The 72,089-nt window shown below is 39.0% G+C and overlaps 1 non-coding gene and 1 pseudogene across 1 annotated transcript; one reads left to right on the top strand and one right to left on the bottom strand.

Annotated features, from left to right (window-relative positions):
• Nucleotides 1-22,773: 22,773 nt before the first annotated feature.
• On the top strand, nt 22,774-69,002 carry LOC149492605 (uncharacterized; annotated as a pseudogene).
• LOC149492606 (small nucleolar RNA R71) lies at nt 52,787-52,893 on the bottom strand. Its single transcript, XR_016319039.1, has one exon. It is a non-coding gene; the product is annotated as a small nucleolar RNA R71 (small nucleolar RNA).
• Nucleotides 69,003-72,089: the final 3,087 nt, after the last annotated feature.

Genomic DNA, 72,089 nt, shown 5'->3' with positions numbered 1-72,089 from the left:
CTATTTAATAAAATGAAATTAAGACAATATAATAAGAGTAATCCGGGACTAGAGGCTACCCGCGTCACGCAACTGTTCTATGGAAGAACAGTCGCGTGGCGCAACTCTATTTTTATTCTGGGATTTGTATTAGTTGCGTCACGCAGCTGTTCTATGAAGAATAGTCGCGTGACGGAACTCTAATTATGGTCCTGTAGACTAGAATAGTTGCATCACGCAGCTGTTCTATGAAGAACAGTCGCGTGACGGAGCAGTTTGTGACTTATTTATAACACTCAGGCTTATTGATTATTCTTTTTCAACGAAACATTAAATACAAATATAAAACAAAATATAACTGAGTGCACGAACAGCTGCGTCACGCAGGTGGTCCAATCCAGGCTAAGAGCTTTTGGACAGGAGCAGTCGCATCACGCGGGTAGTAGCTGCGTGACGCGGCTGCTCTGGTCCGTAACTACCTTTCAAACTACTCTTTTCTACATGTTCTTTTTATTATAAATGATTAAAATCAACCCAGAAGATTTCAACAATGGACAAACTTACGTTTAATCAATAATAGGTCAACTAAACACTATGAAAATGAGATTTTTAGGAGATAAAATGCTAGAAATGAAAAAGAGAAAGTTAGGATCGTTACCTAGCCCTCAGATTTGAGGATTGCATGCACTGAGATTAACTCAGAGGCGTTGTTCCACGATTCCAGAAGTGTGTTCACCAAGTCCTTTCACAGAATAGATAGTTTTCTTTCTCTTTCTTTGCTCTCCTTTCCTCCTCTTATCTTTTTGTATTTTTTTTTTGATTTTGATTTTAAATCTAAAATATCTATGACTCGATCTTCCCCAAGTTTACTCAGTTGAATTCTTAAGGACGAACCCTAGTCGTTAACCTAGAAACTTAAAACTCAGAATGCGATTTTTCTTAGAAGAAATGAGAGCAAAGTGTCAAAAAGTCCCGTTTCTGCTGTAAAATGCTGTATTTATATGGCTAGGGCAACAGAGTAGTCGCATTACGCGGGTAGAAGCTGCGTGACGCACCCGTAAGCTCGCGTGAAGCGACTTACTTTTCGTACAGTTGCCGCGTATCCATATAAACAGTGCAGGCCATTGCACGGGCGCGCGCCAGAGGTGTCAGCCTTGTTAAAGCTACTTGACGCAGCTAAGAGTGCCGTCACGCAAGTACTAGCTGCGTGACGCAACCCTAACGCGGGTCAGGCTCCTTTGGGCGGTTTGATTCAATTTTTGGTTCAAATACTTCTGGTTTATCGTGATACCTTATCCCTTGTCCTCATATCATCATCGGGTCAGGTGGAGGCATAAAATCACGCGTCAATAGTTTGCCCCCCACTTTATCATTAATTGTATAAACGATTAATGTTAAAGTGGTCTATTGACGCGCCTTTTATCAGGTAATCATCTCCGAAGCTTGGTTTGATCGGCTTGGAAAGATGCTGAATCAATCATCTAGTCACCTCCTAAGCTCGGTTTGATCGGCTTCGTCGGTTTCCATCCAACATGTAAATGACTTCAAAGCTCGATTTGATCGGCTTGGAAGACACCTTCGGGGCTCGATTTGATCGGCCTGAAGGACTTTGAATGTTTGGTCACCTTCTCAGCTCGGTTTGATCTGCTTCGTCGGTTTCCATGGAATCTGAAGAGGCATCCTCGAAGCTCGGTTTGATCGGCTCGAAAGATGTTGATTTGATAACAAAGTCTTCGAAGCTCGGTTTGATCGGCTTGAAGAGCTTTGATCTGGCCACCTTCTCAGCTCGGTTTGGTCGGCTTTGTCAGCTCCAGTCGGTTTAGAAAAAAGGCATCCTCGAGGCTCGGTTTGATCGGCTCGAAAGATGTTGATTTTACCCTGGTCAACTTCGCAATTCATCATCATCGACCCGGGGGAAAATTTCAAATAGCTTCGCAATGCACCATCACTATTTTGAAATTGTTCTGATTAACTTCGCAATGCACCATCACTAATCAGAAGGACCTATCGGCTTCGAAAAACCATCACCAGTTGGCCTGAAAAATTGTTCATAAAAAGAAAAGCAATATCGGTATGCAAACGAACCTTGCCTTTTGTTAGAAAAATATTGGAACGTCATACGTTCCCCTGCAAAGATTCACATTAAGGCAAAAGGTTATATTTTTGCCCCCAGTCCAGAATTTCGGTCTAGGATAAAAAATGTCCACTTTTATAGGCATATGTTAATCATTTTGCAAAAAAACTTTTAGCAAAAATTTCGGTATAAAAGATTTAACAAAAATTTATTATCTGCATTCCCAAGTATAATTTTTATGATATAGTGGTTGAAAGAAAACTTACCTGAGGGTAATATGGCAATTTGATGCTCCTGCCCTCTGTGCGGTGAGTAGACAAAAATTGCTGAAGTGCATGAGCCGCACATCGACGTCAAATTGCCGAAGTGGACCATTATGGGCTTTAAAATAAACCGCACGGGCCTGTTGGTCTCGGAAAGAGGTAACGGGCCCAATGCTCATCTTGGGCTTGGAAGAATGGGCCTGGGCCCAACTTGCTCACTATAAGTAACGTCTATTCTTAATCGATTCAGTTTCACTTATCACAAATCCTAAGCAATTGAGAATTCTCTGAACTTTCAACCGAAAAGATGTCTCAGATTTCAGAAATCCCCGCTTCTGCTTACACTCCTGAGATGGGCCCTACCCGATATTTCGACATTCGATGGCGAACCGGTGCCGGTGAGCCGGAATCCGTTGACCCCCGAGACACGACCGCTGCAGCTTCTGCCGTTGCCGGGTACGGAGTTCCCGGTCAGATATGAGACGAGCCGGATGCGCGGCTTTCAATCCGAGGTAAGTAAAAAAATTTTCTTTCAATCTTTGTTTTTTACTGCTTTTGATTCGTAGCTGTAGCCTTAGGACTATATTTTTATGTTTAGGCCTGCGTCGATAGTCGCGTCACGTAGGTAGGAGTTGCGTGGCGCGACTGTTCTTCCATGAACAATTGCGTGACGTAGCTATTCTTGAATGAACAGTTGCGTGACGCAACTGTTCGAGGCGCCAGAAACCCTAGCTTGCCTTGAACCTTAGAATCAACCCTCTTTTATTGCATTAAAACTTGATTTGTTGACACTTGATTGTTGGTAGCTCTAGGCGACTTGATTTTGCTCTGAAAATTGTATGAAAGCAACACAAACATAGTGAAATTAGGTTGAAATTGAATCACTGCGTACCTTCGACAATTGCGTCAGGCAGCTGTTCTTTGGAAGAACAGTTGCGTGACGCGACTGTTCGTCAACGAGTATGAGTCTTGAACAGTTGCGTGACGCAGCTAGCGAGATGCGTGGCGCGACTTCGTGGTTGCGTGGCGCATCTGTTCTTAGAGCAACGTATTTCAAACAGTTGCGTGATGCAGCTGTGGAGTGGCATGGCGCGAGTGCTGAGATGCGCTACGCAGCCGTGCTTCTGGGTGTGCAATTTGGACGAAGCTGCGTGACGCGGCCGTTTGGTCACGTGACGTGGCTTTGTAGTTGCGTGACGCAGCTACGGTTCAAACCGTTTTTGGTCTTTTTTCTTTTTTCCTACCATATAAGAAGATAAACAATTGTTAGTATGTATTTATTGAAATTGAAAATTTTTCTTACAGGTTAATCTGGGCAAGGCCCGCTCGGGTGGATCGGCCACTGATGCTTCCGCTTACTGGGATTTACTGGACCCTCCTATGCGAGCCCGGGTCGTTGCTGCTGGGTTCGGGGGGATTACGCCGCAGGATTGCATCGCACCCAGCCTCGTTTCCCGCCCGCTATGCGATATGCATTGATGGAGCGGTGGAACGACTGCACACACACTTTCGTGTTCGGGTTCGGTGAGATGACCCTCACACCCGTGGACTATGCTGCGATCACTGGTCTACGCTTTACTGGCCCGGATCCCCCACTGGATGCTCGGTATCAGACGGCCACTCTCGGGGCCCAGCTGGTCCGTTCCTTCCTCGGTGTCAGCACACAGACCCGGTACACCGTGCAGGGATGTATGTCCTACGAGATGGTCTTCCGGTTCTGGGCCGAGAGGATCAGGACCCGCTTGGAGGCTTGGAGGGAGTTACCGGAGGAGGCCCGACCTACGGCTCCTGCGTATACTCGGGAGGAGAGGGACCAGGCTGCTCGGTCCTTCTTGTTCTACATTATTTCGTCCCAGCTGCTGTGCACTTCCCAGAATAAGGGAGATCCGGCGGTGCTGGCATGTCTGCGGGACCTGAGCCAGGTCGGGTCCTTTGACTGGGCCACACTCGATTTGGCTCTTCTCTATCACGGTCTGGATGTCTGGACCTGTGGTAGCGGTGAGTCGAACTGGCTGTTCATCCGGCCTCTGGAGGTAACATTCTTTCACTCTTCACCTTTTTATTCGTCATTCTCAACTGTTCAACTAACTGATGTCATTTCTTTCTCTGTTGCAGGTATGGTCCTATGAGTACTGTATCTACCCGGGCGGTCCGAGCGGTGACTCTCCAGTCGAGTCCAGGAGGATTCCTCGCTATCTGGCCCACTGCCATCATACTTATGCTAGTGGCGAGGATCCAGAATACTGGCGGAACTTCCTTAACGATCGGGAGCTGTCTAATGTGAGTACAGAAAGAATCTCTGAATCTTGAGCTTATCTTCTTTTCTCCTTTTATTTTAATACACAACAAATACTGATTTCTCCTTCTTTTGTAGCTGTCCCTGACTCCATGGGACTACGAGGCCTGGCGGACCTACCCGGGCCGGGAGGTGGCTGAGTTGCACACCCGGTCGAGGCTGCTGATGCACGGGTATTGGGCCGACCGGTACTTCCTAGGAGAGAGAGTCTTTGACACTCCGGTAGCTCCAGCACGGCGGAGGGTGCCTCATGCCCCTCCTCAGCATATGTGTATGCTAGAGGGTTTGACCCGGGAGGACTTGGAGGTAGAGTACAGAGGCTTCTCGGGGAACGATTTCCTATCCGCCGGTGACTTTCCCTCTTACTTCGCCTCTCGGATGCAGGTGCGGCTTCCCGAGGTCCTCGAGTACACCCAAGTAACTCATCTGATCTTCTGCCTTATTTACTGTTATCACTATTTTCACTGTTTCAAATCACTGATGCCATTATCTTCTCTGTAACTTAATGCAGGAGTGGAAGACGCACAAGACTGCGGCTCACTACCGAGTTGAGGCAGCGGCTGAGGCAGGTGGCGCGGCGGCTCCGGTTGGACCGGCCGGTGTAGTGCTGGGTGACGTGCCGTTCCCACCTGGTATGGAGGTAGTGCTGGATCCTGGTCTAGGCCTTGGATCTGGTATCATCATCCCTGCTGATCTTTGGCAGGCTCCTCCTCCGGTGCAGCTGGACCCTGAGCACACTACACATGTAAGTTATAAACCGAATTTACAAAGTTAGAAGCATTTTACCTGAGTAATCTTTTAATAGATGTTCATTGTTTGCAGGTGCCGGCCCAGAGATATCAGGAGATCTGCCAGCGGTTTGGGTTTGCCCGGTCCTACATTGGTCGGCTGTACTCCGAGCGGCATGAGTTGGTATGAATTTTACACACATTTGCCTTTTTGCTTCTTATTATTTGGTAAACTTTCTTACACATGTCTGCTTTTACAGGAGCTGGAGAATGGGAGATTGTTGAGGCATCAGTCCCGTCAGTCCAGCTCCGTGAGTTGACTCCAGGCAGAGGTAGAGCGGCTTCGGACGAAGCTGGAGGTTGAGGGCATCCCGCTTGATTCTTCTGAGGAGGATGAGGACGCTCTTCTTCAGATGAGGCGCCACCGTCTCCATCTCCTTCGGCTGCTGCTGGTCCTAGCCGTAGGCGGCAGTAATCCTGCTGCACATCTCAACCATTTTTGAACATTCAGTAGTGTTAAATTATTTTTTGGATGGTTGTACAGTTATTTAATTTTTATTTTCTTTTCATGGTATTATTTACACACATTTTTTATTGTTGTGTGTGTTTATATTTTATAACTGCGAAGTCTTGTTCCTGCAAAAATAAAACACAAATACAAAAATGCGAAAAAGAGGACGGTGTCCCGTTTGTTTCTAAAAATGGTGCACCTTGTTAGTGGTCCATGGACTGATTTATTATAAATAAAATGAATGAAATAAATTGAAATAAAGAATAAAATAATGGACTTAAAACGAAATACTACAAAAATTAATCACCAAACAACAGTGGATCGTATCACTTACCTGACAGGGCGATTAACGCGGTCATAAAGATTCAACCTCCTCATTGTACAAATCGTCTTTCTTATTGATTAGTGCGGCTTTAAATGCTCACCAACCCAAGTAGTCCATACATGAATGTTTTTTCAACTACTCTTGACAGTGGGCATTAAGTCGAGTGATGACAATGCTTCACTCACCGGTCCCTTTACCCTTCTATAAATGGGCGTTTCATTTCACTTTTCCTTAGCATCCAATCATTCAAAGCAGATCAATTTCTTAGATAATCCCTTTTCATGGCTTTCAGAAACCAAGTCTCAACCTTCGTCCAATCCATTTCTGATGACTTATGGCAGATTCCCCCTATGGATCAACTTGCCTGGTTAAGGTATTTCAAAGATCTAAAACCTAATCATGGCTTCTTGTCTTGGCTCGTTACTCATTTTAATCCGAATACCATGGTTTTCCGGTTTGAAGACTCTGAAGTGACTCCGACCTACGAGGAAATTTGTGCCGTGATGGATCATCATCCTGAACAAAATGAAACTCTGGCCTTGCCCCCAGGTCCTAGGTATAATCTAGCTGAGATTGCGGCCTTGTGTCCGGTTTATCTTCCTAATGGCATAAACACGGATCAGGGTCTTCCTTTGGAGCCCTTTCTCAACAAGGTTCTGTCCATGAATGTGGATCCTTCTTAGATTCGAGCTTGTTGCTTCTTGTTGCTGAATGTATATGCCCTGAAGAACCGTCAACCCGGAATTGGAGATTTCCGACTTCTGACAGTTGTTCGTGACATGCAACTGTACCGTCGTACTGTCTTCATGATGATCATGGGAGAAACAATGTGCTAGGTGAGGGATATTGCTCTTCATATCACTAATTTCAATATTCATCATCGCGGTTGTCCAATATTACTGCAGGCCTGGGCTTTAGACAAGTTAAGTCTGCTTCTTCCGGTGCCTGCTCGTTTGATTCCAACCTATGGTTCTGCCAACTTTCGGTCTCGGACTCGAGGACATTTCGACTTTGGGGATAACCCGACAATTCGGTGGATTTGTCCCTGGTGGAGGATCAGGCTGGTTACTACTGGAAGCGTGAGCCTTAATTATGTGCTGTATGCTAGTCTAGATCGTTCCATGGCCTATTTCCCAGACAAGACCAGCCGTCAATATGGTATGATACAGCGCGTTCCCAGAGTCTATAACTTCGAGAGCAGTCTGATAACATCACATCTGTTGACCAATTTGGCTGACCGTTGGCGGAATCGAAACACTGTGTATTTAGATGAAGGAACGATGCAGGATAACGTGACACCCGCATATGTCAACTGGTTCTTTACTCCATAATGATGTCGTGCCCTGTGAAGGTTGGCCTCTACTGATAGGCCCTACTAGAATAAGTCCTTATCTTTTCTTTTCCTTTTGTACCCGGGCCATGAGCTTTTATTTAAATGTATCTGCTCTCCTCTTAATTAATGATCTCGATGATCCTGTCTTTATTAATTTCTGCTTCCTGCACACATGAATCAACAACATACAACAAACTTTTTCCTTTGGAATTATTTGCTGTGTTAGTTATTTGGGCCTCCTGCCCTTGGATTAATAAATGAAAACTCATAAAGTAAAAGCTATTCTGCAAGAACAAAAGCTTACGCTCGGAAACAACAAAGAATGGAGTGATTATTTTACTACCTGCACAAATCAAACAAAAAATAACAAATGTAACTCCTTTATGTATGCATGAACCTATGCAAGTGCTAAGGTTTATTCATGGTTTTATATTGATCTTTCCAGGGAAATCACTGAGAAAGTGGTGCTCATCCCTTTGATCAATGTCTTAAAAGAGTTCATGGTTTAGGCAGGGCCAACAGTCGGAACATCTTAGCTCAAATGAGTCAATCTTGGATCAATTAAGCAGAGAGGAAGGTTTTGCATCCTTCGACCATAACCCCGGAATAGGAAGAAAAGTTTTGAACTTCAAATCTTTTATTAATCTTTCTTCTTTTCAACATTATACAGAAGTAAAGAAAGTTTATTCTAATATAATGGTCATTTGCTCCAACTACTCGATTTCCTATTCTCCTTCAAGTCGGGTTGATGGCGTTGAGTAACCAATCACACATTTATCACGAACGCATGGCATGAATTCTGCATTTAAACTAAGCACCACGCGTTGATCCTGAAAATTTTATTTTATATATTATTTTTTTTATGCTCTAACTTTTGCCTAGGCCGCCCTTTCGAGTTTTCAACCTAGCGAGCTTAATTTTTGCCTAAGCCGCCCTATCGGGTTTTCAACTTAGCTCTTTTTTTTTTTTTCGAAATCATCATTTCAGACGTAGAATCTTTTCATTTGGTCTTGATTGAAAATTCGATTGACAGGTTCTCCTTCCATAGTGACCAATTCAACGGCGCCTTTTGCTAATAGTTTGTGAACTCTAAACGGTCCATGCCAGTTGGGTTTAAATTTCCCACTAGGATGATTCTAGGCTTTGTGATCCAATAATCTGATCAAAACCAGATCTCCGTTCCTTACTGCCCTTGGATGTACTCGTTTATTGTAGAAACTAGCAATTCTTCTTTTTCTCATTTGATCCTGGAATCGAGCATTCAGTCTTTTCCCGTCTAAGAGCGCCAGATCTTCATATCTCTTCTTGACCCACTCCTCTTCGGTCAGACCAGCTTCTACCAAAACCCTGAGAGACTTCTTTTCGAGCTCTATCGGTGACACTGCCTCCATTCCGTATACAGGTTCGAAAGGAGAGGCTCCGTTTACTGATTTGAATGTAGTGCGATGCCCCCAGAGTGAGAAAGGAAGTTTCTCAGCCCAGCTTCTGTACCTTTCACACATCTTTAACATGATTCTTTTGATCTCCTTATTCGCAGCTTCTACTGCACCATTAGCCTGAGGGCGATAAGGAGAAGAATGGTGATGCTCAACCTTGTATCTATAAAGCAATTGGCCAACATCTGCCTAAAAATGAGAGCCATTATCTGTAACTATGTAATGGGGAACACCATAGCGACAGAAAATGTTCTATTCAATGAATCTAGCCACATGTTTGGCGGTTAAGGTTTTGCAAGATTGAGCCTCAATCCATCTAGAGAAGTAGTCAACTGCAACCAATATATACTGATGGCCGTTGGATGCTGCTGGTGAAATTTTGCCGATGATGTCTATACCCCATGCAAAAAAAGGCCAGGAAGGAGTTGTCGGATGGAGTTCAACAGCAGGTAAGTGGCTTTTATTGTCATGGTATTGACAAGCTTTGCAATGACGCATATACTGAACACAGTCACCTTCCATCTGCACCCAGAAATAACCCTGCCTCATGATTTTTCTTGCTAGGCTTATGCCGCTTAGGTGAGTACCGCAAACTCCTTCATGCACCTTCCTCATTATGTCTTCTCCTTCTCTCTTGCTCACACATCTCAGCAACATTCCATCCCAAGCTCTTCTGTAGAGTTCACCATCGGCTAGAACATAATTCAGAGCCATTTTTCTGAGAACTGCACGGTCTTCTTTCGTAGCATCATCAGAAAAAGTACCGTCTTTCATGTACCTCAGGATATCTGTGAACCATGGTTCTTCCTCCGACTCTATCTGGTTCACAAAATGTTCTTTATAGCATGGGATATTGGCTGTGGTAATGATAAATGGCTTTTTCGGAACTTTACTCAAATCCTGCCAAGCCGATGCTAAGTTTTCCAAGGCGTCTGGAATCCTGTTATAGGTTCTTCCTATGTGAGTGAAAGTGATCTTGTCGAATAGTGATGCCTTTTTCAACAAGTACTCAACATAGGGCTTCAATCTTTCTTCTTCTACCTTCCATCTCTCGTTAGCATGTTCAATAACCAATAACGAATCTCCTATTACTTCGACTTCCTTAGCACCGGATGCAAGGAGAGCTTCCATCCCCATGATGCATGCTTCATATTTCGCCATGTTATTAGTAACCGGGAACAACAGCCTCTTGCACATCGTGGTAACCTCGCCATTAGGTGCTTCAATTACGATACCATCTTCGGCTCCATTTCTGTTGGCTGATCCATCAAAATACAATCTCCAAGCTCCTGTTTCGATGCATAGTAGGTACTCATCCGGAAACTCCAATTCCCAAGGTTCATCACTTGCAATTGGATTTTCTGCCAGGAATTCTGCCACAGCCCGACCTTTAATCGTTTTCTTCATTAGAAATTCTGCATCCACACTAGACATCTGAATTAACCACTTAGACAACCGTCCCTCTAGAGTAGGCGTTTTCTACAAATACTTCAGAGGATCGATCTTGGAGACAAAAGTGACCTTGAAGGAATCAAAGTAAGGCCGCAACTTCTTTATCGACCATACTACTGCCATGCATGTTTTCTCAACCATATTGTACTTCTCCTCTGTAGGCAGTAGTTTCTTGCTAATGTAATAGATAGCCTTTTCTACTCCAGCAATGTCCGGTTGTACCAATATTGCTCCAACTCCTGCATCTTCTACAGATAGATACAAGATTAGAGGTTCTCCTGGTCTTGGTGAGCTGAGCACCGGTGGATTCATCAAGTATTTCTTTATGTGGTCAAAAGCCTTCTGGCAGTCCTTATTCCACTTGACTGGCTGATTCTTCTTCAGTAGCTTGAAAATTGAAGCACAGGTGATGGATAACCTCGAAATGAACCTGCTGATGTACTGAATTTTACCCAGGAAGCTTCTCACCTGACGTTCTGTTCTTGGCGGTTCCATGTCCTGAATGGCTTTTATTTTGTCGGGGTCAACCTCAATCCCATTAGGTCCTACAACGAAACCTAACAACTTCCCCTTCGTTACTCCGAATACGCACTTCTTGGGATTGAGTCTCAAGTTGTACTGCTTGACCCGTGCGAAGAACTTTTCCAACATCTCTGCATGTTCTTCCTGTGTTTTTGTCATGATCACCATGTCGTCCACATATACTTCTAACCATTTATGGATCATATAATGAAACAGTGTGGTAGCCATTCTCTGGTATGTTGCCCCGGCATTCTTCAATCCAAATGGCATTACTTTGTAGCAAAATGTTCCGAAGTCCGTGGTGAAGGCCGTCTTGTGCTTGTCCACTAAAGCCATCAGTATTTGATTGTATCCGGAAAATCCGTCCATTATAGAATAACATCCCATTCCAGTAGCGCTGTCGATTAAAACATCTATGTGCGGAAGTGGAAAGTCATCTTTAGGTGAGGCTTTATTCAAGTCCCTATAATCAACACAGACCCTTATCCTCCCGTCTTTCTTCAATACCGGGACTATATTCGCCAACCATTCCGGATAATGAACTACTTCTAAGAATCTTGCATCCAACTGCTTCTGGGCTTCCGCTTTGATCTTGTCTTGCCATTCTGGTCTAACCCTTCTCCTTTTCTGCTTTACTGGCTTAATACTCGGATCAGTAGGAATGAAGTGCTCTGCTATTGATCTGTCGATCCCTGGCATGTCCGCATAGCTCCAAGCAAATACCTCTGAATTTTTCTTGATACATTCTTGAAGATCCTGTCTGAGTTTAGGTTTAAAGTCGGATCCGATTTCGATTATTTTAGGATCTTCAGTGGTGCTTAAGTTAAATGCAAAATGATACAATGCATTTATGTCAAATATGCGCGTGGTATAATCAATGCCATGAACGTGACAATTAGGAAAACAAGAAAACAAATAGTCAAAGTTCACTTCCATTGATTGAAATAAAAGAGGAAAACCATCCATAGTGTTCTCAAAACAAGCATCAGAAAAACAAAATACAGGATTAATTGCCTGTTCAATACATTCATTACAAGTGTCTTTTATTGCCTAGACCACTTCATCGGCATCTGCTCCTTCTTCTTCCGCCGGGGTAGCTTCTATCTTCTCCTCTACCGGCTTCACCTTCAATGCCTTCCTCTCCACCTCTTCGATGTCTTCGGCAGCTATAACCGACTGTAGGATGCGCGCCTTGGCCTTTTGCTCTTGCGCCAGCTTGGAAGTTTCATCCCCAATCCCAAGAAAGTCTTCAAACTTGGATATCTTCTTCAACCACTCATATTCGGTGATCGCTTCTGTCATACATACCATGAATTCAGTCCCATCCACCAGCTGTTCCAAGGAAGGTTCGGGCGACTTGACCAGCTTCTCCTCATAATCGGTCATGAATATCTCCAAGCCGGGGTAGGTTTTCCCCCTACTCTGAAATTCCCCCTTGGCTTGTGGAACAAAGAAGATCTGATTCAAGTTTGGCCCTCTGACCGGAGATCGAATCTCATATTTTTCTTTCTTTCTATTTTCAGAATAGCCCAATCCGCGCTTGTCTTGTTGCCCTAATGCCGATGAGAGAGGCTCAAACCTTCCTTGTAGCTCCCGACCTAAACCCTTGCCGTATTGCCAATTCATCTTCTTCATCATCTTCCTAAAGAAAGGACTCATTCTATTCACTGCACTTTTGCTCTTGGTGGAGGACGCATCAATTACTGCCACCTGAAAACCCGATAATGGTACTGCCAGCTCTAAACCTTCCATTGTTGCCACACTCAGATCCTCTTGCGCGTTGACTATCACCACATCTGTACCCCACGGAATTTTTACTTTTCTGTGCAAGGTGGATGGAACTGCACCCAAAGGATGAAGCCAGGGTCTTCCCAACAAAAGAGCATAGTTGGCTAAAATGTCAAGCACAACCACGTCTACCCAGCTTTCCACTGCCCCTGTGGATATTTTTGCTTTGAAGGTCCCTTTTGCATTCCGCATAGTGTTATCATAAGCCTTGACCACCATGTTCGATGGCTCAAGCTCTGATTCCTCGATTTTAAACTTGGACAGCATCTTCAGTGGACATACACACAATGCTGATCCATTATCCACCATCACATTCCGGGTATCTCGTCCATTGACGGTGATTTTAATGTACAATGGCTTACAGTGGTTTCTTCCTTCTGGTGGAAGGTCTGAGTCAAAGAAAGTGACTTCGCCTATTCTTCGCTGTAGCACATTGATCATATCAACACTTTGAATTCGAGCTGGCACTCTGACAAAAGTCATGGCTTCAAGTAAAGCTTCTCTATGCTCCTTAGATGCGATCAGCAAATCCCATATAGAAATATCAGCTCTTGTTCTTTGCAACTGACTCAGCACTGAGCTGGCGGTCACCCCACTAGGCGCCTTACTCTGACTGCTTTCTCCAACCTCAACAGCCTTCTTCTGTCCTTTTACTACCTCTTCCTCTTTCTTCTTTTCTTTTGGCTCCTCTTCGCCTTTCTCTGTCATTCTCTTCTTCATTCCGCCAACAGCAACCTCTTTCCGCTTAGCCTGCATGCTGCTCTCGGGATTGTATACTCGCCCACTCCGGGTCAAACTCTGAACACCTACCTCGATCACTTCCTCCTCACTGCTATAGTACCACTGTTCTTCTTAATCAGCTAAACTCTTTTGAATGGCAAGCTGTAGTTGCTCATCTTCATCTTCAGGTACATCACCCACTTTCACCGTGATGCTTTTCTCGATCTCGATCTTTACTGGTACCTTCTCTTCCTCATCACTACTGCAGTCATCCCATATGTTCAACATTGCACACATCCGCTCTTCCCATTCTGCTTCAGCCAATACTACCTCTTCTAGCAATCCACTCCCGATCGCGTTGACCGATCCACCCGACTGAGACTTACGGGATGGATAATTATACTGATATTATGGAAGCGGGTTGTTCTTGGTACTTGGCTTGCTCTTGTCTGAAGGTTTCGTAATCTTCCCACTGTCAATCAAATCTTGAATATCGTGCCTCAATTTGAAACGTTCATCAGTTGAATGCCCTTTGCACTGATGATAATCACAATTTCTATCCATGTACCTCCCTCGCACGGGCTTAGAATGATCGACTGGCAGCTTCGACAGCACTCCATTCTTGATGCATGATCTTAACACTGTGCTCAAAGGTCTCCCTAAATCAGTGAATTCTCTTCTAGTTCTGTCATTAACTGCCCCCACTATGGCATTACTGTTCCCCGACTGGTTCTGATTGCTGCTTCCGGCATTTTTGTCACCATAGGAAGTCCGATAGTTGCCAAACCCTCTGTTCTTTTTCTTTTCTTCCTTATATAGCTCTTCTATGTTCAGGCCAGCGCTTTGAACTAGAGCAAAATCGGTGAGAGGTTGGGTCAACATCCTTTCCTTGAAGAAGGGCAACAGGCTCCTACTGAAGATACGGATCAATTCTTTATCCTTAGGTCTTGTCTGAACTCTATACAGCTTCGTTCTCCACCTCCTATAGTAATCGGAAAAGCTTTCATCCTTCCCCTGTCTTAAGCTTTCCAAGTCGCGCAAGCCAAACTCGTCACTCTCGTCGGTCTTGAAGTGTTTAAGGAAAGCGGTCTGCAACTTGATCCAATTCTTCTGCACCCCTTCATCTAGGCCATCATACCATCTCCGGTAGTCTTTGTGCAATGTTTGCGGAAATGCTCGCAAAACATCTTCCTCGTTGTATCGGTTCATCTGTGACACTCGATGAAATTCAGACAGGTGAGAACGGGGATCATTATCTCCTTCAAATATGGTATGCTTGAAAGTCTTGAATGAGGCAGAACTGCTCGGGTGTAAAACATATTCAATTATGTGAAAGTTGGTGGCTGGGTCTTTTTCCTTCATTGCAGCCATTTTATCAAATCTTTCCTTCAGCTCAGCTAGTTGCTTGAGCACATCATTCTCAACAGGTGTGGCGTTTCCCACAGAAGTCTGATTATCTGACATGGGGTCTGGCATTTGCCTCTCTTTAACCACAGGCTGGCTGCTAGAAGGGGGAGTATTTTGGTTTTGGGCCCTGTCTTGAGCGAGAGCAGCGGCCACAATCTGAGCTATGGTCCTTATCTGAGCTTGTGAAAACCCGGGTTCACCCCCTATATCATCTGCCATTTCTACTGAATCTGAGTCGGGCTCTGAATCTGATGAACTTGAGTAGCTTACTGAACTGGCCGGGATGAACTCGGGGATTGGGGATGTTCTGAGTAGACGCTGACCAGGATGTCGGTGCCAAACTCTCGAAGCGGTTTCCCGGGAAGGATCAATTCTGGCAAAAAATTTCTGAATTAAAGAGGGTCCTGCATGTATGCATGCGAAAATGAAAGCACATAGGATGAGAAATGCGTTTCTAATGTGCTAAAGTCAGCATGGAAATAAGATCTCGATTTCGACGACTGGACCAAAAATTCGGTATGAATAATATAACAATAACTTATTTTGTATTTAAACATTTCGGGCATTATCTGTCGTCGACCGTTCCTTTTGGATTTACGACCGACTATTTTCTCTCAAATCCCTAACTTTTGCCTCGGAATGAAAGAATTTCCGAGCGGAATTTTATCTTATTATTATTATTTTTTTTATTTTATTTTATTATTATTATTTTTTTTTGCATCCTTACTTTTTGCCTTGGAACATATGGCCCCAAGCAGGACTTTCATTTTATTCTGTTACAAATTTTCTAATCTCTCATCTATTTTTCAGATAATGCGAGAAATGTAAAAATACAAAGGAATCACAACCCCCTTATACCTCCCTTTTCTTCCAGGTATTGATTCACAATAAGTGATTGCATAGTATTATTCAAAACGAATTTGAAATCCAGTCTCAAAACCAAGGTCAAACATCCATGCTGAACATTAGCTCTTATTAATGTATGGCTGAAAAGAAAAATGTTACATGGTGCATGAATGCCACAACATATGTACAGTTTATATCAAACAGGGGAACAAGAGTTGGGAAATGCATGCCTTCCAACCTTATTTCTCCCACACACGGATTCCGTTGGTATAAAATTCCGACATCTGTTTCCTAGGAATTGGTCTAATCTCGACAACCAATAGGGGGTTTTGAGATTGACGACATTAACTCTCGGAAATGAATGCGGCATATCAACAGCAAACAAAATCGGGTGCACCTTAGAGGAAGTAACTAAGGCTTATATGCATTGGCTTTGGTCTTATTGGGTTTAACAAAGTCTGGGTTTCGCAAACAGGATTCGGGCTTTGTTGTTGACGCACCTTTAAGGTACTAGGCTTGCGGTTGGTAGTAATGTTAATTCTCGGATGGATGCACCTAAAACGCGAGGTTTAGGCTAAATCCACCGTCAAACTTAACACCAGTACCGAAGGATGATACAGGTAGAATGAGGTGAGAAGAGAGAAATGCAAATGAATGCAAAAAACCTAGAAAGAAAAGGAAAGCAATTAAACATATACGGACGATTAATAATTTTCCATCGGCTTTTCTAACCAATTTTTATTTAAAAAAGGTAGGCTTTTTTTTAGAGTCAACTCCTAATTGCAACCATTAATTATTAAAAACAACCAGGGATTAATGGGTGCAAAATCCCCAGTGAAGTCGCCAAACTGTTTTCCCCCGAAAAAAACACGAAAATTTTTGGTTTGGTTTTATTTGGTTGTTATTTCGTTTTGGAAAAAGAGGTGATAAAACCTTTTTTGGATGTGCGATGCCGATAAATCGGTCTTATAAATCGTTTTAGTTGCCACCCATTATTTCGGCAATGAGACTGTTTCCAATTTTATTTTATAAAAGTGACTTCATTTAACCCAATTTTATTTAAGGCCGAATCATTTGAAAGAAAATTGGTCAGGCGTACCAAGTACGATTCTAGGTAAGGGAGTTAGGTACGTCTGCCCGTTGGAAGCCAACGCCCGGAAAACCGGCCTTTTTTAACCTACGATTTCTAATTGATTTTATTTTTAGAAAAGCCAATTATTTAAACCCAACCCGAACAAATCGAACCGAGCTCCTATGTGGAAAATTATTTGATCGTCCCAAGTAAACTCATCCATTGCATTCATTCAAAAATTAAGCATCACATCCATCATTCATCCACCATACGTGTCAAATAAAATTAAAAGACCGGCTCTTGCCTTATGGTTAAAGGTGGGCCACAAACCGGATTTAGTAATATAATTAAAAGGAATAACAAATATTAAATCTAAAAAATACCACAATCACAATAGATTAATTGACTTGATTTGATTAAAATTCGATTTACCCATTGTTGATCATTTTTCTGGGTTAAGATTAAGAATCTATTTAATAAAATGAAATTAAGACAATATAATAAGAGTAATCCGGGACTAGAGGCTAGCCGCGTCACGCAACTGTTCTATGGAAGAACAGTCGTGTGGCGCAGCTCTATTTTTATTCTGGGATTTGTATTAGTTGCGTCACACAGCTGTTCTATGAAGAACAGTCGCGTGACGGAACTCTAATTATGGTCCTGTAGACTAGAACAGTTGCGTCACGCAGCTGTTCTATGAAGAACAGTCGCGTGACGGAACTCCTAGCTACGTGACGGAGCCGTTTGTGACTTATTTATAACACTCAGGCTTATTGATTATTCTTTTTCAGCGAAACATTAAATACAAATATAAAACAAAATATAACTGAGTGCACGAACAGCTGCATCACGCAGGTGGTCCAATCCAGGCTAAGAGCTTTTGGACAGGAGCAGTCGCGTCACGCGGGTAGTAGCTGCGTGACGCGGCTGCTCTGGTCCGCAACTACCTTTCAAACTACTCTTTTCTACGTGTTCTTTTTATTATAAATGATTAAAATCAACCCAGAAGATTTCAACAATGGACAAACTTACGTTTAATCAATAATAGGTCAACTAAACACTATGAAAATGAGATTTTTAGGAGATAAAATGCTAGAAATGAAAAAGAGAAAGTTAGGATCGTTACCTAGCCCTCAGATTTGAGGATTGCATGCACTGAGATTAACTCAGAGGCGTTGTTCCACGATTCCAGAAGTGTGTTCACCAAGTCCTTTCACAGAATAGATAGTTTTCTTTCTCTTTCTTTGCTCTCCTTTCCTCCTCTTATATTTTTGTATTTTTTTTTATTTTGATTTTAAATCTAAAATATCTATGACTCGATCTTCCCCAAGTTTACTCAGTTGAATTCTTAAGGAAGAACCCTAGTCGTTAACCTAGAAACTTAAAACTCAGAATGCGATTTTTCTTAGAAGAAATGAGAGCAAAGTGTCAAAAAGTCCCGTTTCTGCTGTAAAATGCTTTATTTATATGGCTAGGGCAACAGAGCAGTCGCATCACGCGGGTAGAAGCTGCGTGACGCACCCATAAGCTCGCGTGGCGCGACTTACTTTTCGTACAGTTGCCGCGTATCCATATAAACAGTGCAGGCCGTTGCACGAGCGCGCGCCAAAGGTGTCAGCCCTGTTAGAGCTACGTGACGCAGCTAAGAGTGCCGTCATGCAGGTACTAGCTGCGTGACGCAACCCTAACGCGGGTCAGGCTCCTTTGGGCGGTTTGATTCAATTTTTGGTTCAAACACTTCTGGTTTATCGTGATACCTTATCCCTTGTCCTCGGGTCAGGTGGAGGCATAAAATCACGTGTCAACAGTCTTATTTTTGTCAAATAAATCCTAAAAAACTACAAATAATTAAGAGAAACTTCCTCACACCTGATTCTTACATACCCTTATCCAAATAAACCTATGATTCAAGATATAGGAAATTTCCAGCATTAAAATAACCTTGACCTTTGATGGGTTTTGAAGACATAACTTGAGTTATATGTATCCAAATTGAATGAAATTAGATTCATTAGAAAGATAAGACAAAAGCCTAAAAATTTTATGAAGGTACCACAGCCCAGATCAATCTGTAAGGTAGCAAAAAAAAGCTAGGAACACAAATCAACAGTCCAGACCTGATTCAGCAGAACCAAGTCCAATGTTTATTGAATTCCTCCTTAACCAAACACTAAAATTAAATCAATCCAAAACCAGAGAAGTCTCAAGACACAATGAAACAACTCTTATGAAGAACTCAGAACATAATCTTTCCATTATAGTGGTCAAAATGGGCACTCAATTCAGTGATGCATGCGACCCATCATAAAAGAGTCAGTTTGGGTTGTTTAGCCATAAGTTGAGATATATATATCTAAATTGGACACAAGAGGATGAGTTGGAAAGCTAAGACATAGACCTACAACTTTTATGAAGGACTCAAACACAAATGGGAAGTAGAAAGGTTCGGAAAATAGTCCTTAATCTCACCCAATAATACCTTTTCCCAAATTCAGCTTACTTTAACCATGAAAAGAACATGAAAGACATAGATACAAGGTAGAGGTTCTACCCCATACTAAATACTCATCAAACATCACCCAAGAGCATGTTATTGAAATCAAAGTTCAACAAATCAATCATTTCATACAAAATCCCAAAATATACACATGATAGCATAAATGCACAAAATCAAAAATTAGAGTAAGGTAAGTGTGTTTATGAACACTAACCTTAAAAACAAGCTTGGATTAAAGTTTCCCAAGCCTTAGCTTTGCCTTACACCTTGGTAGAAGGTTTTCTCAACCTTTGGCTCAAGTAGATAATCTCCAAATTTCTTGAAATTAGTCACCAAAAACCACTTCTCAACCTTAATTCTCTAGGATTTATAACTTAAATCAAGTTGGGTGGAAAAGATTTGGTGGATTTAGTGAGTAGGGAGTGAAGGAAAACAAAGAGAAGGAGAAGAGGGAGTTGGCGTTAACATGGAGAAGAAGAAAAGAAAAAGTGTTGCTCAATAATTGAGGAGTTGACATATAAAGCAACTAAAGGGTAGTTTAGTCTTTTCCCACAATTGGATGGCTCATATTAAGTCAAAAATAATCTCATCTAATGGCTACAAATAATCTCCAATTAAATTCCTTCAAAATATTATTTATCTCCATAAAATTCTCAAATTTAATCCTTAAAAATAATTCCTCAAATTTCCTTACTTAATATAACACCATAATTCACTATTCACTAATTATCTAAATTCTCCAAAAATATTCATTACTTATTTTCTACCCATAAAAATCATGTATACATACTCCAAAAATATTAAATAAAATATGAAACGTAGATAGTAATTTTTTCGGACCAAAATAATACTTATTCCCGGACCGATGGTACTATTCACAGACGGGTGGTACTATTCACAGACCGGTAAAGCTATTATTTTAGACACAGAAAAATGGGACGTTACAACCAAAGTATTTCTGGGCAGAAGCAGTTAACATTGCCTGCTATATTCTAAACAGGGCTTTGGTAAGATCTAAACTTAAAAAGACTCCATATGAGCTATACAAAGGTAGAAAATCTAATATTGGTTATTTTCACATCTTTGGGTGCAAATGCTTTATTCTAGATAACAAGAAAAATCATCTTGCTAAATTTGATGCTAAATCTTATGAAGGTATTTTTCTGGGATATTCTAGTAATAGTAAAGCATATAGAGTATTTAATAAAAAGACTCTAGTTGTAGAAGAATCTATTCGTGTTGTGTTTGATGAATCTGACTCTACATCTAGAACATTAGAAAGTGATGATGTTGTAGATTCTAATCATGAAAAGCAGAATGAACAATCAGAACAACTAGAACAGCCAAAAAGTGAGCAGAACACTGATAATCAGGCTGAACCAGAAGTAGAACATGAAGATCAGAATATAGTCGAAAGTCAAATGCCAGAAAGAGAAAATGAAGATTCTTAATTACCAAAAGAATGGCGATTTCATAAGTATCATCCCTAAGAAGACATTATGGATAATCCCTCAGAAAGGATGATGACTAGAGCTCAACTTAAAAGATATTTTGGTAATGTTGCTTTTGTTTCTCAACTAGAACCTAAGAATTTAGAAGATGCTCAAAATGATGAAAGTTGGATTCTTATTATGCAAGAAGAGCTAAATCAATTTGAGATAAACCAACTTGTTTCTAGACCTAAAAACCATTCTGTTATTGGAACAAAATGGGTGTTTAGAAATAAGCTTGATGAACAAGGTAACGTTGTGAGAAATAAAGCAAGATTAGTGGCTCAAGGGTACAACCAAGAAGAAGGCATCAATTTTGATGAGACCTTTGCCCCGGTCGATAGACTTGAGGCCATTAGAATGCTTTGTGCATTTGCATGTTTTAAAAACTTCATATTGTATAAAATGGATGTGAAAAGTGCTTTTCTAAATGGTCTTCTAATTGAAGAAGTGTATGTAGAACAACCTCCTGGTTTTGAAATTTTTGATAAACCTAATCATGTTTACAAACTTACTAAAGCTCTTTATGGTTTGAAGCAAGCTCCTAGAGCTTGGTATGAAAGATTGAGTAAGTTTCTATTGGAAAATGGTTTTTCAAGAGGAAAGGTTGATACAACACTATTTATCAAAAATAAAGCACATGACATTCTAGTTGTACAAATTTATGTTGATGACATAATCTTTGGATCTAGTAATGATCTTCTTTGTAAGGAATTTTCTAAGATTATGCAGGGTGAGTTGGAAATGAGTATGATGGGAGAATTAAACTTCTTCCTTGGACTTCAAATCAAACAATGTGAGAATGGAATTTTCATTAATCAAGAAAAATATACTAGAGAATTGTTGAAACAATTCAAAATGGAAAATGCCAAGGTATGTAGTACACCAATGAGTCCATCCTCAAAATTAGAAAAAGATGAAAAAGGTAAGGATGTGGATATCAAGTTGTTTAGAAGTGCGATTGGTTCTTTACTATATCTAACGGCAAGCAAACCAGACATACACTTTAGTGTTTGTCTATGTGCTAGATTTCAATCGTGTCCCAAAGAATCTCGTTTAATTGCTGTAAAAAGAATATTAAGATATCTTTGTGGAACTTCTAATCTGGGTCTGTGGTATTCTAAAGGTGATACATTTGATCTTGTTGGGTATAGTGATTCTGATTTTGCAGGAAGGAGAATAGATAGAAAAAGCACATCTAGGGTTTGTCAATTTTTAGGCAGCGCCCTTGTATCATGGTTTAGCAAGAAACAGACATCTGTTGCTCTTTCTACTGCAGAAGCAGAATATATTGCTGCTGGAAGTTGTGTTGCACAAGATCTATGGATCAAACAACAATTGGCAGACTATGGACTAAAATTAGAAACAGTGCCAGTCAAGTGTGACAACATAAGCGCCATCAATTTATCTAAGAATCCAGTTCAGCATTCTAGAACCAAGCATATAGAACTCAGACATCACTTCATATGTGATCATGTACAAAAAGGTGACATAGTAATTGAGTTCATCCCTACAGAAAAGCAATTGGCAGATATCTTTACTAAACCCTTGAATGAAAGTCAATTTTGCTCAATTAGAAGAGAACTTGGTATGTTAGTTATAAACTCATAACTTTAGAACTCTGTAAGTATGTTCTAAACTGCTTTCTATATTCGAAAATGAAAGACCTGCTATGTTCTATTTTTTTTTTTGTGTGTGAAAAACGTTTTTGTCTAAAGAGAATCTCATATTGCTCTGATATGACTTTCTAATGTCACTATCAGAATCTTGCTTTAAACCAAATCCGAAAACAGTTAATTTATTATGTATGTTTGTTTTATTATATTTCATGCTTTGGCGATTTCATTATTTTATTATTTTTATTATTTTATTTCTTTTATTCTATTTGTCGTTTTGAATTTCTTTAAAAACTGTTCTTTTCGATTTCTTCCGCCACTTAAGTGTTCTTGTCTCTCTATTAACTGCTTCATATTCCTTCTATCGCTCTCTTGCTAACAAAACCCTAAGCTGTTCTATGTTTCGAAAATCTCAACAATGGCCGAATCAAGTTCCACCTCCTCATCCGATTCCTTAACTGAGGAAGAACTTCAACTCCTGAAAAGGCTTTCAAAGAAATATGAGCAAAAGGAGTCGAAACAGAAAAAGCCAGAAGAGGAACCAAAGGAAGGAAAAACCGAAACTGCTACTTCAAAGAAACATGTAGCTAGGGCACACGACAAAGGTAAATCTGTCATCTCACCATATCCTCTCATGTATTCGTGTTTTCCCCCCGGAGAAAATCATGGATCGGATTTTATTCGTGTACCTAAATATTCATTTGGAAAAAGCGGTGATAAAAACCTTTTTTGGATATACGATGCCGATAAATTAGTCTTATAAATTATTTTTAGTCGCCACCCATTATTTCGGCAATGGGACTGTTTCCATTTTTTATTTTGTAAAAGTGACTCCATTTTAACCGATTTTTTTTAGGCCTCTTATTTTGAAAAACTGGTCAAGCGAACCAAAGAGGTTCTAGGTAAGGGAATTGGGTACGTCGGCTCGTTGGAAGCCGACGCCCAGAAAAAATCGGCCTCTTTTAACCTACAATTTCTAATTTGATTTTATTTTAGAAAAAGCCAATTATTTAAGCCCAAACCCGATTAAATCAAACCGAGTTCCTATGTGGAAAATTAATTAACCGTCCCAATCAAGTCCGTTCATTGCATTCATCACAAATAAATCATATCATCCACCATCCATCCATAATACATATCAAGTATAATAAAAGACCCGCTCTTGCCTTATGGTTAAAGGCAGGCCACAAACCGAGTTTAATAATATAATTAATGATAAACGAAAGGAAATAAATCCTAAAAATCTCATAATCATTAATAATTAATTGATCTGGTTTGATTAAAACTTAGTTTGCCCATAATTGACCGTTTCCTGAGTTAGGATTAAAATCTACTTAGTAATATGAAATTAAAACGAAATAAGGAAACTATTCTGGAATTTCAAGACTGTCGCGTCACGCAGCTGTTCCATGAAGAACAGTCACGTGGCGCAACTCTCCTTATTCATTCTGGAACTTTTAGAACAGTCGCGTCACGCGGGTGTTCTATGAAGAACAGTCACGTGGCGAAACTCCTAGCTGCGCGACGGAACTATTTGTGACTTATTAAAATTCTCAGTTTTATTGATTATTTATCCAAAATATCACATTAAATATGAATATGAGAACAAAAGTATACTGGGTACACGAATAGCTGCGTCACGCAGGTGGTCCAGTCCGAATCAAAGACTTTTGGACATGAACAGTCGCGTCACGCAGGTAGTAGCTGCGTGACGCGGCTGCTCTGGTCCGCAACTACCTTTCAAACTACCTTGTTTACGTGTTCTTTTCGTTAAAAATAATTAAACTCAACCCAGAAAAGGTCAACAGTGGGCAAAATTACGTTTTACCAATAACAGATCAACTAAACACTGTGAAAATGAGATTTAAGGAATAAAATGCTAGAAATAAAAGATAATGTTTAGAATGGTTACCTTGCCCTCAGATTCGAGGATTGCATGCGCTAAGATTAGCTTAGAGACGTTGTTTCACGATTCCAAGAATGTGATTACTAGATTTTCACATAGCAAAACGTTTTGATCTTTCTTTCTTTTCTCTCTTTTTCTCTTATTAAATTTTTCTTATGCTTTTTGATTTCAAAACTAAACTGTTAAGGGCTTGATCTTCCTCAAGTTTACTCACTTGAGCTCTTGGGGAAGAAACCCTAGCCGTTTTTTATCAAAAACTTAGTTTAGATCTTTAGGGTTTTCAGAGAAAAATGAGAGAAAAATGTTAAAAAGTCCCCCATTTTTTTGCTGTAAAATGTTGTATTTATATGGTTAGGGCAACAGAGCAGTCACGTCACACGGGTATAAGCTGCGTGACGCACCCGTAAGCCCGCGTGACGCGACTTACTTTTCGTACAGTTGCCGCGTATCCATACAAACAGTGCAGGTCGTTGCACGGGCGCGCGCCAGAGGTGTCAGCCCTGTTAGAGCTGCATGACGCAGCTAATAGTGCCGTCACGCAGGTACTAGCTGCGTGACGCAGCCCTAACACGGGTCAGACCCCTTTGGGCGGTTTGATTCAATTTCTGGTTCAAACACTTCTGGTTTATCGTGATACCTTGTCCCTTGTCCTCATGTCATCACGCGTCAACAGTTTGTCCCCCCACTTTATCATTAATTGTATAAACGATTGATGTTAAAGTGGTCTATTGACGCGCCTTCTATCAGGCAATCCTCTCGAAGCTCGGTTTGATCGGCTTGAAAAGACGCTGAATCAATCATCTGGTCACCTCCTAAGCTCGGTTTGATCGGCTAGGAAGACACCTTCGGGGCTCGGTTTGATCGGCCTGAAGTGTTTTGAATGTTTGGTCACCTTCTCAGCTCGGTTTGATCGGCTTTGTCGGTTTCCCGGAATCTGAAGAGACATCTTCGAAGCTCGGTTTGATCGGCTCGAAAAATGTTGATTTGGTGACAAAGTCTTCGAAGCTCGGTTTGTTCGGCTTGAAGAGCTTTGATCTGGCCACCTTCTCAGCTCGGTTTGGTCAGCTTTGTCGGCTCCAGTCGGTTTTGAAAAGGCATCCTCGAGGCTCGGTTTGATCGGCCCGAAAGATGTGAATTTTACCCTGGTCAACTTCGCAACTCAACATCATTGACTGGGGAAGAAATTTCAAACAGCTTCGCAATACATCATCACTGTTTTGAAGTTGTTCTGACTAGCTTCGCAATACACCATTACTAATTAGTTGGACCTAGCGGCTTCGAAAAACCATCACCGGTTGGTCTAAAAAATTGTTCAAAAGAAGAAGAGCAATATCCGTGTGCAAACGAACCTTGTCTTCTGTTAGAAACATATTGGAACATCACATGTTTCCATGCAGAAATTTTGGCATAAATGATTTAACAGAGTATTTGTTATCTGCATTTTCAAATACACCTTTTATGATATAGTGGTCGAAAGAAAACTTACCTGAGGGTAATTTAGCAATTTGGTGTGCGGTGAGTAGATAAAAATCGCTGAAGTGTACGTGCCGCGCATCGACGTTAAATTGCCGAAGCGAACCATTGTAGGCCGTTGAAATGGGCCGTGTGGACCTGCTGCTCTCGGAAAGAGGTGACGGGCCGCACGGGCTTATTGGGCGTTGAAAGAAGGTGATGGGCCCATCGGTCCTTTTAGGTTTGGAAGAATGGGCTTGGGCCCTTTGCTTGAAGAAATGGGCTTGGGCCCAGATATTTACTATAAGTAATTTTCTTCACAACCGATTCAATTTCACTTATTCACAAACCCTAAGCAATTGAAAATTCTCTGAACTTTCAACTGAAAAAGATGTCTCAGCTTCCTGAAATCCCTGCTTCCGCCTACACTCGAGAGATGGAGACTTTCGGGGCCCTACCCGATATCTCGACATTCGATGGCGAGCCGGTGTCGGTGAGCCGGAATCCACTGACCCCTGGGACGCGGCCATTGCAGCTTCTTCTGTTGCTGGGTACGGAGTTTCCAGTCCGGTACGAGATGAGTCGGATGTGCGGCTTTCGATCCGAGGTAAGTAAAAATTTCCTTAATTTTTTGTTTTTTACTATTTTTGATCTATAACTGTAGCAATAGGACTGCTCTTTATTGTTTATGCTTGCGTCAACAGTCGCATCACGCAGGTAGGAGTTGCGTGGCGCGGCTGTTCTTCATGAACAGTTGCGTGACGCAGCTGTTCTTGTATGAACAGTTGCGTGACGCAACTGTTCGAGGCGCCAGAAACCCTAGCTTGCCTTGAACTTTAGGATTTATTCCCTTTTTCATCTTGTTAGAACTTGGTTTGTTGAGATAGGATTGTCTAGCAGCTCTAGGCGATTGATTTTGCCCTACATTCGCACAAAAACAACACAAACGTAGTGAAATTAAATTGGAATTGAACCACTGCGTACCTTCGACAGTTGCGTCACGCAGCTGTGTGACGCGGCTAGAGAGATGCGTGACGCGACTAGAGAGATGCGTGGCGCGGCTTTGTGGTTGCGTGACGCATCCGTTCTTGGGGCCACATATCTTGAACAGTTGCGTGGCGCAGCTGTGGAGTGGCATGGCGCGGGTGCTGAGATGCGCTACGTAGCTGTGCTTCTGATTGCGCAACTTGGGTAAAGCTGCGTGTCACGACTATGTAGACGCGTGACGCGACTAGGAGTTGCGTGACTCAACTACGGTTCAAACCGAAACTCGAATTGTTTTTTGTTTCTCCTGCCATAGAAGAAAATGAACAATTATTAGTCTTATATTTATTGGAGTTGAAATTTTCTTACAGGTTAATCTGGGCAAGGCCCGCTTGGGTGGCTCGGCCACTGACGCTTCTGCTTTCTGGGACTTATTGGACCCTCCTATGCGAGCCCGGGTAGTCGCTGCAGGATTCGGAGATTACGCCGCCGGATTGCACCGCACGCAGCCTCGTTTCCCGCCTGCTATGCGCTATGCATTGATGGAGCGGTGGAACGACTGCACGCACACTTTCGTGTTCGGGTTTGGAGAGATGACCCTCACACCCGTGGATTATGCTGCTATCACCGGCCTGCGCTTCACTGGTCCGATTCCTCCACTAGACGCTCGGTACCAGACGGCTGCCATCGGAGCTCAGCTAGTCCGTTCCCTCCTCGGTGTCACGACGCAGACCTGATACACCGTACAGGGGTGTATGTCTTACGAGACGGTCTTTCGGTTCTGGGCCGAGAGGATCAGGACCCGGTTGGAGGCTTGGAGAGAGTTGCCGGAGGATGTACGACCTGCTGCTCCTGCGTACACTCGAGAGGAGAGGGACCAGGCTGCTCGGTCCTTCTTGTTCTATATCATTTCCTCCCAGCTATTATGCACCTCCCAGAATAAGGGAGATCCTGCGGTGCTGGCATGTCTTCGGGATCTGAGCCAGGTCGGGTCCTTCGACTGGGCCACACTTGGTTTGGCTCATCTCTATCACGGTCTGGATGTCTGGACCCGTGGTGGCGGTGAGTCGAACTGGCTGTTCATCCGGCCTTTGGAGGTAACACACTTTCACTCTTGACTTTTTGTATCCGCCATTCTCAACTGTTCAACTAACTGACGTTATTTTCTGTCTCTGTTACAGGTGTGGTCTTACGAGTACTGCATCTACCCGGGCGGTCCGAGCGGCGACTCTCCCGTCGAGTCCAGGAGGATTCCTCGCTATTTGGCCCACTGCCACCACACTTATGCCAGTGGCGAGGATCCCGAGTACTGGCGGAGTTTCCTTAATGACTGGGAGCTGTCTGATGTGAGTACAGAAAGAACCTCTGAATCTTTAGCTTGTCTTCTCTTTATTTTGACACACAACTAATGCTGGTTTCTTATCATTTTTTTTTTGCAGCTATCCTTGGAGCCATGGGATTGCAAGGCCTGGAGGACCTATCCGGGCCGGGAGGTGGCTGAGTTACACAGCCGGTCGAGGCTGTTGATGCGAGGATACTGGGCTGACCGGTACTTCCTAGGAGAGAGAGTCTTCGACACTCCGATCGCTCCAGTACAGCGGAGAGTGCCTCATGCCCCTCCTCGGCATATGTGTCTGCTGGAGGGCTTGACTCGGGAGGACTTGGAGGTAGAGTATAGAGGCTTCTCGGCGAACGATTTCCTGTCCGCCGGTGTTCTTACTTTGCCTCTCGGATGCAGGCTCGACTTCCCGAGGTTCTTAAGTACATCCAGGTAACTCATCTAACCTTCAACCTTGTTTACTGTTATCACTCCTCCTTTGTTTCAAATCACTGATGCCGTTACTTTCTTCATAACTAAATGCAGGAGCGGAAAACGCATAAGACTGCGGCCCACTACCGGGCTGAGGCAGCGGCTGAGGCTGGTGGCGCGGCGGCTCCGGCCGGACCAGCCGGTGTAGTACTAGGCGATGTCCCGTTTCCGCCGGGTATGGAGGTGGTGTTGGATCCCGGCCTTGGCTTGGGATCTGGCATTGCCATTTCTGCTGATCTTCGGCAGGCTCCTCCTCCGGTACAGCTGGATCCTGAGCACACTACACACATAAGTTATAAACCGAATTTACAAAGTTAAGAGCACTTTCCCTGAATATCCTTTTAATGGATTTTTATTGTTTGCAGGTGCCGACCCAGAGGTATCAGGAGATATGCCAGCGGTTCGGGTTTGCCCGATCCTACATCGGTCGGCTCTACTCTGATGTACATGAGCGGGTGAGTACAGTCTTCCTGTGTCTCATCCCTCTTTCTTATTATTTGTTTACCTTTCCTTACACATTTTGTTGTTTTACAGGAGCTGGAGAACGGGAGGCTGCGGAGGCATCAGTCCCATCAGTCTAGTGCCGTGAGCCGACTTCAGGCAGAGGTGGAGCGGCTTAGGACGAGATTAGAGGTCGAGGGCATCCCACTCGACTCTTCTGATGAGGATGAGGATGGCTCTTCTTCGGATGGCGCACCACCATCTCCACCCCCTCCGACTGTTGCTGGTCCTAGCCGTAGGCGGCGGTAGTCTTGCTGCACGTCTCCTCCATTTTTGAACATTTTTTGAACATTTTGAACATTTAGCGGTGTTTTACTATTTATTTATTTTTGAATAGTTGTACAGTTATATCATTATTATTATCATCCTATGATTTTTTTTTTTTGATATTATTTATATTTTCACAACTTTTATTTTATCACTTTATCACAAGTGTTTATGTTTTATAACTGTGAAGTCTTTTTCCTGCAAAAACAAAACACGAACACAACACCAAACACAAAATAGCGATGTCCCATTTGTTCATAGAAATGGTTCACTTTATTAGCAGTCAGTGAATCGATTTATTGTAAATGAATAAACGAAATGAAATGAATAAAAGAATAAAAATAAAAATAAAAATAAAATAATGAACTTAATATGGAATATGACCAAAAATCGATTTCCAAAAAGGAAAGGTACCGTAGTATCTACCTGATAGGGCGGTCCACTCAGTGAATGCGAACATAATGGCTCAATCATCCTTTCTCGATTAATGCGATCATAAAGACTCTACTTCCTTATTGTACAGGCCGTCCTTCTTATTGATGCGAGTTTAAATGTTTACCAACCCGAGCGGTCCATACTTAACTGTTGTTCCAACTACCTCTGACAGTGGTTATTATGTCGGACATTGACAATGGTTCGTTCATTGGTCGCTTTATCCTTCTATAAATGGGGTTTCTTCCCACCTTTCTTTCACATCCAGGATTCAAAGCGAACCCGTTTCTTGAATAACCTTATTCATGGCTTTCCGACACCAAGTCTCAACTTTCGTCCTGTCCATTCCTGAGGACCTATGGGGAGTTTCTCCTATGAACCAACTCACCTGGTTGAAATACTTCAAAGATTTGAAGCCTGATTATGATTTCCTTTCTTGGCTCGTTGCTCATTTTAATCCTAGCACCATGGTTTTCCGGTTTGAAGACTCTGAAGTAACTCCGACTTATGAGGAAATGTGTGCTGTAATGGACCATCATCCTGAACAAGGTGAAACTCCGGCCTTGCCTCCAGGTCCTAGGTATGATCTAACTGAAATTATGGCCTTGTGCCCAGTTTACCTTCCTGATGGCATAAACGTGGATCAAGGTCTTCCTTTGGAACCTTTCTTGAACAGGGTTTTGTCTGCTGATCTAGATCTTCCTTGGATCCGATCTTGCTGCTTCTTGCTGTTGAATGTGTATGCCATGAAGAATCGTCAACCTGGAATTGGAGATTTCCGACTTCTGACCGTTGTTCGTGACATGCAATTGTACCATCGTACCGTCTTCATGATGATCATGGGAGAAACGATGTGTTGGGTCAGGGATATTGCCCTTCACATCACTGACTTCAATGTTCATCATCGTGGTTGTCCATTGCTACTACAAGCCTGGGCTCTGGACAAATTAAGCCTGATTCATCCGGTTCCGGCTCGCTTGATTCCAACTTATGGACCTGCCGTTTTTCAATCTCGGTCTCGGAGACGCTTCGATTTTGGTGGTAACCCTACTATTCGGTGGACTTGTCCTTGGTGGAGGGTTAGACTGGTCACGACTGGAAGTATGAATCTCAACTATGTGTTGTATGCCAGTCTAGACCGTTCCATGGCCTATTTCCCAGATAGGATCAGTCGTCAGTATGGGATGATACAGCGTGTTCCCCGAGCCCACAACTTTGAAAGTGGTCTCACAACACCCCATCTGTTGACTAATTTGGCCGATCGTTGGCAAAATCGAAACACCATGTATTTAGATGAAGGAACAATGCAAAATTCTGTGACACCTGCATATGCGAACTGGTTCTTTACCCCACAATGATGTCACGTTCTATGGAGGTTGACCTTTGCTGGTAGGCCACATCGGAATAAACTGTCGTTTGTTGCTTTTCTTTTGTACTCAAGCCATGAGCTTTTATCTAAATTTATCTGCTTTCCTTTTTAATCAATGATCTTGATGATTCTGTTTTTGTTAATTCCTGTACATATGAACAACGAGAGACAACAAAACTTTTCTTTCGAAATTATTTGTTAGTTATTTGGGCCTCCTGCCCTTGGGTCAATAAATAAAAACTCATAAAGTAAAAATTATTCTATAAAAACAAAAGCTTATGCTTGGAAACAACAAAGAATGGAGTGACTGTTTTATTACCTGCACAAATCAAATAAAAAATGACAAATGTGACTCCTTTTATGTATGCATGAACTTATGGAAATGTCAAAGTTTATTCATGGTTTTATTGATCCTTCCAGGAAAATCACTGAGAAAATGGCGTTCGTTCCTCTGATCCACGTTCTACAAGAATTCCTTATTTAGGCAGAGGCCAGCAGCCGAGACATTTCACACCGAATGAGTCGATCTTTGTTTAAATAAGCAGAGAGGAAGGTTTTGCATTCTTCGACCACAAACCCCAAAACTAGAAACCAAATTTTGAAATTCAAATCTTTTATTAATCTTACTTCTTTTCAACATTATATAGAAGTAAAGAAAGTTTATTCTAGTCAATGGTCATTCGCTCTAACTACTCGATTTCCTATTCTCCTTTGAGTCAAGTTGATGGCGTTGAGCAACCAATCACTAATCTGTCACGAACGCATGGCATGAATTCTGCATTTAAGCTAAGCACCACGCGTTAATCCCAAGATTTTATTTTATTGTCATTATTTTGCATTTTTTTTTACGTGCTCTAACTTTTGCCTAGGCCGCCCTTGCGAGTTTTCAACCTAACGAGCTCATTTCTTGCCTAAGCTGCTCTTTCGGGTTTTCAACTTAGCTCTTTTTTTTTTTTTTTGAAATCATCATCTCAGACATAGAACCTTTTCATTTGATCCTGGTTGACAATCCGATTGACAGGCTCTCCTTCCATAGTGACTAATTCGATGACGCCTTTAGGTAGCAGCTTCTGAATTCTGAACGGCCCATGCCAGTTGGGCTTGAACTTCCCACCAGGATGATGTTGGGCTTCATGATCCAATAACCTGATCAACACTAAATCTCCATTCTTTAAAGCCCTTGGATGTACCCGCTTGTTATAGAAACGAGCGATCCTCCTTTTTCTCATTTGATCCTAGAATCGAGCATTCAGTCTCCTTCCGTCTAAGAGTGCCAGATCTTCATACCTCTTCTTGACCCATTCTTCTTCGGTCAGACCAGCTTCTACTATCACTCTGAGGGACTTCTTTTCGTGCTCTACTGGTAACACTGCCTCCATCCCGTATACCAATTCGAAAGGAGAAGCTCCATTTACTGCCTTGAAGGTAGTGCGATGCCCCCAGAGTGCGAAAGGAAGTTTCTCAGCCCAGCTTCTATACCTTTCGCACATCTTTGACAGGATTCTCTTGATTTCCTTATTTGCAGCTTCTACTGCACCATTAGCCTGAGGGCGATAAGGAGAGGAATGGTGATGCTCAACGTTATATTTATAAAGCAATTGGCCAACTTCTGCTTGAAAATGAGAACCATTATCTGTAACTATGTGATGGGGGACACCATAGCGACAGAAAATGTTCTGTTCAATAAATCTTGCCACATGCTTGGCAGTTAAGATTCTATAAGATTGAGCCTCGACCCATCTAGAGAAGTAGTCAACTGCAACCAATATATACTGATGACCATTGGATGCTGTAGGTGAGATTTTACCGATGATGTCTATGCCCCATGCAGAAAAAGGACACGAAGGAGTTGTCGGATGGAGTTCGACAGCAGGTAAGTGGCTTCGATTGTCATGGTATTGGCAAGTTTTGCAACGATGCACATATTGAACACAGTCGCCTTCCATCTGCACCCAACAGTGACCTTGCCTCATGATTTTTCTTGCTAAGCTCATGCCGCTTAGATGAGTACCGCAAACTCCTTCATGAACTTTTCTCATAATGTCCTCTCCTTCTTTCTTACTCACACATCGTAGCAACACCCCATCCCAAGCTCTCCTGTAAAGTTCATCATCGACTATAACATAATTCAGAGCCATTTTCCTGAGGACTGCACGGTCTTCCTTCGTAGCATCTTCAGAAAAAGTACCATCTTTCATGTATCTCAGAATATCCGTGAACCATGGTTCTTCCTCCGGTTCTATCTGGTTCACAAAATGATCTTTATAACACGAGATATTAGCTGCGGTAATGATAAATGGCTTCTTCGGAAGTTTAGTCAAATCCTACCAAGCCGATGCTAAGTTTGCCAAGGCGTCTGGAATCCTGTTATAGGTTCTTCCTATGTGAGTGAAAGTGATCTTGTCAAATAGTGCTGCTTTCTTCAACAAGTACTCGACATAAGGCTTCAATCGGTCTTCTTCTACCTTCCATCTCTCGTTGGCATGCTCAATAACCAATAAAGAATCTCCTATCACCTCAACTTCCTTAGCACCGGATGCAAGAAGGGCTTCCATTCCCATGATGCACGCTTCATATTTTGCCATGTTGTTAGTGACCGGGAACAGTAGTCTCTTACACATGGTTGTGACTTCGCCGTTAGGTGCTTCTATAACAATACCAGCCCCAGCTCCGTTTCTGTTGGCTGATCCATCAAAGTATAACTTCCAAGCTCTTGTTTCAACGTACAGCAAGTGTTCATCAGGAAACTCCAATTCCCATGATTCGTTGTCTGTCACAGGGTTTTCTACTAGGAATTCTGCCACGGCTCGACTTTGACCGTCTTCTTCGTTACGAACTCCGCATCCACACTAGACATCTGAATCAACCACTTAGACAGCCGTCCCTCTAAAGTAGGTGTTTTCTGCAGATACTTCAACGGATCAATTTTGGAGACGAAAGTGACCCTGAAGGAGTCAAAATACGGCCTCAACTTCTTTATCGACCATACTACTGCCATGCACGTTTTCTCTATCAGATTGTATTTCTCTTCGATGGGCAGTAGTTTCTTGCTGATGTAATAAATAGCTTTTTCTACTCCAGCGGAGTTCGGCTGTACCAACATTGCTCCCACTCCTGCATCTTCTATAGATAGGTACAAAATTAGAGGTTCTCCTGGTCTTGGTGAACTGAGCACCGGTGGATTCATCAAGTATTTCTTTATGTGGTCAAAGGCCTTCTGACAGTCCTCATTCCACTTGACTGGTTGATTCTTCTTCAGTAGCTTGAAAATCGGAGCACAGGTGATGGATAACCTTGAAATAAATCTGCTGATATACTGAATCTTACCCAGGAAGCTTCTCACCTGACGTTCTGTTCTTGGCGGTTCCATATCCTGAATGGCTTTTATTTTGTCCGGGTCAACCTCAATCCCGTTAGGTCCAACCACAAAACCTAACAATTTTCCCTTCGTCACTCCGAATACACACTTCTTGGGATTGAGTCTCAAATTGTACTGTTTGACCCGTGTGAAGAACTTCTCCAGCATCTCTGAGTGTTCTTCCTGCATTTTTGTCATGATCACCATATCATCTACATACACTTCCAATCCTTTATGGATCATATCATGAAATAACGTAGTAGCCATCCTCTGATATGTTGCTCTAGCATTCTTCAGTCCGAACGACATCACTCTATAGCAAATAACGTAGTAGCTGCGTGACGCGGCTGCTCTGGTACGCAACTACCTTTCAAATTCTTTTCGTTAAAAATAATTAAACTCAACCCAGAAAAGGTCAACAGTGGGCAAAATTACGTTTTACCAATAACAGATCAACTAAACACTGTGAAAACGAGATTTAAGGAATAAAATGCTAGAAATAAAAGATAATGTTTAGAATGGTTACCTTGCCCTCAGATTCGAGGATTGCATGCGCTAAGATTAGCTTAGAGACGTTGTTTCACGATTCCAGGAATGTGATTACCAGATTTTCACATAGCAAAACGTTTTGATCTTTCTTTCTTTTCTCTCTTTTTCTCTTATTATATTTTTTTTATGCTTTTTGATTTCAAAACTAAACTGTTAAGGGCTTGATCTTCCTCAAGTTTACTCACTTGAGCTCTTGGGGAAGAAACCCTAGCCATTTTTTATCAAAAACTTAGTTTAGATCTTTAGGGTTTTCAGAGAAAAATGAGAGAAAAATGTCAAAAAGTCCCCCATTTTTTTGCTGTAAAATGTTGTATTTAGATGGTTAGGGCAACAGAGCAGTCGCGTCACGCGGGTATAAGCTGCGTGACACACCCGTAAGCTCGCGTGACGCGACTTACTTTTCGTACAGTTGCCGCGTATCCATACAAACAGTGCAGGCCGTTGCACAGGCGCGCGCCAGAGGTGTCAACCCTGTTAGAGCTGTGTGACGCAGCTAATAGTGCCATCACGCAGGTACTAGCTGCGTGACGCAGCCCTAACACGGGTCAGACCCCTTTGGGCAGTTTGATTCAATTTCTAGTTCAAACACTTCTGGTTTGTCGTGATACGTTGTCCCTTGTCCTCATGTCATCACCGGGCCAGGTGGGGGCATAAAAATCACGCGTCAACAATTCGTATGTCATTGATTGGAAATTTTTTGGTAGTAATGAGTTTGATTTCAAGGAACTCTTTGAGTTTCAAGGATAGATGAGTTTTCTGTCGTTAAACCGACTGTGTTATGAAAGTTTAGTCAAAGAGTTCTACGGTTCTCTTAAGGTTAGTGGAACGGAGTCGATCTCTGTTAAGCTTAAAGGTGAGATCAAAGCGTTATCTTACGCTGACTTGAGCAAGATTTTTGATTTGCCAAATGCTGGGTCTAGGGTGATAAAAATTAAGGATATTTCTAGGGTTAGTGAGTACAAAAAGGAAGATTTTGTGAAGAAAATTGGGAAAAAGGGTTCTGTAGACAAACAGGGCACTATTGAATGTTCAAATTTGACAGACAGTATGAAATGGCTATACAAACTAATTGTGCATTACATTTATCCCAAGAGTGCCTCACTCACATATGTGAATCAGGTTGAGTTGTGCATGATGTGGCACATAGTTGAGAAGAAACCTCTCAACCTATGTCATATTATATTTGACAAGATGCAGAACATCTCTAAGAAACTGCCCTATGGAATGATTCTTACACCAGTGTTTAAGTTTCTAAATGTTGATGTAAAGGAGAGTGATGGGTATAATGTCTCAAAGCTAGACAGCGGGTCATTAAAAATGAAAGATGAAGAAGGTGAAGAAGAGAAAGAGAAAGAAGAGAAGGGAAAAAGAGAAATTGAAAAAGTAAAGAAAGAAAAAGAAGAAGTTGAAAAAGAAAAGGAAGGAAGAGAAGAGGCTGAGAAAAAGAAGAAGAAAGAAGACAAAGGAAAAGCTAAATTAGGAGAAATAGAGAAGGAAGAAAAGATAGAGGACGTAGGAAAAGAAGAAAAGAAGGAAGAGACAGAAAAAGAGAAAGCTGCTGAGAAGGAAGCAGAATTAGAAAAAGAAGAAGAAACAGAAGAGAAAAAGAAGAGAAAAAGGAGTCTGGAAAAGTTGAAAAAGGAAAGAAAGTAGAAGAAGTCAGTGATGCCGAGATAGAAAAGCTGGAATTAAGTGATGAAGAAAAGTCAACTGAGGTCAAAACAGAAAAAGAATCTGAATTCTTCTCAGCTCAAAGGAGTAGGGAAGCTATGCTAGGAAGAATGGAGAGAGAGCTAATAGAAGAGCATAACAAGGAACTTGATGAGGCAATAAAGCATTGCAAGACTGTGATTGAACAAAATCAGTCTCTCATTGAGACCTTAGAAAGAATGAAAGATGTGAATGAAAGGAAATTAGCTATTCTGAAAGTTAAAGGAACACCCTACACTCCTACCTCAGAGAAACCAAAGAAGGTAAAGCACACTGCGGGTAAACATAGGACTCATGGAAGAAAGCCTCTATTGCACCCTTCTTCTAAACGGCCAAAAAGCTCTTCTGAAACTGCTCCAGCTCAGAATCTAAGAAGTTCTAAGAGAATTAGAACTGATCCCAAGCCTCTCTGATTTGTCTTTATGTGTTGTGAACAATATATTTTTTTTGCTTTGTCTCTATAGGTTATATCGTTGGAACTCTGTTTATTTTTTATTATGCTCTGATTTTTTCTAACCCTTTTGTATGATGACAAAAAGGGGGAGAACGCAGGTATTTTGGATATTTTAGTACATACTCTACTATGTTGTAACCAAAGTACTTATATCTTGTTATTTTCTAATCTGTGATGTCTATCTTAGCATACATTATTTTCTGTATCTATATGTTCTATTTTTGGCGAGCTATATTTTTTTGATGAAACTGAGTTTTTTAGAACTTAGATTCTTATTCTAATGACTGTTCTACAGGTTGGATATAAGATCTTTTGTTCTATTTCTAATATCAGTTTCTACTCTATTCTTTTGCTCTGACCATATGCTCTGATTATTAGAACTTAGAATATCTTGTCTATCTTTGCTAGTTCTAAAATCAGTTTCTAAAATGTCTCCCTAGTTATATATTTCATAAATAGTTTTATTGCATCTATTCAGGAGGAGCATAATACATGTTCTAAATTCGCTTCATATTAAGATCTTTTGGCATTCTTAGAACTAATATGCATAAAATTTAGGGGGAGCACATGTTATATGTTTGCTAAATTTATTGGTTTTGTCATCATCAAAAAGGGGGAGATTGTTGACTCAAGGGTCAAATTCTAATCTCAGAATTTTAATGATTAAAACAAAATAAATAAATTTAAATTATATTATTTGTGCTAATATTATTTTATGCAGAATTCTTATGGAAAGAAAACTAACAAGGCAAGTCGTACATAGTGTGTGAAGATATCCGAAGACCCTAGTGGTTAGGTTTTTAGGATACATTGTAGGATTGTTGACGCGTGTTTTTTATGCCTCGCCTGATCCGATGAGGACACAAGGATGAATGGGTGAATGCTATCTAGAAGCCTTTCAATCCAAGGATTAAAAAATAAAAAAAAATAAAAAAAAAGAGAGAGCTGCGTGCTACATTAGCTATGCTACAGTGTCCGTGCTACAGTAGCTATGCTATAGTGTTCTGACCTAGCTCTATAAATACATCTCTTTCTCACAATTTTCACACAATTTCATAACTCCACAAATGGCAAAAACCCTAAAAAAATATACTGTGCTGCCACATTTCTCTCCAAAAAATTATTATGAGTTGATTTGAAGAGAAATTGACATTAGATATCAATTTTAGGTGAATCAAACCATAAAAAGAGAGAAAAAAAATCAAAAGATAATAAAAAGGAACACTTCAATCCTTGGAAACAAAGCTTCTGGAGATCTTGATCCATTTATAATCCTCAATCTGAGGATTACGTAATTTCTTTAACATTTTTTGTGTTTTTTTACATATTTTTTGTGTTTGTTTTTACATATTTTTGTGGTTTTAGTAATTTAAGCTTCTTTAAATTGTATTCTGTTCATATTTGGCCATTTTATATGTCCTTAAATCACATTTAAACAAGAAATGATGTAAAAAATCACTAAAAAATGAATTCTGGGTAAAAATTACTCAAATGTTCGTCGATGAATGTTCATCCAGATTTTTCCAGAAATAATGAAAAATATATAAATTCTGATGTTCATCTATGAACAGTAACTGTTTGTTCAATGAACAGTTATTGTTCATCCAGATTTTTCCAGAAACAATAAAAAAAAATACAAATTTTGTACAAAAATAAAACCTAATTTCTTCAATAAATCTGAGAATGCCCAAATATGAACAGATCACAGTTTAATTAAACTTAAAATACTAAAATGTAATTTTATGTGTTTATTTATATGAATTTTACAATTTATATTCAAATAAAAAATGAAATTAAATTTGTAGATTTATTAACAATTTGCATATTCAGACAAAAAATAATAATTAAATGTTCAGGAATAAATTTGTTGATTTATTTATATTTAAGATTAATTTGCATATTCATTAATAATATTTTTGGCATTAAATAATAATTGTGCATGATTTTATTTTTATTGGTTTATAGATTTAATTCTGAATCAATTTATATATTTTTGGATCCGGTTTGTTACCCGCCTTGAACCATAAGGCAAGAGCGGGTTATTTATTCATTTTATTTAATATTTTTGACTCGATTTGTCCCTCGCCTTGAACCATAAGGCAAGAGCGGGTCTTTTATTTATTTGGTTTAATTGCTTTGGTTTAAATGCTTTGATTTGAATAATTGTTATGTGATAATTAGATTTGATTGGGACGATTAAGTAATTTTTCATATAGGAACTCGGTCCGATTCATTTGGGTTGGATTTAAATAAATAAATAATTTGGCTTTTCTAACTAAAATAAACTAGAAATCATAGGTTAATAGAGGCCGATTTTCCAGGCGTCGGCTTCCAACGGGCCGGCATACCCAATTCCCTTACCTAGAATCGCATTGATGCGTCTGACCAGTCTTTTTGAAATAATTTGGCCTTGAAACAAAATTGGGTTTAAAATGGAGTCATTTTTATAAAAACAGTCCCATTGCCTAAATAATGGGTGGCGACTCAAAATTGTTTATAAGACCAATTTATCGGCACCGCATCCAAATAAAAAAATATTTTATCAAAAATCACAAAAAGGATGTTTTTGGGTCCTCCGGGGGGATTTTCGATGAAAACAGATTGGCGACTCTGCTGGGGATTTAGCCCGCTAATCTCCGGTTATTTTTTAAATAAATTAGTCGGCTATAATTAGGAATTAACTCTAAAACCTATGTTTTCTAAAATTGGAAATAAAATTGGTAAGAAAGCCGTCGAAAAATTCTTTAATCGTCCTTGTTTGTTTATTTGCTTTCCTTTATTTTTGCTAAGTTGTTGCATCCATACTGCATTTCTTTCTTCTCACCACTTTCTACCCAAAATTACCCTTCGGTATTGTTGTTAACTTCGAAGGTAGATCCAGCTTAAACCATGCGTTTTAGGCACATCTATCCGAGAATTAGCAATTTTACCAACCGCAAGCCTAGTACCTTAAAGGTGCGTCAAAAGGAGTAGGCCCATGAAAAAGCCCGAATCCTATTTGCGGAACCCAGACCTTGTAAAGCCCAATGGACTGAAGCCCGTACCTTGTAGTTAAAAGCCTTAGTCACTTTCCCTAAGGAAAACCTGAATCTGTTTGCTGTTATTCTGTCGCATTCATTTCGATAGTTTATATCGTCAATCTCAAAACCCCCTGTTGGTTGTCGAGATTAGACCAAAATTCTAGGAATCAGATGTCAGAATTTTTGCCAACGGAATTCGTGTGCGGGAGAGATAAGGTTGGAAGGCATGCATTTCCCAACTCTCATTCCCTGTGTGTTATAAAACTGTACATATGTTGTGACATTCATGCATCATGTAATATTTTAGTTTCAGTTATGCATTAATAAGAGCTAATTTTCGGTATGGATGTTTGTCTTGATTTTGAGAGTGGATCTCTAATTCGTTTTGAATAACATAATGCAATCATTTATGGCGAATTGATACCCAAAAGAAAAGGGAGTTATAAGGGGGTTGCGATTGCTTTGAATTTTCACATTTCCCGCATTATTTGAAAATAAGCGTGAGATTGCAAAAAAAAAAAAATAATAATAATAATAACAATAAAAAAAATAAAAAAATAAAAAATTTTTAAATAAGATCCTGCTTGGGACCATTTGTTCCAAGGCAAAAAGTAAGGACACAAAAACAAAAAAAAAATAATAAACAAGTATCCCGCTTGGAAATTCTTTCATTCCAAAGCAAAATTAGGGATTTAAGAGAAAATAGCCAATTGTAAAATCCAAAAGGAACGGTCGACGACAGATAATACCGAAAATGTTTAAATACAAAGTAAATTATTGCTATGTTATTCATGCCGAATTTTAGGTCCAGTTATAATAAAACAAGATCTTATTTCTATACTGGTTATTAGCACATCAGATTTGCATTTCTCATCCTGTGTGCCTTCATTCTTCATGCATAAATGACTCAGATCTATCAGCCAGAGTTGATCCGTCCTGGGAAATCACTTCGAGAGTTTGGCGCCGACAGCCTGGTCAACGTCTGGTAAAAAAAATGTTTATGTTTATTTGTTTACCACCTTCAAAAAAAAAAAAATTTTTTTTGCCTTAGTTCAATGTTCAGTCCCTACATGTTGATTTGCTTATATTTCACTTTTTGAAATGGAAGTCTTGAGTAATATACCATGATTAAGAGATTTCAATGATTATATGTTTGGATTTGATTATGAACTTAGGTATTAGGGTCTGAAACATGACATGTGAGGTTTCTTTAGCAAATGTAAATCTCTAGTTAAAAATCTAGACATAATTTTGGCTTAAGAAAAGCATGAATCCTAACTTGAATAAGGAGTAGGAAGAAAAGGGAAACTAAAGCCATAATACAAGTATGTTTCAAGTCAATAAAGGATGAGGGTATTGCGAGAGAAAAATCAAGATTGAGGGAATAACGGAAATCCGTTCTAATGAAAAGTGGTACGGAGCATAAAATGCAACCACTTTTTGCTTATATTCCCACCAAAAAAAAAAAAAAAACAAAAGCAAAAAAAAGCAATACAAGAGTTAGAGTGGAGCATAAAGTGCAACCACTTTGTGTGATAGAAATAGGTTACCTAAAAATACCTTGAGATGAGAAACATTACATGTGTGCTAAACTTGTTCTAAATACTTTCTATTTTGCATTCTAAGGAAGGAGAATTGCCTATCTCATGTTTTAAAAGTTTGGCTAGATTTTTAAACTTTAGATTTTGTTTGCTAAATTGAAGTTTTTAGATGCCATGTTCACCTAGAATACTTGATTCAAAATCAAATCAATCTCTTATCTCTTGGTAGATTACTTTAGAAGTCCAAATCAACGAGTAAAAATGAACATGGTCAACATAAAAAAAAAAAAGAGATGAATGTTTTACTTAGGGACAAGCAAAGAGCTAAGTGTGGGGGAATTGATAGCCTCACAAAACGGGCAAATTTGTTAAATTATAATCGCATGACTGCATGTTTGTTTTGAAGATTTTTAGCTGTTGACTCTACCTGAATGTTGGATTCTTTTAGACGGCGATCAGGATGTCAAATGCTATTTTCTCGGTAATTTCCTTGGATGGATCGATAAAGAAAAATCATGAATAAAAATCCCTAGCCCTTAAATAGGCGCATGCATACATGAAGAAGTTGTATATTTTATCTCTTTCTAAATGTTGCAGGTGATAAAAGGGTCATCCCTTCTTTTTCAAGAATGTAAATCCTTTTTGTTTATCTGGTTTTACTTAGCTTTCATTTTATTGTCTTTTGTTAATTTTGGAATAATGTAGATGGGCGTTTATGCCCGCATTAACAAGGTGGACCGCTTTTGCAAGTGAGTGGGATGCCTCTTTTTTGTTTGTGGTTTTGTTTTCTTTGTGCAGGAACAAAGCAAATTTTTTAAAAAAGAAAATCAAAGCCCAAGTCGGCTTATTTAAGCAATTTGGAGTCAGTGTACGGCTCGTCTACTTCAATAATTCCGTCTACTTGCCGCATCAGGAAGGGTATACCTGAAATCATCAAATTTACCAAATTACACTAAGGTAAGTTTTCTTTCAACACCGCATCAGGAAGCGTATACCTGAAAATTCGCTAAAATTTTTTAAAAAAAAATTTAATAAAAAAAATGATAATAAAGTTTTCAAGGTTTGCTTAAAAGATAATATTTTTAGTCTCGGGACGAAATTCCGGACTGGGGGCAAAAATAAAATCTTTTGTCCTAATGCAAAATTTCAAATTTCAAAGTTTATGATTTCTAATGCATGGGGGCATGTGATGCTCCAACATTTAATAAAGGCAAGATCTGTTTGTACACAGAAATTGCTCTTTTCTTTTGAAAATGTTTTCAAGTCAACAGGTGATAGTTTCTCAAAGCCGTTGACGCCCCAACATTTAACAAACGCAAAATCTGTTTGTATACAGAAATTTCTATTTGATCCCACCAGGCAAAATCTGTTTGTACACAGAAATTGCTCTTTTTTTTTAAAAAAAAAATCCAAAGCCGATTACACCGAGCTAAGGAGGTGAACAAAGCCGATTACACTGTGCTTTGGACACAATCAAACACTCCAAAGCCGATTACACCGAGCTAAGGAGGGGGACAAAGCCGATTACACTGCGCTTTGGACACAATCAAACACTCCAAAGCCGATTACACCGAGCTGAGGAGGTGGAGAAAGCCGATTACACTGCGCTTTGGACACAGTCAAACACTCCAAAGCCGATTACACCGAGCTGAGGTGGTGGACAAAGCCGATTACACTGCGCTTTGGACACAGTCAAACACTCCAAAGCCGATTACACCGAGCTGAGGAGGTGGACAAAGCCGATTACACTACGCTTTGGACACAGTCAAACACTCCAAAGCCGATTACATTGAGCTAAGGAGGTGGACAAAGCCGATTACACTATGCTTTGGACACAATCAAACACTCCAAAGCCGATTACATTGAGCTAAGGAGGTGGACAAAGCCGATTACACTATGCTTTGGACACAATCAAACACTCCAAAGCCGATTACACCGAGCTGAGGAGGTGGACAAAGCCGATTACACTGCGCTTTCGACACAGTCAAACACTCCAAAGCCGATTACACCGAGCTGAGGAGGTGGACAAAGCCGATTACACTGCGCTTTGGACATAGTCAAACACTCCAAAGCCGATTACACCGAGCTGAGGAGGTGAATAACAAAGCCGACTACACCGTGCTTTGGGACTCTTTTCAAACCCTCTGAAGCCGATTACACTAAGTTGAGGAGGTGAACAACAAAGCCTACTACACCGTGCTTTGGGACTCTTTTCAAACCCTTTGAAGCCGATTACACTGAGCCGAGGAGGTGAACAACAAAGCCGACTACACCGAGCTTTGGACATCATCAAACCCTCTAAAGCTGATTACACTGAGCTGAGGAGTGAACAACAAAGTCGATTACACCGAGCTTTGGAGTTGTCTGCAGATCCGATTGGAGCCAACAAAGCCGATTACACTGAGCTTTGGACGTAACCAGATTCAACCCAAGATTGAAGGCGCGTCAGTAGGCCACTTTAACATTAATTGCTTATGCAATTAATGATAAAGTGTGGGGGCAAACTGTTGACGCGTGTTTTTTATACCCCGCCTGATCCGATGAGGACACAAGGATGAATGGGTTAATGTTATCTAGAAGCCTTTCAATCCAAGGATTAAAAAATAAAAAAAAAAGAGAGAGCTGCGTGCTACAGTAGCTGCGCTACAGTAGCTGGGCTACAGTGTCCGTGCTACAGTAGCTATGCTATAATGTTCTGACCTAGCTCTATAAATACATCTCTTTCTCACAATTTTCACACAATTTCACAACTCCACAAACGGCAAAAACCCTAAAAATATATACTGTGTTGCCACATTTCTCTCCAAAAAATTCTTATGAGTTGATTTGAAGAGAAATTGGCATTAGATATCAATTTTAGGTGAATCAAACCATAAAAAGAGTGAAAAAAAATCAAAAGATAAAAAAGGGAACACTTCAATCCTTGGAAACAAAGCTTCTGGAGATCTTAACTATTATTTGTTAAGACATTTGATCCATTTACAATCCTCAATCTGAGGATTAGGTAATTTCTTTAACATTTTTTTTGTGTTTTTTTTTTTTATTTTTGTGTTTTTACATATTTTTATGGTTTTAGTAATTTAAGCTTCTTTAAATTGTAGTCTGTTCATATTTGGCCATTTTATATGTCCTTAAATCACATTTAAACAAGAAATGATGTAAAAAATCACTTAAAAATGAATTCTGGGCAAAAATCACGCAGCTGTTCATCGATGAACAGTATTTGACCTAGCTATGCTACAGTGTTCTGACCTAGCTCTATAAATACATATCTTTCTCACAATTTTCACACAATTTCATAACTCCACAAACGGTAAAAACCCTAAAAAAATATATTGTACTGCCACATTTCTCTCCAAAAAATTATTATGAGTTGATTTGAAGAGAAATTGACATTAGATATCAATTTTAGGTGAATCAAACCATAAAAAGAGAGAAAAAAATCAAAAGATAATAAAAAGGAACACTTCAATCCTTGGAAACAAAGCTTCTGGAGATCTTGATCCATTTATAATCCTCAATCTGAGGATTAGGTAATTTCTTTAAAATTTTTTGTGTTTTTTACATATTTTTTGTGTTTTTTTTTACATATTTTTGTGGTTTTTTTAGTAATTTAAGCTTCTTTAAATTGTATTCTGTTCATATTTGGCCATTTTATATGTCCTTAAATCACATTTAAATAAGAAATGATGTAAAAAAATCACAAAAAAAATGAATTCTGGGTAAAAATCACTCAAATGTTCGTCGATGAACAGTTACTGTTCATCCATGAACAGTTACTGTTCATCCAGATTTTTCCAGAAATAATGAAAAATATATAAATTCTGATGTTCATCTATGAACAGTAACTGTTTGTTCAATGAGCAGTAACTGTTCATCCATAAACAGTTACTGTTCATCCAGATTTTTCCATAAATAATGAAAAATGTATAAATTTTGATGTTCATCGATGAACAGTACTGTTTGTTCAATGAACAGTTAACTGTACATTCAATGAACAGTTACTGTTCATCCAGATTTTTTTCCAGAAATAATAAAAAAAAATACAAATTTTGTACAAAAATAAAACTTAATTTCTTCAATAAATCTGAGAATACCCAAATATGAACAGATCACAGTTTAATTAAACTTAAAATAATAAAATGTAATTTTTTGTGTTTATTTATATGAATTTTACAATTTATATTCAAATAAAAAATGAAATTAAATTTGTAGATTTATTAACAATTTGCATATTCAGACAAAAAATAATAATTAAATGTTCAGGAATAAATTTGTTGATTTATTTATATTTAAGATTAATTTGCATATTCATTAATAATATTTTTGGCATTAAATAATAATTGTGCATGATTTTGTTTTTATTGGTTTATAGATTTAATTCTGAATCAATTTATATATTTTTGGATCCAGTTTGTTACCCGCCATGAACCATAAGGCAAGAGCGGGTCATTTATTCATTTTATTTAATATTTTTGACTCGGTTTGTCACCCGCCTTGAATCATAAGGCAAGAGCGGGTCTTTTATTTATTTGGTTTAATTGCTTTGGTTTAATTGCTTTGATTTGAATAATTGTTATGTGATAATTAGATTTGATTGGGACGATTAAATAATTTTTCATATAGGAACTCGGTCCGATTCATTTGGGTTGGGTTTAAATAAATAAATAATTTGGCTTTTCTAACTAAAATAAACTAGAAATCATAGGTTAATAGAGGTCGGTTTACTGGGCGTCGGCTTCCAACGGGCTGGCGTACCCAATTCCCTTACCTAGAATCGCATTGATGTGTCTGACCAGTCTTTTTGAAATAATTTGGCCTTGAAACAAAATTGGGTTTAAAATGGAGTCATTTTTATAAAAAAGGTCTCATTGCCTAAATAATGGGTGGTGACTCAAAATTGTTTATAAGACCGATTTATCGGCACCGCATCCAAATAAAAAAATATTTTATCAAAAATCACAAAAAAGATGTTTTCGGGTCCTCCGGGGGGATTTAGGTGAAAACAAGGATATAGAGAAAATTCATCTATAAGTACAAAAACTAATCTTTCTCTCATCAAAAATATTTTTCGAAATTAGATTCTTCAAAAATAAATTCTTTTGTCAAAAATTCGTTTTAAATAATATTCTTGAAAAATCAAAATGATTCAATTACCTAAAATTAAAGAGATTATGTCTAACGATTTTGGTAATAAATCGTATGCTTTCTTTTTCGGAAATTCTCGTTGAAGATCTAAAGGATTTCAATTTATTCTCTTACCTAAAACGAAGGAAGATCTTATCTTTTCATTTTGGTAAGTAGTATCTTTTCGAAAAATATTCCTCGAATAAATTACTTTCAGAAAATCTTTATGTTTAAAGGAAAAGAAGATCGTCTTTTATTTTCTTACCAAAAGGGTAGAACAAATTTTTAGTAACTAAGATTTTCGTATCTTCTAAATAAGGAAAGCAAATATTCTGATTTCAAAATAAAATATCCACTTTCTAAAAACGAGAGTCACAAATCTCTCTATAAAAAGGAGCTTTCACGCTTTGAACTAAGTGGAAGAAAGAGTTTTCATTTTAAGAGTATTCACCTATTGATCACATCTTTTATCTCTCAAAACTTACTCTCTACCCTCATTTTTCTTTTCATCTTTACACTTCACGTTTTTATCTTTAAAGAGAAAAGAATTTTATAACTACTTTTGAAAAACAGTTCTGTGTTCTAAACGTTTCTTCTAATCTGAAAACTGTTTTTCTTGTGCTTATATTTGCATTTCTATCTGTCTATTTAGATTTTGTAATCTGTAGTAGATAGATTTTTATTTGATAAACATTTGTGTAATAGCTCAGGTGAAAAGCTAAAGAATTAATCTAAATAAACTTATTAACTTTATTATTAAATATGATTAGCCTAGATTGTTTCAAAATTTCGGTAGGACCTCTCCTAAAATTTGATTAAACCACAATTCAATAATAAATTCTCAAAGCCCATCCATCGGGCAATTCACAACAACTAATCCATCTGCCATATCCATTATTCATCTATCATACCTCATCTACCATCTTTGTAACTCAATATCCACTGTTGTACCATAGGTTAATACATTCTTTAACTAACAACTAAATTGCAAATTAATAAAGAAAACCAAGTGCTTATTATTGATTCATGATTCACACTTAGAGATAATAGGGTCCAGTATCATATTCATATAGAGCTAAACTTCCCTATCTTAAATTCGCCACAATAATCAATTCTAGTTAATATAAATTATCAATTATCTAATTGGTTGACTAAGTCTTTCGAAGGTCGCACTAATTATTGCTTTACGTAACGATTTAGGGATTTAATTAAGTCGAATAGTGATTTTAATCACATATCCATAATCTACGAACTAATTCCTACATTTTGAGTTTAGGGATTTTTTGGACACCGGAAACCTTCGCAGGCCACCGTAATCACCGCCGGCTATGGTGACCGAAGAGTGGCAGTACCAGATTTCAAGTTTTTCTACACCAAGTTGTTTCAAATTTCATGAAGCTCACAAATACCCTATCAATTTCTATAATTCATGCCCTCATCTAATATAATCACAATTTCTCACAGTTAAATCTTAAGTTCAAATTCTCCTAAAAACTCCAATTAATTCACAAACTTCAAAACCTAATATTTCAAAGACCTTCAATTAACTATCTGTTCGAAATCAACTAAATTGCCCAATAAATTTAAATTTGGATTTTATACAAAAAAATGAGGAACTAGGTCTTAGAGCGTACCAATCGAAAATCGGACGACGATTTCACAGTCCAAGCAAGGAGAAGATGATTCTGCCTCTTAGGGTCTCGCCGGAGACTCGCTGGCCTCCACGGTGGCTGGTAAATTGATTTTTTGCCAGAATTGTGCAATTCATACATCCCTAGACTCGAAATTTCACAGGGAGTTCGATTTTTTCGTCCATTTATTGAGCCAGCGGCTTGTTTGGCCTGAATAGGCATCGACAATCACTTCTATTCATCCCGTTGGAGATCCGTTCAGCGTGAAGAAAGGCTGGGATCGAGTTCAGCGATAGGAGATCAGCATTTCTACACCGGTCCCATCGACTGGGACTCCCCGAAAGTCAGGAAAAGAGTCGGTGAAGGTCAGCAATGCCATTAGAGAGACAGAGCGCTGATTTGCCTAAGTCAAGTTCCATCGACAACAAAAGACGCCAAGACTAAGATTGTCGATGTCTAGGGAGTCGACCGCCACTTAGTAGCCAAAAATCGGATTAGGAGAGGGGAGACAGCCTCAGTTGGGCGGTACCGAAGAAGAAAGGAAGAAGAAGAAGAAGAGAAAAGGAAAAAAAAAATTTGGGTTTCTAGATTATTTCGGTTTTATTTGAACCAGTTTGGTCCAATTCAGTGATTGACTCGATTTTTGCTGATTTACGGGTTTTCACCTGGTTTTTCAAAAATTCAAACTGGTTTACAGGTCTGGTTTAACAATAATAAAATATTTTTCACTGAATTTCATTGGCTAGAATTTATGATTAAATTTTTAATTGAAATATTTTTGAAAAATATTTTCCTGGTTGTTTCAGTCTCCCCCCTTATAAAAATTCGTCCTTGAATTTTAAAAAATATGATAAGGTAGGGAATGTACCATAAGCAAGGAGCATATAAAGATATTAACATAAATATCATCACTTGATTGACATCGAAGAATAAGTGGAGGAGAGTTTTCATGATAACCCAAACCTTAAAACTCGCAAACAAGATTCCATCATATTCAGAATGAATTTCGTTCAACCATCTATAACATCAATTGCCACATGATTAAAACTCATAAGAAACTTAAGCCTATTACCTTAACCACTAATTGCTATCATCAGTCAGCCACTAAAATCTTAAAAAAATCTTTCTTTGATAAAACCTTACAATAAAATCGGGTTTAGAAGTAAAATGCATAATATATATATTTTTCTCAAGATTATTTAATTCTATTTGAAAATTTTAAAATTTATTAAATACCCCTCCGTGAAGACCATGTTCCAATAAAGTTGAAAGTAAATAGTGCTAATGTTAAAAAAAAGCTTTTTCCATAAATCTAACCAAAACATGTATTTTATGAAAGCAAAATATTTATTTATGAAGACCAAACACATAATTTACAAAAAGTAAAACAACTAAAACTTGATTTATTTATAATAATAAGAATTTACTGATTTAATTCACATATACTACAATTAAAACTCTTATCGATCAAAATTTGAAAACTATTACTTTAATTCAAAATTTCAAGAAAAATCGTTTTTGTAACTTTCATTGCCTATAGTATCACAGGGCAATTTGAGCTCGCTCTCTTGGTCCCTATTTATACAAGTCCTATTCTCCCGAATATTCCTACCATATACCAATTCAACTATTAGATGGCTCGTGGACTTAAGGACCTCACTACACTCCATAGCTATCTTACCTCTATGGAGATTTTACTGCTTAATCTCTCAAATACTTAATCTCTCAAGTTACCCCAAAACTTGTCATTAAAATTTAACCTTCATAATGACATCTTTTGCTAATTCACCTATCAGCTCTCTCAACTCTTTTTCTTTTTAATAACCTTCCATTCCACCCATGCTGCTTATTAGTCCATCCTAAGGATGTTAGAGTACTCTTATTAATTATTTCGTCTGCTTGGTTTCTTTCATTCTACTAATCATCGTAATCATGATTTATCTAATCATCAGTTTTTCAGCCTAACACTTATTACCTACCCTAAATATTCACTATTTACCTTGATAGGTGTCATTTTTACAGTATTTTTAATATAGTTTTTATTTGGAATTTTAGTAAATTTTATCACTTTAATTAATTTTTACTTCGTTTTAATTATAATTTTATTCAAAGCTTCATTGAATCATAATCCACTTGATTTTAAAGAAATTTGCAGGGTTTTGACACAGAAAAGAGCATTATAAAGCAAAACACTCAGGCTCTAGCACGCCTAGCCTGTGCACCTTAGCACGCCCATGCTAAACTTAAGGAAAATCAAGTGGAGACTCAAACTCTAGCATGGCTAGCCCGTGCTATCTGGCACGCCTGTGCTTAAAAGGACCTCAGGGCGTGCTTGCCTAGCACGCCCGTGATGCAATTTATTTTGGAAAGTTAGAGCCTCGCACGCCTTGCTCGTGCTATGGCGCACGCCCGTGCCACAAGTACTCCTCTAAGCGTGTTGTAGAGCATGACCCGTGCTGAATCATTCATAGACTTAGACTCTAGCACGCCCAAGCTGTGCTATCTGGCATGCCCGTGCTACAAAGGCAAAACTGTCTTGAATAAAAAATACAAGCCAGTCTTTTTAACGTACATGGGGCCACCTCAGATATTTTCCTAACGTGCAGAACAAGATTTAAGCCTATTTAGGAAGAGAGAAGAGTCCTAACTAAGAAGAAATCCAAAGCCTAAACAGTTTATATCTCCAAAGAAGATTTCGTACTTAATAAGGATTCTATTTCCTAAACGAGTCAGATTTTCTCCCAGGAGGTCTATATAAAGAGAGGAACCATTCATTGTAGAGCCATCTCGAGTTTTAGTATTTTTCTACATAGTTCTCTCTTTCTTAAAGATTCAAGCATCTAATATTTTATTTCTAAAATCTTAATCTTATTTTTCTTTTCATTATTCATTATTGATTATGAAGTTTTATTCAAGTATTATTGAGTTTTATTTAATTATTATGTCGAACTAAAACTCTCATACTAGGGATTTGATGTAGCTTAATTTGATTCCAATTTATAATATTAGATTTGCTTTTCCTTGTTCATGATATAATTTATTATTGTACTTAATGCTTCCAGGCAGAGTTTCTCCCCTGGATTGATTTATTTCATTAATCACTATCGGGAGAAGGGTTTTTGATATAAAAAAGGTAATAAATTACATGAGAATAATAACTTGATGCGGAAGCTATATGGTTTGACTCATGGGGGGCTTTCATAAGTTAATGACCTTAGGTTATGAATTCACAAAACAAACCATAAAACTTAATGATTTAATTCATGTTTGATTGTGCTATTGGAAGATAGGTAATTAGACCGGATTAGAATAGCTAACAATACATCGGGAGAGCTTGTTAGTGATTTTAGGGTTGTTTCCCCTACTTGAACAATTAAAATTGATTAACAAACTAATAAAATAAATTGGATAGAATTAAGTGAAATCAAAATCCCTTGTAGTTTTAAAATCCTTGATTTTTTTCTCATCTGAATATTGATTGTTTGATTCCTTTCTGTTTTATTTTTAGAATTTACTTTTCTTACAACAAATCTCTCTTATTGTCATTTAAATAATAATAGGTTAACACAATTTTGGTACTTGATATACAATTCCTATGCATATGATACTTTTTCACTCTATATTACTTGTTGCGATTTCGTACACTTGCGAAAATCACCGTCAAGTTTTTGGCGCCGTTGCCGGGGATTGGCAATATCAATATCAATACTAATTACCCTATTATTAATTTAGACATTCTTTTTGTTTTATTTAATTCTTCTTTTAAAAATTATTTCAGGTGTTTATGTAAAGAAGATCAGGTAGGACTGAACCCCTAATCTTTGATCCAGAAATTGAAAGAACTTGTTGCAGGAACAACGCCGCAAGAAGAGCACGTGAAAGCAAACCTGAACAACAAGCAGACATGGTCAATGAAGACGAAAAGAAAATAGACCTCCACCTCAACATCCGATCCGCACCTTGCGGGACTACACAACACCTAATCTTAATGGGACAACCTCAAGTATCACAAGATCTCGGGTGGAAGCTAACAATTTTGAAATTAAACATGCAATTATCCAAATGCTTTCCTCCTCAATTCAATATGGAGGTTTACCTAGTGAAGATCCTAACGCTCATATCACAAATTTCTTGGAAATTTGCAATACCTTCAAACAGAATGATGTTTCCGAAGATGCCATAAAATTGAGACTCTTCCCTTTCACTCTTAGGGACAAAGCATGATCTTGGTTACAGTCATGCCCTGCTGGAAGTTTCACAACATGGGAAGAATTAGCCCAAAAGTTTTTAGCAAAGTTCTTTCCATCTTCAAAAACTGCAAAACTGCGCAATGAGATAACGACATTTGCCCACCATGATCACTAAAGTTTGTACGAAGCTTGGGAAAGATTCAAGGACTTATTAAGAAAATGCCCACATCACAGTTTGCCTAAATGGTTACAGGTACAAACTTTCTATAATGCATTATCTCCTAACATTAAAATTACTCTAGATGCTGCTGCAGGTGGATCTTTTGAGAAAAAAGAGATTGATGAGGCCTATGACTTGATAGAGGAGATGGCAAGCAATAGCCATTATCAAAGCAACTCCGAAAGGAAGAAATTTGCAGGAGTCTATGAAATAGATGCCATTACAGCACTCAATGCCAAGGTAGATAATATGGTAAGAAAATTGGACTTATTGACCATTAATCCTGTAAATTCTATTATGCAAGTTTGTGACAGGTGTAATGGGCAACATGGGATTGGAGAATGCATGATAGACTCTTTGAATCCACAAACCTTGGAACAAGTAAACTATGTGATGAATCAAGGCAGGAAGAATTACCCATACTCTAACTCCTATGATAACAGATTGAGGAATCATCCTAATCTGTCATATGGGAATCCTAACAATGCTTTGAATGCACCACCAGGTTTTATTCCTCAAGAGAAGAAATCTCATGATGATCTCCTTACTGCCCTTTCTAAATCGCACATGGATTTCATGAATGAAACCAGAGAAGACCACAAAATCTAGCAAGCTGCGATAAGGAATTTAGAGATTCAGCTAGGACAATTCGCAAACATGATGGCATCCCGACCTCAAGGTACGTTACCTAGTAATACTGAAAAGAATCCTAAAGAACAGGTATAGGCTATTACCTTGAGAAGTGATAAACAGTTAGAAGAGCCACCAAAGATAGAAAAGAAAAAGGAAGAGCAGAAAAAAGTTCCCATCATTGACTTAGAAGAGCAGGAAGAAGTGAAATCCTATGTTCCACCTATTCCCTTCCCACAAAGATTAAAAAAGGCAGAAGATGACAAAAGCTTCCTCAAATTTCTTAATGTATTCAAAAAGCTTCAAATTAACATTCCTTTTGATGAAGCTCTTGCTCAAATGCCCAGTTATATGAAATTTCTAAAAGAAATCCTGAGCAAGAAATGAAAAATTGATGATCAAGGAACGGTAATGTTAATTGAGGAGTGTAGTGCAATTATTCAAAATAACTTGCCTCCAAAGTTGAAAGATCCAGGAAGTTTTTCTATCCCTTGCAATGTTGGTAATCTTGATTTTGAAAAAGCTTTAGCAGATTTAGGTGCTAACATTAACCTTATGTCTTATGAAGTTTTTAAGATGCTAGGAATGGGAGAGCTAAAGCCAACAAGGATGTCTCTACAATTAGCAGATCGACCAATCAAATATCCAAGAGGAATTGTAGAAGATGTGCTTGTAAAGGTAGGTACATTTATCTTCCCTATCGATTTTGTTATTCTTGATATTGATGAAGATAGAGAAGGATTCTTAATCCTTGGAAGACCATTTCTTGCAACTGCAAGAGCATTGATTGATGTATATGAAGGCAAATTAACTTTGAGGGTTGGTCAAGAGGAAATTGTTTTTGATGTTAAATCTTGTAAACTTCCTATGGACTCTAATGATTGCTTTCAAATTGATGTTGTTGATGAATGTGTGGAAAACACTTTGCATATTAAAGATGACATTAATGAATCAAGCATGATGAATGAGAAAGAAAGTGAACCACTAAAGCAAGAACTGAAACAGCTTCCATCTCATTTAAAACATGCATTTTTAGGTGAGAATCATTCTTTTCCTGTTATTATTTCTTCTCACTTAACACTTGATCAAGAGGAAAGGTTGTTGCAGGTACTTCGAAAACATAAGAAAGCACTAGGGTGGTCAATTTCAGACTTACAGGGAATAAGTCCAAGTGTATGCATGTATAAGATTCTGATGGAGGAAGACTATAAACCTTCAATCGAGCATCAAAGGCGATTAAATCCAAATATGAAGGGGGTATTCAAGGCTGAGATCATAAAACTTTTAGAAGCTGGCATCATTTATCCTATTTTCGATAGCAGTTGGGTAAGTCCTATTCAAGTCATTCCAAAAAAGGGAGGTATGACAGTTATCTCTAACGAAAATAATGAATTAATTTCTGCTCGAACAGTCGCAGGTTGGCGAGTGTGCATTGATTATAGGAAGTTGAACAAATCAACACGCAAAGACCACTTCCCTTTACCCTTTATTGATCAAATGCTTGAAAGACTTGCAGGTTATCCCTATTATTGTTTTTTGGATGGTTATTTAGGATACTTCCAAATACCTATTGCTCCCGAAGATCAAGAGAAAACCACCTTCACTTGCCCTTATGGCACTTTTGCCTATAGGAGAATGCCTTTTGGATTATGCAATGCTCCTGCAACTTTTCAAAGATGCATGATGTCCATATTTTCTGACATGGTAGAAAAATTTATTGAAATATTCATGGATGATTTTTCTGTGTTTGGTTCCTCTTTTGATGCATGTCTTTACAACCTATCTTTAGTAATGCAACGATGCGAGGACACTAACCTATTTTTAAATTGGGAAAAATGTCATTTTATGGTTAGTGAAGGTATTATTCTAGGACATAAAATCTCACAAAAAGGAATTGAAGTGGACAAAGCAAAAATCGTGGTAATTGAAAAGCTACCTCCTCTAGATTTAGTGAAAGGAATAAGGATCTTCCTTGGCCATACAGGATTCTACAGGAGATTTATCAAGGACTTCTCCAAAATCACAAAACCTCTTTATAATTTATTGGTTAAAGATGTTCTTTTAATTTTGACAATGAGTGTTTGAATGCTTTTAACAGGTTGAAGAAAGAGTTGATCTCAGCCCTTATCATTGCTACATCAGATTGGACTCTTCCCTTTGAGCTTATGTGTGATGCTAGTGATCATGCTGTTGGAGCTATTCTTGGGCAAAGAAAGGAAAAGAAGTTGCACGTCATTTACTATGCTAGTCGCACATTGAATGATGCATAATTAAATTATGCCACCACTGAAAAAGAACTGCTAGCTATTGTTTTTTCTCTTGAAAAATTTAGGGCCTATTTAATTGGAGCCAAAACAATAGTTTACACTGATCACTCTGCTATTAAGTATTTATTAGGAAAGAAAGATGCAAAGCCAAGATTAATCCGTTGGGTTCTTTTGTTGCAGGAATTTGATCTAGAAATTCGCGATAAGAAAGGAACTAAAAACCTCGTAGCCGACCACCTTTCCAGGCTAGAATTGGGGAAAGAGGATGTAACAGAATTACAAATCAATGAAAACTTTCCCCATGAACATCTTCTCCTGTTGGCAAACACACAAGCTCCATGGTATGCCGATATAGTTAACTACCTTGTTTGCAAAATCACTCCTCCCAATCTTTCTTACCAACAAAAGAAAAAGTTTTTTCATAATATCAAATACTACTATTGGGAGGAGCCCTTTTTGTTCAAATATTATAGTGATCAGCTATTTCGACGATGTATACCGGAAGGAGAAATAGAAAGTGTCCTTAGATTCTGCCATTCAATGGAATGTGGGGGACACTTTGGAGCAAGCAAGACAGCAGCACGTATCTTGGAAAGCGGTTTGTATTGGCCTAATTTATTTAAAGACGCTTTTAACTTTGTTCGTCTTTGTAATCACTGTCAAAGGTTAGGTAACATCTTAAAGCGACATGAGATGCCCCTAAACAGTATCCTGGAAGTAGAAATCTTTGATGTTTGGGGTTTGGATTTCATGGGACCTTTTCCATCATCTTACTCCAACCAATACATTCTAGTGGCAGTGGACTATGTCTCAAAATGGGCAGAAGCTGTTGCCCTTCCAAATAATGATGCCAAAAGTGTAATGAATTTTATCAAGAAGTATATTTTCACACGTCATGGCACCCCCAGGGCAATAATCACAAACAAAGGTAAGCATTTTTGCAACAAATATTTAGAGTCCCTCCTTGCAAAATATGGTGTTACTCATCGTGTAGGTACTCCATATCATCCTCAAACAAATGGACAAGTAGAAGTCACCAATAGGGAAATCAAGAAGATTCTGGAGACCACTATTGGACAATCTAGGAAGGACTAGTCCAAGAACGTAACGCCCCATTTTTTCCTGTGTTTTAATAGTAGTTTACCGGTCTGTGAATAGTACCACCGGTCCGGAAGTTGGTATTATTTTTGGTCCGAAAAATTACTATTTATGTTTTATATTTTATTTAACATTTTTGGAGCATGTATGCATGGTTTTTATGGGTAGAAAGTAAGTAAGGAATATTTTTGGAGAATTTAGATACTTAGTGAATAGTGAATTATGGTGTTATATTAAGTTAGGAAATTTGAGCAAATTATTTTTATGGAGGAAATTTGAGAAATTATTTTTATGGAATAAATTAGAGAGTTTTGTGGAGATAAATAATATTTTGAAGGAATTTAATTGGAGAATATTTGGAGAAAAGACCAAAACACCCTCCTATTTGAAGAAAAGACCAAAATACCCCCTTAGTTGCTTTAATAAAGCAACTATCAATTATTGACCACCAAATTTTGCCATCTTCTTCTACATCCACGTTTCTCTTCCTCCTCCTCCTTCTTCTTCTTCTTCTTCTTCATTTTCTTCAATTCCTACTTAGTAAACACCCATCCAACTTGATTTAAGTCATAAATCTTAGAGAGTGAAGCTAGAGAAGTAATCTTTGGTGACTAATTTCAAGGAATTTGGTGATTTTCCTACTTGGGTCAAGTAAGTGATTTTATGATAATCTCATTATTTTTGGGTTTAGAGTTGTCTTTTAGCATATACATGCTTAATCATGCTCCAATTACTTCTTTTATTTGTTTTCTTTGTTTGATTTTGAGTTTCTTCCATGTAGAGGGTGGAGAGCCTTCTAATAAGGATAAAGGCAAGACCAAAGCTTGAGAAGCTTTGATTAAAGCTTGTTAAAGCTTGTTTTGAAGGTTAGTGTTCATAAACACACTTACCTTACTCAAATTTTGATTTTGTGCCTTTATGCTATTATGTGTATATTTTGAGATTTTGTATGAAATGATTGGTTTGTTGAATTTTGGTTGCCATTACATGCTCTTGGATGATGTTTGATGAGTATTTATGTTGTGGTAGACATTGCTACCTTGTATCTTTGTGGTTCATGTTCCTTTCATGGCTAAAGTAAACTGAATTTGGGAAAAACGTGATTTTGAGTGAGATTTATCAATCCTTTCTAATTTCCATCTGTTTCTAAGTCCTTCATAAAAGTTGTAGATCTATCTCTTAGCTTTCCAACCCATCCTCTTGTGTCCAATTTGGAGATATATAACTCAACTTATGGCTAAAACACCCAAACTGACTCTGTTTGTGTCGGGCCACATGCATCACTGAATTGAGTGCCCATTTTGACCACTATAATGACAAGATTAGGTTCTGAGTTCTTCATAAAAGTTGTTGCCCTGTGTCTTGATAATTCTATCGTTCTGGATTGGTTTAATTTGAGTGTGGGTTTTAGTAGGAATTCAAGAAACAATGGACTTGGTTCTGCTGAATCAGGTCTGGTCTGTTATTCTGTGTTCCTAGCTTTGTTTTGTTATCTTCCATATTGATCTGGGCTGTGATCCCTTCATAACATTTGTATAATTTTGTCTTATCTTTCTAATGACTCTAATTTCATTTAATTTGGAGACCCATAGCTCCGGTTATGTTTTAAAAACACAGCAAAGGTCTATGTTATTTTTATGCTGGAAAATTTTCTATGTTAAGTCATTTTGTTTAAGTATGAGAATTTTTATGAACTACTTAAGTTTAAATTAAGTTTTTATTATGAGAAGACTAAAGAAAATGAATTTTATGAGAAATGTTTTTGGGCTCTAATATACATGGTGTGGATTTGATGCATGATTTGATTTTATTATGTATGATGAGCATGCTCGGCATTTGATGCCATTATGATAAGAAGCTATGATCATATGCTAGGCACGTGGGTGTCTTATGTTAGGGCGGACGCGCTCTATATGTTATGAAAAGGTTGGCGACCTAAGGCCATTATGAATAAACTATGAAAACTTATCTGCTTCTTTTTCTCCTAAGTGTATGTGAGCCCTTATACAATATTTTTAAGGAAGTGAAATAAATGAGATCACATTATGTTAATAACTCTTAATTTACCGCAACTTATTTATGATATCAAATGAATTTCTAAAGCATGATGTGTTGGTGTGCATAAGTACTGCATGTTCAAATTTAATGATTTTATGTATATAAATGATTGTTTTTAAGTATGTTGTCATCACAACATTGGTTTGTTGTGTTTTATGAGCACCACTGAGTTTTATACTCAGCGCGTTGATTTTATCACGCGCAGGTTGGAGATTGTGCTTGCTGCTTAAAGACCTGAAGAGTAGCATCAGAGTTGAAAAGATCTTTTGGTAGTTGATTAGTATTTTATGTAACTAAAAATTATGGCATGTATAAGTATTACATTTTTGGAGACTGTATTATTTCATTTATAACTTAAGCATGTTATTGTAAATTATTTTGGTGTATATATATTGGGAGATAAACTTGGACTTATTTAATGGTTAGAACATTAGAAGTTGATATATTTAAATGAATGTATTGAAGTGATGAATATTATAATGTTATTGAGGAACTATGGAGTTATGAAATTATAGAAGTGCTATTGTGTTGTTATTGGAGTTTGACGGGGTTTGGAGTTTGAATTTGGGAGTGCTTTGTATTCATATGTTTGGCAACTTCTATTTTTAGGGGAAACTCTTGCAGTTTTTCTGTAGGATTCTCCCAAATCATTTTCAAAACAAAATAATATTACTTGCTAAACTTGTGAATACTAAGTCACTTCTAATTCATAATATGATTGTTTGATTTATATGTAGGTTAGGACGGTGCCTCCGGCACCGAATGTGGCATCCACCGTCGGGTCTTTCGGGATCGGGCAGCGGGTGTTACATTTAGTGGTATCAGAGCATAGGTTTAGGTGGTTCTAGGACTATATGCATATATAGGCATTTATCTATTTTGAAGTGAGAGTATGAGTAATTTAAGTTAAATACATGCCATATTGATTTGGTTTGGAACTTCTCTCTGATGCGAACCTTTTGGTCTTTGTAGGAGTTGAGTGATGTCTCAACATCTGTCAGATGAGGAGGTGGATAGTTATGTCCCTCCTAGTGGTGGTATTCCTGTTGGAGATGCCGCTAGTGGTGCTGTGGGTTCTGATGCAGAGCACACCTCGAGGGTGGGGCAAGCTGCTGCAGGTCTTGCTGGGCCTAATCAGGATACATTTGTTCAGCAGTTAGTTACTGCTTTGAGGCAGGCAGCAGGAGCTGTTCCCCAGGCTCCAATTGCTCCAGCCCCTGTTCAAATTCGTCCCCCTATTGAGAAACTGAGGAAATATGGAGCTGTTGAGTTTATGGGTAGAAAGGATGATGTGGCTTCTGCAGCAGAGTATTGGCTCCAGTCTGTGGAGAGGATATTGGAGCAGATGCAGTGCTCACCTGTAGACAGTTTGGTTTGTGCCACTTCCTTATTGAGAGAGGAAGCTTACCAGTGGTGGGATACTGTATCACGGACAGTTAGTGCTGAGCAGAGGACTTGGGATTTCTTTCTTTCTGAGTTCAGACAGAAATATATTGGGGAGCTTTACATTGACCAACGTAAAGCAGAGTTTTTAGCATTAAAACAGGGCAAAATGTCTGTGGCTGAATATGAGAGAGAGTTCATCCGGTTGAGCAGGTATGCTACTGAGATGATTCCTATTGAGTCTGATAGATGCAAGCGCTTCAGGAAAGGCTTGCATGATGAATATCGCATGCATCTAGTTGCTCATCCTCATACATCATTGTCTTCCCTAGTGAAGGCAGCTTTAGAGCTTGAGGAAGTGAGGAATGAGCAGCAGGCTAGGAGGCAACGGAGTCAGTAGGGTCAACAAAAGAGGGTTCAGGGTATGGTATCTGGACAGACTTCTGGGGCTCAGTCTAGTAGTAAGAGGCACAGAGGTCCATCACAGACCTGGTCTAGACTGATTCAGAGATATGGACAGGGTACTCATGGCAGAGTAGCTCCACAGACCACATCTGTTGCTAGTGGTGGAGGTGCTACATGGATTGATATTCCGCCATGTCCTCAGTGTGGAAAGAAGCATCCCGGGGTTTGCAGGAGATTTTCTGGGGCATGCTTTCGATGTGGGTCTATAGAGCATTTGCTTCGAGACTGCCCTATGACTTTGGCTAGTGCAGCTCCTCAGGTAGGGAGGTCGGCTCCTTATGTTTCGAGAGGCAGAGGCAGAGGCCGTGGTGATACAAGAGGCACTGGGAGTCAGAGGCCAGTTTCAGAGACAGTGGAAAAACTTGAGTCCAGAGCACCTGCTAGAGCGTATGCTATCCGGACTAGGGAGGAGCAGGATGCCCCAAACGTTATCATTGGTACATTCTCTCTCTTTGATATTTCTGTATATGCTTTGATTGATCCTGGCTCTACTCATTCATATTTAGGCATACATGTGGGTAGATTGGGTAATATGCATGCTGATATGTTAGAGCATGGTATTGAGGTTACTAATCCCTTAGGTCATAGTGTCGTAGTTAATCGGGTGTATAGAGATTGTCCATTGGTAATCTATGGCCATGTGTTTCTGGGAGATCTAATAGAGTTGCCTTTCCGGGAGTTTGATGTGATCTTGGGTATGGATTGGTTATCTAGACATGGAGTTATGGTTGATTGTAGACTTAAGAGGAATACACTCCAGACTTCATCTGGTGAGGAGATTGTAGTTGTGGGTGAGAGGTCGGATTACCTCTCTAATGTTATTTCTGCTTCTACTGCTAGAAGATTGATCCAGCATGGTTGTGAGGCCTACTTAGCCTGTGTACTTGCTCCAGAGTCAGAATCTCCTAGTGTCCATGATATACCCACAGTATGTGATTTTCCGGATGTGTTTCCAGAGGAGTTGCCTGGTTTACCTCCTGAGAGAGAGGTTGAGTTTGTATTGAGGTTATGCCTGGTACTGCACCGATATCCATTGCTCCGTATCGGATGGCACCTTCTGAGTTGAAAGAGTTAAAGATACAGATTCGGGAATTGCTTGATAAGGGGTTTATTCGTCCTAGTGTATCTCCGTGGGGTGCTCCAGTATTGTTTGTAGAGAAGAAGGATGGATCACTTAGACTGTGTATTGATTACAGACAACTTAACAAAGTTACTGTGAAGAATCGGTATCCATTGCCTCGGATAGATGATTTGTTTGATCACTTGAGAGGAGCTAGTGTATTCTCGAAGATAGATCTGAGATCAGGTTATCATCAGCTAAGGGTGAAGGCATCAGATGTACCTAAGACTGCTTTCAGGACACGCTACGGTCACTATGAGTTCTTGGTAATGCCGTTTGGTTTGACTAATGCTCCTGCAGTGTTCATGGATTTGATGAACCGGATCTTTCATCCTTACTTAGATCAGTTTGTGGTTGTGTTCATTGATGACATCTTGGTATATTCTCGGACTAGAGAGGATCATGATCACCATTTGAGAATTGTACTTCAGATATTGAGAGAGAGACAGTTGTATGCTAAGTTGAGTAAGTGTGAATTCTGGTTGTCTGAGATTGCTTTCTTGGGTCACATTATTTCTGTTGAGGGTATTAGAGTTGATCCGAAGAAGATAGAGGCAGTGCTTGAATGGAAGCCACCTAAGAATGTGACAGAGATTCGGAGTTTCTTAGGATTGGCTGGTTATTATAGAAGATTTGTCAAGGGATTTTCTCTCATTGCGGCTCCTTTGACTAGGCTTCTTCAAAAAGATGTTAGATTCGAGTGGAATGATAAATGTCAGAATAGTTTTGAGAAGCTTAAGATGATGCTTACTGAGGCTCCAGTGTTGACACAGCCAGTTTCGGGTAGACCGTATGATGTGTATAGTGATGCTTCGCATAATGGATTGGGTTGTGTGCTTATGCAGGAGGGTAAGGTAGTTGCTTATGCTTCTAGACAGCTTAAACCACACGAGAAGAACTACCCTACGCATGATTTGGAGTTAGCAGCTATAGTCTTCGCTTTGAAGATTTGGAGGCATTACTTGTATGGTGAGAAATGTCATCTGTATACGGATCATAAGAGTCTCAAGTATCTGCTTACTCAAAAGGTGCTTAATCTAAGACAGCGCAGATGGTTAGAGCTACTTAAGGACTATGACTTCACCATTGATTACCATCCGGGAAAAGCTAATGTGGTAGCAGATGCACTTAGTAGGAAGTCCTTGGTTGCTTTACGTGCTATGAATACGCGATTATCTGTAGCTAGTAATGGTGCACTCGTGGCAGAGCTTATGATTAGACCTAGTCTACTTCAGCAGATTCGAGATGCACAGAGAGATAATGAGACAATTGCCTTGTGGAAAGATCGAGTCAGAGATGGAAGGAAAAAGAGATTTATGATTAAAGATGATGACTGCTTGTACTTTGGGGATCAGATTTGTGTGCCTAAAATTTCAGAGCTGAGGAAGAGTATCTTAAAGGAAGCTCATAGTAGTCCCTATGCTATGCATCCTGGCAGTAATAAGATGTATCAGGATTTGAAATCACAGTATTGGTGGCCGGCGATGAAGAGGGATATCACAGATTATGTGTCGAGATGTTTGACGTGCCAGCAAGTGAAAGCAGAGCATCAGTTTCCTTCTGGTTTGTTACATCCTACTTCTATTCCAGAGTGGAAATGGGATAAGGTTACTATGGATTTTGTGACTGGATTGCCTTTAACTCCTAAAAAGAAAGATGCTGTATGGGTAATAGTTGATAGACTAACTAAGTCGGCACACTTTCTTCCTGTTAGAACCAACTTCACCATGGAGCAGTATGTAGAGCTTTATATAGATGATATAGTGAGATTACACGGGGTTCCTTCTTCCATCATTTCAGATAGAGATCCGAGATTTACTTGTAGATTTTGGAAGAAGCTACATGAGGCTCTAGGTACTAAGCTGAATTTCAGCACAGCTTTTCATCCTCAGACAGATGGTTAGTCAGAGCGGGTTATTCAGATTTTGGAGGATATGTTAAGAGCTTGTGCTATTGAGTTTAAGGGCAGTTGGGAGAAGTACATTCGACTTGTAGAATTTGCCTACAATAACAGTTATCAGTCGAGTATTCAGATGGCCCCTTTTGAAGCACTATATGGTAGGAGATGTAGGACTCCACTGTGTTGGTCAGAATTGAGTGAGGGCAAGATGGTAGGTCCAGATTTGATTCGGGATACAGAAGAAAAGGTCAGAATTATCAAAGATAGATTGAAAGCAGCTTCAGATCATCAGAAATCTTATGCGGATTTGAAGAGGAAGGATATAGAGTATGCAGTGGGAGATAAGGTTTTCCTTAAGGTATCTCCGTGGAAAAAGATATTGCGATTTGGAAGAAAGGGTAAGCTTAGTCCTAGGTTCATTGGTCCATATGAGATCATTGAGCGTGTGGGTCCATTAGCCTATAGACTAGCTTTACCACCAGACCTGGATAGGATACATAATGTTTTCCACGTATCTATGTTGAGGAGGTATCGGTCCGACCCATCACATGTAATATCAGTGGAATCTGTGACTATAGAGCCAGATTTAACTTATGAGGAAGAGCCAGTGAGGATACTTGCTAGGGAAATTAAGGAACTAAGGAATAAGAGAATTCCGTTGGTAAAGGTTCTTTGGAGAAACCATAAGACCGAGGAAGCTACATGGGAAAGTGAAGATATTATGAGACAACAGCATCCTCAGTTGTTTAACTCAGGTGAATTTCGAGGACGAAATTCTTTAAGGGGGGGAGAACTGTAACGCCCCATTTTTTCCTGTGTTTTAATAGTAGTTTACCGGTCTGTGAATAGTACCACCGGTCCAGAAGTTGGTATTATTTTTGGTTCGAAAAATTACTATTTATGTTTTATATTTTATTTAACATTTTTGGAGCATGTATGCATGGTTTTTATGGGTAGAAAGTAAGTAAGGAATATTTTTGGAGAATTTAGATACTTAGTGAATAGTGAATTATGGTGTTATAGTAAGTAAGGAAATTTGAGCAAATTATTTTTATGGAGGAAATTTGAGAAATTATTTTTATGGAATAAATTAGAGAGTTTTGTGGAGATAAATAATATTTTGAAGGAATTTAATTGGAGAATATTTGGAGAAAAGACCAAAACACCCTCCTATTTGAAGAAAAGACCAAAATACCCCCTTAGTTGCTTTAATAAAGCAACTATCAATTATTGACCACCAAATTTTGCCATCTTCTTCTACATCCACGTTTCTCTTCCTCCTCCTCCTCCTTCTTCTTCTTCTTCTTCATTTTCTTCAATTCCTACTTAGTAAACACCCATCCAACTTGATTTAAGTCATAAATCTTAGAGAGTGAAGCTAGAGAAGTAATCTTTGGTGACTAATTTCAAGGAATTTGGTGATTTTCCTACTTGGGTCAAGTAAGTGATTTTATGATAATCTCATTATTTTTGGGTTTAGAGTTGTCTTTTAACATATACATGCTTAATCATGCTCCAATTACTTCTTTTATTTGTTTTCTTTGTTTGATTTTGAGTTTCTTCCATGTAGAGGGTGGAGAGCCTTCTAATAAGGATAAAGGCAAGACCAAAGCTTGAGAAGCTTTGATTAAAGCTTGTTAAAGCTTGTTTTGAAGGTTAGTAATCATAAACACACTTACCTTACTCAAATTTTGATTTTGTGCCTTTATGCTATTATGTGTATATTTTGAGATTTTGTATGAAATGATTGGTTTGTTGAATTTTGGTTGCCATTACATGCTCTTGGATGATGTTTGATGAGTATTTATGTTGTGGTAGACCTTGCTACCTTGTATCTTTGTGGTTCATGTTCCTTTCATGGCTAAAGTAAACTGAATTTGGGAAAAACGTGATTTTGAGTGAGATTTATCAATCCTTTCTAATTTCCATCTGTGTCTAAGTCCTTCATAAAAGTTGTAGGTCTATCTCTTAGCTTTCCAACCCATCCTCTTGTGTCCAATTTGGAGATATATAACTCAACTTATGGCTAAAACACCCAAACTGACTCTGTTTGTGTCGGGCCACATGCATCACTGAATTGAGTGCCCATTTTGACCACTATAATGACAAGATTAGGTTCTGAGTTCTTCATAAAAGTTGTTGCCCTGTGTCTTGATAATTCTCTCGTTCTGGATTGGTTTAATTTGAGTGTGGGGTTTAGTAGGAATTCAAGAAAAAATGGACTTGGTTCTGCTGAATCAGGTCTGGTCTGTCAGTCTGTGTTCCTAGCTTTGTTTTGTTATCTTCCATATTGATCTAGGCTGTGATCCTTTCATAACATTTGTAGAATTTTGTCTTATCTTTCTAATGACTCTAATTTCAGTTAATTTGGAGACCCATAGCTCTGGTTAGGTTTTAAAAACACAGCAAAGGTCCATGTTATTTTTATGCTGGAAAATTTTCTATGTTAAGTCATTTTGTTTAAGTATGAGAATTTTTATGAATTACTTAAGTTTAAATTAAGTTTTTATTATGAGAAGTCTAAAGAAAATGAATTTTATGAGAAATGTTTTTGGGCTCTAATATACTTGGTGTGGATTTGATGCATGATTTGATTTTATTATGTATGATGAGCATGCTCGGCATTTGATGCCATTATGATAAGAAGCTATGATCATATGCTAGGCACGTGGGTGTCTTATGTTAGGGCGGAAGCACTCTATATGTTATGAAAAGGTTGGCGACCTAAGGCCATTATGAATAAGCTATGAAAACTTATCTGCTTCTTTTTCTCCTAAGTGTATGTGAGCCCTTATACAATATTTTTAAGGAAGTGAAATAAATGAGATCACATTATGTTAATAACTCTTAATTTACCACAACTTATTTATGATATCAAATGAATTTCTAAAGCATGATGTGTTGGTGTGCATATGTACTGCATGTTCAAATTTAATGATTTTATGTATATAAATGATTGTTTTTAAGTATGTTGTCATCACAACATTGGTTTGTTGTGTTTTATGAGCACCACTGAGTCTTATACTCAGCGCGTTGATTTTATCACGCGCAGGTTGGAGATTGTGCTTGCTGCTTAAAGATCTGAAGAGTAGCATCAGAGTTGAAGAGATCTTTTGGTAGTTGATTAGTATTTCATGTAACTAAAAATTATGGCATGTATAAGTATTACATTTTTGGAGACTGTATTATTTCATTTATAACTTAAGCATGTTATTGTAAATTATTTTGGTGTATATATATTGGGAGATAAACTTGGACTTATTTAATGGTTAGAACATTAGAAGTTGATATATTTAAATGAATGTATTGAAGTGATGAATATTATAATGTTATTGAGGAACTATGGAGTTATGAAATTATAGAAGTGCTATTGTGTTGTTATTGGAGTTTGACGGGGTTTGGAGTTTGAATTTGGGAGTGCTTTGTATTCATATGTTTGGCAACTTCTATTTTTAGGGGAAACTCTTGCAGTTTTTCTGTAGGATTCTCCCAAATCATTTTCAAAACAAAATACTATTACTTGCTAAACTTGTGAATACTAAGTCACTTCTAATTCATAATATGATTGTTTGATTTATATGTAGGTTAGGACGGTGCCTCCGGCACCGAATGTGGCATCCACCATCGGGTCTTTCGGGATCGGGCAGTGGGTGTTACAAAGAAACTCAATGATGCTCTATGGGCTTATAGAATCGCATTCAAAACACCAATCGGTATCTCTCCATATCGCATGGTCTACGGTAAGGCTTGTCACCTTCCTGTTGAGTTGGAGCACAAAGCATATTAGGCAATTCAATTTCTTAACTTTAATACTCAGGAAGTTGGTCAAAAACAGTTGCTTCAATTGAATATGATGGATGAAATGCGCCTCCATGCTTATGAGAATGCCCAAATATATAAGGAACGCACCAAACAATGGCATGATAAGCATATTATCCTGAGGAATCTAAAGGTAGGACCACAGGTATTGCTCTATAATTCTAGACTGCGTCTCTTTCCATGTAAGTTGGGCTCTAGATGCTCCTGTCCATTCACGATCAAAGAAATTTTTCCACATAGGGCCATCGAAATAGTGGTTGGTAATCGAAGTTTCAAAGTTAATGCTCAATGTTTGAAAGTTTATCAAAATGACAACTTTGATCTAGTCAAAAATACCATCAGTCTTGTTTGACCTGAACTAGGTTGAGTGCGTCGAGCTTAAACGATGTTAAACAAAAGCGCTTGTGGGAGACAATCCATATTATTTTTCTCCAGTTTCTTGTTTCAATTTATTTTTGTTATTTCTGTTACAATTTTTCTCCAAAATTTCTCCATAATTGTTCCTCTGTTTTAGTCAAAATTCTTTCAGGTTCAAGTTAAAATCCACAAAGTGACACGCCCTAGCCGCCACGCCCCTTCCTCTCCATTTTTCTCTCTTTTCTCCCTTTTCTCTCAAACCAAACACACTACACACCAAATTTCTTCACCATTCTCCTTCACCATGCCTCCCTGATACAAGCACAGTAGACCCGCCTCCTCGGTTGTCGCTAGACAATGGCCAATCGCTCAGTCTTCCACTACTCCTCCTCCACTGGTTCCCCCTCCTTCAACGCCAGCTCCTCCTCCATTTGAGATTACTTCACCAAAACAGCAAGAGAGGTATAATAAACTATCCCTTCGACCTATTTACCGAATAGATTTATTGTGAGTCTGCTCTAGCACAAGCGGGGCTTAGGGATGCTGTGATAGAACCACTTAGGCGTGCAGGTTGGGGGTAGTTTATTGAAATGAAAGATTTAGTTTATGCACCTCTAACCTTAGAATTTTTGAGTTCTTATTCCTCTCTCATTAGATTATTGCCTGTCGATTTCCTGAGCAAAATCCGCTTCAGGCTATTTGGTAGAACTTTTGATTTTTCCGTGAATGAGGTTAGCCATATATTTGGATTTCCCACTGAAAACGCTTAAAATCAAATACCTAAGGATTTTAATGAATATAGTACATGGCATGATTTGACTGGAGAAGATAATTATAATCCTAGGTTTTCAAAGGCATCAAAATTAAGAAATCTTGCCCTGAGATACATTCACAAATTCCTAGCTAACACTATTTTTGGAAGAAGTGAGAGCGATGGAGTACTAAGTTTAAATGAATTATATTTTGTATGGGCAATTGATCAGGGGATTTGCTAAACGTTGGTTATTGGCTATGCCAACGATGGGCTAGGGTAGCTAGAGCGGAAAAAGGGCTATTATGATGGGGTGCTTTGTGACCCGAATTGTTGCATGTGTGAGAGTTTGGAACCCCGCTAGACCAATCTATGATAGTGTGGGAGGGGGAAAGGGTACCATGTTAGACTTAGATGTTATGATTCATATGAAACTGGTGGAAAAAGTAGGAGATTCATACCGCTTAGTGGGTGCTAGAGAAGAAAGCTCTGAAGATGAGGAAGCTGAGGATGCCGATGACGCTAACATGGAGGAGGAAAATCCGACTCCTTTCCCTACTTTTACTTCCTCTAGTGCAGGTACCACTGCTGGACCATCCTTTCAGGGAGCCTCGAACATGTCCAACGATGAAGTGCTAGGTCGGATGATGTCTCGAATGGACATGTTCAACAATCGTCTTAACGGAATGGAATCCATGATTGCTGACAGGTTCCACTCTATAGAGATAATGCACGGGAGGCTCGACTCTCTCATGGATACCTTGCAAGGCCAACTCCACACTGTAATTTAGTTATTGCAGCCACACCCGCCTCCACCACCGGAGTCTTGATAGATTTTGACTTCTTTTCGTTTGTTTTTTTTTATTTCGACTTTTGTTCTTATATACTGAATATTATGTCTTGAATTTTTCTTTCCTTTTGTTGATGTTTTCCATTTCTTAGAATATTATTCTTGTAACTTTTTCTTTTATTGTTTTTCTGATCTTCTGGCTATGCTACATTCCAACACCCAGCTCTATTGTATTTTTCAATACAATTACGGTAATGCTTACTACACTCTCTTATTCTTTTCTTTTGATAATGTGATAAGTTTAGGGAAGTAGGCTTATTTTGAACACATTGGGGATAATGTGCTCAATTAAATTGGGGGAATGTTTTCACCTAGAGAATCCAATACCCCGGAAGGACCTCGGAAAACTTTTTGCTTTGGATTTTAAATTGGAAATGTGATTTTTTTATTTAATAAATGGTGACAAAACCTTTTAGGAATGCGATGCTGATAAATCGATCTTATAAAATATTTGAGTCGCCACCCATTATTTCGGCAATGGGACCGTTTCCAATTTTATTTTATAAAAGTGACTTCATTTAACCCAATTTTATTCAAGGCCAATTATTTTAAAAAGACTGGTCAGGCGTACCAAGTACGATTCTGGGTAAGGAATTGGGTACGTCAGCCCATTGGAAGCCGACGCCCGGAAAACCAGCCTCTTTTTAACCTACAATTTCTAATTTATTTTAGGAAAGCCAATTTATTTAATTAAACCCAACCCGAATAAATCGAAGCGAGCTCTTATGTGGAAAATTAATTAATCGTCCCAAATAGATCCATTCATTGCATTCATAACCATTCAAACCACATTAATCATCCACCCATAGTAAAAATAATTAAAAGACCCGCTCTTGCCTTATGGTTAAAGGCGGGCCACAAATCGAAGTTGCAATACATTCTACTTAATTAAAACATAATAAACCCTGAAATCCCATAAACATGCATAATAAAATACTAACCTATTTGATATGATTAAATCATAATCTGCCCATTATTGGTTATTTCTTCAATTAAAGATAAAATTTTTTATTTAATTTCACAAAATTGGATAAAAAAATGAAACTATTATGGAACCCTAAAACAGTTGCGTCACGCAGCTGTTCTATGAAGAACAGTTGCGTGACGGAACTCCTAGTTGCGTGACGGAACTGTTCGTGACTTTATCAAAATTCCCAGATTCATCAATCACTTATTTAAAACATAATATTAAATAACAAAACATAAACGAAATAAACTTATTGATCACGAGCAGTTCCGTCACGCAGGTGGTCCGGACAAAGTCAACTTCTTTTGGACATGAACAGTTCCGTCACGCAGGTAGTAGCTGGGTGACGCAGCTGCTCTAGTCCGTAACTACCATTCAAACTACCCTTTTTTTACATTTTCTTTTTATCTACACTTATTTAATATTACTCAGAAACACTCAATAATGGGCAAAATACTATTTAATCAATATCTAACCACCCAAACCCCAATAAAATGGGTATTTAATAAATAAACAACTAAGAAAGTAATAAGAAAGGTTTAGATGATTACCTAACCCTCAGATTTGAGGATTGCACGAGGTTTGAATGTCTTAGGAATGTTGTTTCAGAATCATAGAAAGTCTTTTGCAAAGTTTTAATCAAAAGAACCCCTTTGTCTTTTCTTTTCTCTCTTTTCTCTTCTTTTTTGTGATTTTGTTTTTAACCTATTTAATCTCTAATGCTTCGTTTTTCTTCAAGATGACTCAAAAGAGTTCTTGTAGAAAACCTAGTCGCAAATGCTCTTTTTGTTCTCCAAAAGAATCGCTCTTAGTTTTTTTTTTCAAAGGTCCCGTATAAGAGATAAAAATGTTGTATTTATATGGGTAGGGCAACAGAACAGAGCTGCGTCACGCAACTAACAGCTGCGTCACGCAACTAACAGCTGTATGACGGACCCGAGAGCTGCGTCACGCAGCTCACTTTTCGTACAGTTGCCGCATATCCACACAAAAAGCGAAAATCGTTACACGGGCTTGTCCAAGTGATGTCATCCTGGCTAGAGTTGCGTGATGCAACTACTAGTGCCGTCACGCAACTTATAGCTGTGTGACACAACCCTAGCGCAGGTCAGACTCCTTGAACCGGTTTGAATCAATTTTGGGTTTAAAGGCTTCTGGTTGACCCTGATTCCTTATTTCGTATCTTTATATCCTCATCGGGCTAGGCGGGGGAATAAAAACACGCATCAACAGTTTGCCCCCCCACTTTATCATTAATTGTATAAACGATTAATGTTAAAGTGGTCCATTGATGCGCCTTCAATCTGGCAATCATCCTCAAAGCTCAGTTTGATCGGCTTGAAAGATGTTGGATTGACTTGATCATCTGGCCACTTACTCAGCTCGGTTTGATCGGCTTTCATCGGCTCCAGTCGGATCAGTAACGGCATCCATAATTTGATCTGATTGGAAATGAAGATACCTTCAAGGCTGGGTTTGATTGGCTCGAAGGGTTTTAATTGTCCTGGTCAACTTCGCAATTCACCATCATTGACCAGGTAGAGAGTT

This window comes from Jatropha curcas, chromosome 11, assembly GCF_041381405.1.
Source record: "Jatropha curcas cultivar XTBG-Jc1 chromosome 11, XTBG_Jcur_1.0, whole genome shotgun sequence".
Lineage (NCBI taxonomy): Eukaryota > Viridiplantae > Streptophyta > Magnoliopsida > Malpighiales > Euphorbiaceae > Jatropha > Jatropha curcas.
The sequence above is the reverse complement of the archived record's forward strand: the minus strand, read 5'-3'. Positions and strand labels throughout refer to the sequence as shown.